This window comes from Hibiscus syriacus, unplaced genomic scaffold (assembly GCF_006381635.1).
Source record: "Hibiscus syriacus cultivar Baekdansim isolate YM2019G1 unplaced genomic scaffold, ASM638163v2 tig00110840_pilon, whole genome shotgun sequence".
NCBI classification, from domain to species: domain Eukaryota; kingdom Viridiplantae; phylum Streptophyta; class Magnoliopsida; order Malvales; family Malvaceae; genus Hibiscus; species Hibiscus syriacus.
The window spans coordinates 1,500,988-1,573,076 of NW_024062887.1; the positions used below are offsets into that span (position 1 = coordinate 1,500,988).

Below are 72,089 nucleotides of genomic sequence, written 5' to 3' on the forward strand. Positions count from 1 at the left end.
TTTAAAAGATTGGGTCGTTCGAAGTCGGCTGTAGTATATATATTTTCGGATCGGGTCAGGTCAGGTCAGATAGATAATATATAATTTTTGAATCTAGTCAAGTCGGATTCGAATAGAGGATACATATTTTTAAATCAGATCGGATTGACAAAAATCTGACCCTAACCAAATCCGTTACCATCCCTACCTATGTCAGAAGTAAACATAAATAGTTCTAGTCTTGTTTAGAATTAGCCGTTCATGTCGACAATCATTTGAGTAGTCTATATAAGTTAATGCTTTTGTTTTATTATAATTGGTTTTTTGATAAACATTTTCTTTATTTTATAGTGTTTAGCTAATGAAAAAAAATACCGTCAATATAATTTAATTCTTGATCAACATAATTTATTTTTTATTTTTTAAAAAATTATTTACGGTTTAATTTTTCATAAATTGTTTTTTGAATTTTTCACTTTAAAGTATAAATACTCAAAATAATATTTTATATATTTAATTTTAGCATATTATTTTAAAACCAGGTTGATAAAAATACTAATTAAAATATATTTATTAATAATTTTAATAATATAATATTAGATTTTTAGTTTTATAATAATATATTCAATTATATTCTAATAAAATATGATATTATATTATTATTATTTTAATACTATAAAATAAATTATTATTAAAAAATTAATTTAATTTTTTAAATTTATAAAAGATATTTTTAAATTATTAAATATTTAAAATATATTTACTAATAATTTTCAAAATAATAAAATTTTTATTTTATTATTATAATAATATTTTATTTTAATAAGTAATTAATAATATAATATTCTTATATGATTTATAATATTTTATTTTAATAAAATATAATAGTCTTAATATTTTTATTTATAAAATATGGAAATAATATTTAATAATAATATTGATATAAATAATATTAGATAAATTATTTTTATATTTCAAAATAATAATATAATTTTTCTAACAAATAATATTATTTATTGTATTCGATATTCATAATAAATAATTTCTAAAAGATTTATCAACTAGTAGAAAATGATTACACAACATCACCTAAACACTGTAAAATGTTTTCAGAAATTGTTTTTTTAGAAAATATAATTCATTTTACGGAAATTATTTTTCAAAATATGTTTTTATAAAATAAACAACCCTAAAATATTGAATAAAAATAAAAAGCTTCATATATAATTGTTGTTGTAAATTTTATAAATCAAATTACATATTTAATTAAATTTTATTTATAATTTCAAGACTTGTAACATACAATATATGAATCCATAATTAAAAAAAACTAAAGATAAAATGGATTGAGCACTCGTGTATTACCCCAAATCTTAGCTAGTGACTAAAATATAATTTTTGAAAATTTCATGGCCAAAGTAGAAAGTTAAAACTAAATTGATTCATCTTTGACTAAGGAATATTTTAATGGAAGATAATGCAATGGCATTTGGTAATTATCGTAATTTATTAATAGAAAAAATTGTACTATAATTAAATGAATTTTAAATTCATTTATATTATTAAGTCATGTGTATTATGATAATTAAGTGTAGAAAAAATCAAGAATTTCTCATCTTCAAGCTCTCTTGGTCGTGGGTTCCATAGCTACAAGGTATTAATTTTTGTTTTGATTTTTAAGCTTACATGACTCGTTTTTGGGGATAAGTTATGAAATAGAGAATTAATCTACATGAAATTATCTATCATTTGGTATAAAAAAATACATTATAAACATGTCTATTTTATGAGATTGGAGATTATGCTTTATGTAGAGTTTATGGATTTTAAAGAGTTGATGAAGGATTTTCATGTTATTGATGTTGGAGATTAATTATAAGGTATGAGTGATGATTAAAGTGATGTGTAGAAGCTTATATACCATTCAATCAACTTAAGGTTATGAAGAATTGATGGATTTTGATACAATTCGATCGGTGCTGTAATGATTAGAAAAGCATGAATTTAATGTAAGGAAGTTGAATTCATGCTTGAAATTGAATTGAAATCAAGCCCTGGAGGAATTATAGTGTTCGATCATAAGGGAATAAATTGGGGGGAAATATTGTAAAATTTCTTATGGTCTAGAATTGATATTAGAAGTGTTCTATATGATTTGGAGATCAATTTGGATCAATTTGGAAGCTTCAAATAGTAAAAGGGTCATTTGGCAAATTTTGGGAATTGTGGGATCTTAACGTGTAAATGTGCTAATTGGGGACTTAATGTTGATTTATAATAATAGCATGCTGGAAATTTAAGTTAGGAAGTTGGTTGGAACCAAATTTTAAATTTGGTAAATTTTAGTGGTGGAATTCGAAAGGTCTTGATCTTATAAGGACTTGTTGGTGAATTTGAAAATGCGTTGATATTATTTTGAACAAGAAATTGCAATGCTGGAAATTTTCATTAGTATGCTGATTTTTGTATTTTAAATATTGAGTTGAGATCAAATTTCAAGTTTATTAAGAAGGATGGTTGAATTCGAAAAGTCTAAGAAAGTTTAGGATGAAATTGAAAGTTTTTAAATATTAAAGTATTAATTTGAATATTTTATCAAAGTGAAGGAAATTTAGTAATTAATGTTCAATGATCATAATGGTGAAGGATCATTATCAATTTAATGGAAAAGTTAAGGTGAATTCTAGATAAAATTAATTAGTGGTTTAATTGTGTAATTGGAAAAAGTGAAAGGGTTGATGATGGAAATAAATATTTATGGAATTGAATGAGTATTTTAAGAAGTTTGAAATTTTGATGGAAAATATATTTTAATTTTATATCGATATTATTTGTATCAATTTTACATTTAAGCTTAGATTATGTTAGTTTGATACTAACATATAGTTTAAATATTTTATGTTATTATATGAAATCGTCAGACCACGATAAATCTAGTGATTCAAGTAACTTGAAAGAGAAGGGAAAAGTGTGGGATTGAGAAGATTATCATAGAGAAGATTCGAAAGTGTGACAAAGGTTAGTGCATATTTAATTGTACTTATGTTATCGAACGAACATTAGCTTGCGATGAGCCAGTGACGAAGTTACTATGGTAAGTGACTCTTAATATTATGTGATATGTGATTCATGCATATATGTTCATTTGGTAAGTTAATAGAATTATGGAATAAGCTAAGGATGCTAAGAAATTATGATTTGAACAATAAGTTTAGAAAATAAAAAATATATACATAAGTGATTAGAGTATGATCTATATACCGTTGGATTCGTATATCAGTCTAGTTTTGTTTAAAACAAACGACTACTGATTTTGAGGAGCATACAAAAAGATACGAATTTTTAATCGAGAATGGGTCAGAAAACAAGGCAACAGATTATGCTCAAAATAGCTTCTATAAGTTGACTTTGAAAATTCACTATAAATTGTTCAAATTGAACTAGAAAAAGTGTATTATATGGATAGATTCGTATTTGAGTCTAGTTTCCATTTGTATAAACAAAATAATTTTTAATGTGTAGATTAATATAGAATAATATTTCTTTGAAGGTAGTGTAAACTGCTAGAATATGAAATTTCAATTAATTATGTAAATGAAGTATTTGAAAGTAAAGAATTAAATCTAAAGCTTAATGAGGCTTATATTTTTACTTATAAATAAAGTGTTAAAGTGAATGCAATTTATTTATTTATTCTGATTGAGCACGACTTGTGATAAGTATGTCTCGTATTATTTAAAGTATGTTTTCTACTTTAAATATGGATTATTTTCATAATGTTGTATAAAGTTTTATGGATGATTTAGGGAATGAATTGCCCATGTTCTATTTTGACAATGATGAAGTAAAAATGCTTATGAATTTAAAAGATTAATTGTTAAACGAATATGATATGATCAGAAAGACCATTGTATGTTGCATTGAGAGCCATAGGTAAAATTGGCATGCCATGAGGTGGAGTGATTCTAATTATGATATGGTACATTTGTGTACATTATGAGTTGCACCGTTGGTGCAAATGATATGAATGCACTTGGAGTGCATAGTCTGATTTTTATGAACGTACTGAAGTGGTTATTGCATACACTCATCTGGCTCACGTACCTTGTATTCTCCTACATACGCACTATGCAATAATAGTAAATGTGAAAGTTAAGACAAGTATATGAAAGAAAAGAATACGGAAATGAAATGAAAGTTTTGAAATATGTATAAACAAAAAGAATATGAATTGTTTGTTATATTGATGTTGATTTACATGATTTTGATAAAATCATAAGATGATGATAGTCAAGTTTTCAAGAGGAAAATGGTTTGAATAGCTCGGTTTGAAAGTTTTAATGTTTTTTTTGTTTAAATTACAATTTTATGTTTATAATACTTTATGAAATTTATTTTCTATCTTACTTTAGCTATTTTACTGCCTTACTAAGTTTTACTTAGCATGTGATGATTTTCATGCATAGGTTCAGATAGAGAAAGGATCATTAAGTGAAGAGCCTCTTGAGCATCTTTTCAGAAAATCCTACCTAATATCAATATCAGTAAGACATCTTATCTTTGACTTATTAGTGACATGTATATTAAATCTATACGTTGCATTATCAGATTTTTTTAAATGGTTTCCTAAATAACCAGTGTTTAGGCAATTTTATATAATTTATGAAACTACACTAAACTGTCTAATTGATGCCTAAAATTGGATTTTTTTTTTTGAATTTTTCATACATTATTTTTATGATTTTACATGATTAATGAAGTAGTTTTAAAGTTGATAAAGAAATGTTTTAAAATGAAACAAAGTTTTAAGCATCTATGATCGATTCTGTAATGTTGATGTAACATCTTTAACTCGTATTGTAATACCTTAAATATCGGGTCAGTGACTAAAGTGTAAGGATTTAAACTTTAGTGGTTTAATTTTGATAAATTAAAAAGTTCAAGGACTGATTTAGAAATTTTTGTATATGACTTATTATCAAAGATTGAAGAATATAATGGTCTTTTAGCAGGAAATGAATTTACAATTCATTTTAAAGGTATTTAAGCATGTGAGGAAATTAAAAAAACAGAAAATAAAAGCCTAAAAGTATTTTGGTATTCTTCTCTTCTTCTTTCTTCCACCGTGACTCCATTGCTAAGGTATGAGATTTTAAGTTGATTGTTTCTTGCATTTTTGAGTTGGGTTCTAGTTCTTGGGTGGTATAGAAGCTTAAGGAAGCTTAAAGATGATTAGAAGCTAAGAGATTAAAGAATTATTGGTGAAATAGTAAAATGAGTTTTTAAAGGAATTGATGAAATTTGAGTAGTTATTGGATTTTAAATGTATATTTGACTTGTCAAATGTCTAATTAAGGTGTTTGAAGTATTAGAAATGATTAAGAACATGTTTGAAGAATGGGTATGATTTTTAGTTTTAAGTGTTCTAGTGAAATGTTGGATGTTAAGAGGGGATTAATGGATATAAGTTGTTTGGGATAAGTATTATTAAGGGCTTGAATAGAGTTAGAGGTATGAGATTTAAGTGAGTTTTGAGTAAAATTCGAAATGAAATAAGTGAAATCTGGGTAAGGGTATCGGTACTGGAAGAACAGTATCGATACTCTAAGGTTAAATTGAAGGAAATTGTATGAATCAGATGAACAGTATCGATACTGATTGAAGTAGTATTGATATTAATATGGAGGTATCGATACCAAGAGTAAGGTACCGATATTGTAATTGAAAATTAAATTCCATAATGTCATAATGGTATCGATACTAAAGTAGGTATTGGTACCATAAAAGAGAAGTATCGATATTTTTGGGTAGAGTACCGATACTATTCAGTCTAAAATGTTAAATAAGGTGTTTCATTTCGTTTATGTAAATGCTAATTGGTTAGCTATTAATTAAGATTTGATATTTTATCTTTGACATGTTGATGTGTATATTTGGATCGAAAGCAATCTGAATGAATCGATGTAGTAAAGAAATTAAACAAAAGTTAAAAAGGATTTCGTTTAGGACTTAAGTGTGACAAAGGTGAGTGTAACTTATTTATTTTATATTAGATATGAGGCTGGTTTGCGATATGCCAATCTCAAAGGTTTTCGATTGAAAACGATTTTATTTAATTTATGCAATATCTTTATAATGTTTTATATAAATTGTTTTTATGAAGTATTGTTTTGATTTTATTAGTATGTGAATATGTTATATGTGAATGTGTTTTATGTGAAAATGTTATATGTGAATATGTTCTATATGAATGTGTTCTATGTGGATAAATGATACTTTGAAAAAGGTAATGTGAAATAATTATATGGTTAAAGCCCAAAGTATATGTTATGAGAATTAGAGGTATAGTTGGCATGCCAAGAGTCGAGGGTTCTACGCGGTCCTTTGGGACAATTTTATGTGGTCATTCAGGACAATTCTACACGGTCTTTTGCGACAATTCTATGTTGTCATTCGGGATAATTCTATGCGGTCCTTCAGGACAAATCTATGTGGTACTTTGGTGCATATTTTATGTGGCACTTTGGTGCAAATTATACGCTGCAGCTTCGACTGCAATTACAGTGCACGACCTCAATGTACTCACATACCTTGAGTTCTCAATCATATGTGTTGGACTAATAAAACAAATTGATATAAATTGAACAATGTATAACATCATATGTTATTTTCATTAAGTGTATATCGGTTTATGTACTCAATGTTTCACTGCAATGTTTAAGCAAGTGTTTTTAAATATTTTATTATACACATTTATGCCTCACAAAGTCAATGAATTAGCCTGTGAGTGTTTTCACACGTAGGTTTGAAGAGGTCTGAAGATTAAAGCTAGGACAGGACATCATACACTTTGGAGAAGATCAAATCATCTCGATTTTAACTGTAGGTTGTTTTGTTATTTTGTAATTTTGTTGGCATGTACTATAAAGGTTTAAATCACAAATGCTCTGATTTATTTTGTAACTATACTATTTAGATTTTATGTAAATATATTAAGTATTTAATTTAATTGTGAAATATTAATTTTTATATTATTTTTTTGTATGAGGGTTTCGCCACTTAATATAAAGTAAAAGTTTAAATTTTAAACGGATTTTCCAAGAGTCGAAGTTTTAAAAAGTCAATGTGGCACCTCAGATTTGTATCCGGGTCGGGTACGGGTTAGGGGTGTTATATTTATTGGTATCAGAGCAATGGTTTAATTGATTTAAAGTTTGAAACGAAGTAAATTTTGTTTTGAAAAGTGTACATGTCAACGAAATATTAAAAATCTTTGATCTGATAGGGTATTGAGTATGTTGTCCTTGCTAATATGGTTCAACGATTATATCTTAATAGATGTCAGACTACGAGGGCTCCTGAAGTGAAGCGGGAGAAGGAATATATGAGGGTAGTAGTAATTCACTTGCCCCAGCTAGGCAAGGTGAAGAGCAGACACCTCATGTAGTGACTGTGCAAGATCATGAAGTATTTTTCAAGATGTTGGATGCTATTCTGACGCATTTCTAACCGTCTGCTCCCCTTGCTCCTAGGATGAATATGACTAAGGAGCAAAAGTTTAGGAGCACCTGAGTTCAAGGGAGAAATAGAGAAAGGTCTCGTTTCTCATATCTTTGGCTAAATGACGTAAATATTATGCTTGAGGCTCTCCATTGTTCTAAAATGGAGAAGCTGGATGGAGTAGTCTCATTGCTATGAGGTCAAGCATGTATATGGTGGACTAATGTGACGATGAGAGCTCCTATGGGCCAAGTGACATGATCATTCTTTTTGGATGAGTTCACGAAAAAAATATATCGGTGATCAGTTCATTAGACAAATGAAGAAAGAGTTCATGAACTTGAAGCATGGGAATCGCACTAGATATGAGTATGAGTGCGAGTTTAATAAATTGAGCAGATTTATAGCTGAATTGGCCCCGATTGAGAAAGATTCATGTGATTGGTTCGTGGAGGGTTTGCGCCCCAGGTTGAATGAGCTGTTGATAGCCCTGAACCTTTCTACATTTCAAGATATAGTGAATCGAGATAAAGTCTTGAAGCGAGCTTAGAATGAAAGATTTGGGGAGTAAAAGACCCAGTTGACCAAGAGAGCATTTACCTCGTAGAATGCATCGCAATTGAAGAAAAGTCAAGATTTGAGTTTTCGACCTCAATCTATATTAAAGTCAGTTGCATCCTTAGGTAGAGGATCAAACCCGGTGAGAGCTAAGCAGACTTAATCAATTGAATCAGGAGCTGGAAAGCCAAGTCAATGTCAACATTATGGCAAAAATCATAGTGGAGTATATCGAGTTGTTTCCGGAGCATGTTTCAAATGTGGGGACACTGGAAATTTTATCTGGGATTGTCCATTAATGACCAGAGAGCCCGCACAGTCAGAGAGATCTGGTATTGTACCTCAGAGGGGTAGAGGATGAGGCAAAAGAATGAATCAGTCGAAATCGACCAATCAACCTGAAATGCGCTCGACTGCTCGGGTCTACAATCTTAAGACTAGTGAAAATCGTGATGATCTTGAGATCATTGCAGGTATTTTCCAATTAGTTAATAAACTTGTTTTGATTTTGATTGACCCGGGATCAACTTATTCCTATATCAGTAGTAGACTGATGAGAAATTTAAGAATTCAATTAAAAGCCATAAGTAGTTATGTGATTATGACTAACCCGCTAGGGCATAATGGTTGGGTGAATCAAATTTTTTGAGGGTGTCCTATAAGGATTCAGGGAATTGAATTCCTTGCTAATCTAATGGAATTACCCTTTGTCGAGTTCGATTATTTTTGGGAATGAATTGGTTGTATCGTTATCATGCTAATGTTGACTGTCGATGAAGAGGGGTAGTTTTAAGAAGTTAGATGGATCAGAGTAATTGTGGTTAGCGAGAGAATTAATCATTAGCTATGTGATATCAGTATTGTCGACTAAGAAGTTAATATTGTAAGGATGTCAAGCTTTCATCGCTAGCGTAATTGATACGAGCCAAGGAGATGATTTTGATTTTGATTGACCCGGGATCAACTTATTCCTATATCAGTAGTAGACTGATGAGAAATTTGAGAATTCAATTAAAAGCCATAAGTAGTTATGTGATTATGACTAACCCGCTAGGGCATGGTTGGGTGAATCAAATTTTTTGAGGGTGTCCTATAAGGATTCAGGGAATTGAATTCCTTGCTAATCTAATGGAATTACCCTTTGTCGAGTTCGATATTATTTTGGGAATGAATTGGTTGTATCGTTATCATGCTAATGTTGACTGTCGATTGAAGAGGGTAGTTTTAAGAAGTTATGATGGATCAGAGGTAATTGTGGTTAGCGAGAGAATTAATCCATTAGCTATTGTGATATCAGTATTGTCGACTAAGAAGTTAATTGTAAGGATGTCAAGCTTTCATCGCTAGCATAATTGATACTCGAGCCAAGGAGATGAGATTGGAAGACATTCCGATAGTACGAGAATTTCCAGACGTGTTTCCAGATGAGTTACCAGGATTACATCCAAATAGAGAGGTTGAATTTCAAATTGAGGTAATGCCTGGAACGACACCAATTTTGAAGGCTCCTTATAGAATGGCCCCAAAGGAACTAAGTGAGTTAAAGGCTCAATTGTAAGAGCTATTGGATAAAGGATTCATCCAACCCAGTGTATCACCTTAGGGTGCATCGATGTTATTTGTAAAGAAGAAAGATGGTTTGATGCATCTATGTATTGATTATTGACAACTCAATAAGGTGACAATAAAGAATAAGTATCCTCTCCCAAGAATCAACGATTTATTTGATCAACTAAAGGGAGCTTAGGTGTTCTTTAAAATTGATTTGCGCTTTGGCTATCATCAGCTGAAGATACAAGAAGAGGATATTCCAAAAATAGCTTTTAGGACACAGTATGGACATTATGAGTTCGTAGTAATATCGTTTGGATTAACTAATGTACCAACATCATTTATGGATCTTATAAATAGGGTATTTCAACCGTACCTCGATCAATTCATTTTCGTCTTCATTGATGATATCTTGGTTTATTCAAAGACAACTGAGGAGCATGACACACATCTTCGAGTGATTCTTCGGACACTTCGTGATAAGAAGCTTTATGCTAAATTGTCTAATTGTGAATTTTGGTTACCTGGAGTGGCATTTCTTGGGCATATGGTATCTTTAGAGGGGATTAGGGTGGATCATCAGAAGATTAAGGCTATATTAGATTGGGAAGTTCTAAGAAATGTTTCTAAAGTACGGAGTTTCTTGGGATTGGCTATATATTATCTAATGTTTGTAAAGGACTTTTCGATGATTTCCTCCCTACTGAAAAACTGTTGAGAAAAGATGCATCATTATATTGGATGGATAAATGCCAAAAAAGTTATGAATATTTAAAGAAGGTTCTAATAGAGGTTGTAGTGCTAGTACAACTAGAATCAGGCAAGGATTATACAATCTATATTGACGCTTCCCATAATAGTATGGGAAGTGTTTTGATGTAAGATGGAAGAATAGTAGCCTATGCTTCACGAAAACTTAAGCCACATGAAAGGAACTATCTGACACATGATCTTGAGTTAGCAGCGGTGGTGTTTGCACTGAAGATTTGGCGTCATTATTTATATGGTGAGCGATGTTATATTTTTACGGATCACAAAAGTTTAAAGTATTTGCTGACTCAAAATGAACTAAACTTGAGACAGAGAAGATGGATCGAGTTACTTAAAGACTATGATACAATCATAGATTATTACCCTGGGAAGGCTAATGTGGTAGCTGATACACTTAGCCGAAAGACTTTTGCAGCTTTACGTATGTTAGATACTCGATTTTCTTTAAAGGATAGTGGTGCTCTAGTTACTGAATTGAAGCTAAAGCCTTTATTGTTGGAACGAATAAAGGAATTACAAAGGAAATATGATAAGTGTTTAGCAATAATAAAACAAGTGGAAAAAGGTGGAATCAAGGACTTTGAAGTAAAGTCATATGGATGTTTATACTACAAGGACCGAGTTTATGTTCCAAGTGATGAAGAGTTGAAGAAAGATATACTTTCTGAAGTGCATTTTAGCCTGTTGACTATGCATCCAGGAGGGAACAAGATATATCAAGATTTAAAGAACCGATATTGGTTCTTACCCTGTCAACAAGTAAAAGCTGAGCATCAAGTACCTTCAGAACTGTTACAACCGATCTTCATTCCTCAATGTAAATGGGAAATAGTTATGATGTATTTCATAACGGGGTTACCATTGTCACCAAATAAAAAGGACTCAATTTGGGTAATTTTCGATAAGTGGACGAGAACAACACACTTCATTCATGTTCTAACTGATTATTCAATGGATAAGTATGTTGAATTATACATCAAGGAGATGGTTCGACCACATGGAGTGACAGTTTCAACAATATCTGACAGGGATCCAAGGTTTACTTTAAGGATTTGGAAATCTTTACATGGAGCCTTGGGTACCCTATTGAACTTTAGCACAACTTTTCACCCTCAGACAGATGGTCAATCTAAGCATACTATTCAAGTTCTGGAAGATATGTTAAGGGTATGTGTGATTGATTTAATGGATCATGGGAGAAGTATTTGCTGCTCGCAGAGTTTGCTTATAATAATAGTTATCAATCGAGTATCAAGATGGCACTCTACGAAGCTTTATATGGAAGAAAGTTTTGAACACCATTAAATTGGTTTGAATTAAAAGATAGGGTTGTTATGGGCTTTGGTTTGATTAAGGAAGTGGAAGAAAAAGTTTAAATGATCCAGCATAATATTAAAATGGCAGCAGGCAGACAAAAGTCCTACGCGGATTTGAAAAGAAAAGAGATTGAGTATCAAGTATGAGATATAGTGTTTTTGAAAGTCTCTCTTGGAAGAAAGTTCTTCGTTTTGGTCGAAAAGGAAAGCTCAGTCCTAGACTCATTGGACCATATAAGATTATAAAGAGAGTGGGACCAGTAGCATATCAGTTAGCATTGCCACCAAAAATGGAGATTATAAGAGGGGACCAGTAGCATATCAGTTAGCATTGCCACCAAAAATGGAGAAGATCTACAATGTTTTTCATGTTTCGATGCTCAGAAGATATCGATCAGATCCTTCTCACATCAAAGCACCAGAAAATGTAAAAGTCCAATCTGACCTGACCTATAAAGAAGAATCAGTACATATTTTAGCATATGAAGTCAAACAACTAAAAAACAAGACGATTCTGTTAGTTAAAGTTCTTTGGAGAAATCATAAAGTGGAAGAGGCAACATGGGAACATGAAGAGGATATGAGAAGACAATTTTCTCATCTCTTTATGCAATAAAAATTCGAGGATGAATTTTTTTAAGGGGAGAATTGTAATATTCCAAATATGTCAGTGACTAAAGTGTAAGGATTTAAAATTTAGTGGTTTAATTTTGATAAATTGAAAAGTTAAAGGATTGATTTGGAAATTTTTGTATAGGACTTATTATCAAAGATTTAAGAATGGAAGGTCATAATGGTCTTTTAGTAGGAAATGAATTTAAAATTCATTTTTAAGGTATTTAAGCATGTGAGGAAATTGAAAAAAAAGAAAAAAAACCTAGAAGTATTTTGGTCATCTTCTCTTCTTCTTTCTTCCACCTTGACTCCATTGCTAAGGTAAGAGATATTAAAGTTGATTGTTTCTTGCATTATTGAGTTGGGTTCTAGTTCTTGGGTGGTATAGAAGCTTAAGGAAGCTTAAAGATATTTTGAAGCTATGAGATTAAGGAATTATTGGTGAAATAGTAAACTGGGTATTTTAAAGGAATTGATGAAATTTGAGTAGTTATTGATTTTAAAGGTATATTTGACTTGTCAAATGTCTCATTAAGGTGTTTGAAGCATTAGAAATGATTAAGAACATGTTTGAAGAATGGGTATGATTTTTAGTTTTAAGTATTCTAGTGAAAATGTTGGATGTTAAGAGGGGATTAATGGATATAAGTTGTTTGGGATAAGTGTTATTAAGGGCTTGAATGGAGTTAGAGGTATGAGATTTAAGTGAGTTTTGAGTAAAATTTGAAATGAAATAAGTGAAATTTGGGTAAGGGTATCGATACTGGAAGAACAATACCGATACTGGAAGAACAATACGATACTATAAGGTTAAATTGAAGGAGATTGTATGAATCGGATGAACAATATCGATACTAATTGAAGTAGTATCGGTACTGATGTGGAGGTATCGATACTAAGAGTAAGGTATCGATACTGTAATTGAAGATGAAATTCCATAATGTCATAATGGTATCGATATTGAAGTAAGTATCGGTACCATAGAAGAGAAGTATCGGTACTGTGGATAGAGTATTGATACTATTCAGTCTAAAATATTAAATTAGGTGTTTCATTTCGTTTATGTAAATGCTAATTGGTTAGTCGTTAATTAATATTCAATATTTATCTTGGACAAGTTGATGTGTAGATTTGGATCGAAACAGTCCAAACAAATCGACATATTACAGAAATTGAACAAAAGTTAAAAAGGATTTCGTTTGGGACTTAAATGAGGCAAATGCGAGTGAAACTTATTTATTTTATGTTAGATATGAGGACGGCTTGCGATAAGCCAACCTCAAAGGTTTTCGATCGAAAATGATTTTATTTATTTTATGCAATATCTTTATAATGTTTTAGATAAATTGTATTTCTGGAGTACTATTTTGATTTTATTAGTATGTGAATATGTTATATATTGAATGTGTTCTATGTTAAAATGTTCTATGTGAATGTGTTCTATGTGGATAAAGGATACTTTGAAAAAGGTAATGTGAAATAATTATATGGTTAAAGCCCAAAGTATATGTTATGAGAATTAGAGGTATAGTTGACATGCCAAGAGTCGAGGGTTCTACACGGTTCTTCAGGACAATTCTATGTTGTCCTTCGGGACAATTCTACGCGGTCCTTCGGGACAAATCTATGTGGCACTTTGGTGTATATTCTACGTGGCACTTCGGTGCAAATTCTACGAGACAGTTTCGACTGCAATTACTGTGCACAACCTTAATGTACTCATATACCTTGAGTTCTTTAGGATAATAAAACAAATTGATATAAATTAAACAATGTATAACATCATACGTTATTTTCATGAAGTGTATATTGGTTTGTGTACTCAATGTTTCTCTGCAATGTTTAAGCAAATGTTTTTATATATTTTATTATTCTCATTTATGTCTCATTAAGTCAATTACTTAGCGTGAGTTTTCACACGTAGGTTCGAAGAGGTCCGAAGATTAAAACTAGGACAGGACGACATACACTTTGGAGAAGATCATATCATGATTTTAACTGTAGGTTCTTTTGTTATTTTGTAATTTTGTTGGCATGTACTATAAAGGTTTAAATTGTAAATGCTCTGATCTATTTTGTAACTATACTATTTAGATTTTATGTAAATATATTAAGTATTTAATTTCATTTTGAAATATGAATTTTCTATTTTAATTTTTTGTATGGGGGTTTCACCACTTAATCCAAAGAAAAATTTTAAATTTTAAACGGATTTTCCAAGAGTCAAAGTTTTGAAAAATCAATGTGACACATCAGATTCGTATCCGGGTAGGGTACGGGTTGGGGGTGTTACATGTATTTCAAGACGTATACGGGTTACGTGTGTTACAATTCGGTTCTCTATTTAATCAGCTTAAACTAGCATAAACCAAGCGACCTAAGTAATAAATGAATTGTTGTTATTCTTTGAGGTGCAGGGTTTGAGAACCAAAACTATCAAGGATATGAGCGTTTAATGTCAAATGATTGAAAGTTATCTTTGAACAGATATTGTCTTTTATTTACCTCAAATTAATAAAAAAAAATCCAACTTCAACTCTATGATTAAACAATATTAAAAACAACAACTATATATATATATATATTCAATTACATCCCTAAAGATATGATGATAACATAGAATCTTGTTAAAAGATCTTATTTATATTATGGTTTAAGAAATTATCAAGTTGAATTAATAGTTTTGATGATTAAAGAAGTGTTTTTTCTTTAAAGGTTTTAAGTTTAATTAGTTAGGTATGTAAGTGTGGATATGTTATTAATAACCAATAAAGATTTTGAACAAATATTACATTATAATCACCATAAACTATTTAAAAAAATTATCAATGAAATATTATCATGCCCAACCTAAAAAGTTGCACTTTTGATAATATTTCTAGTTACAATAGATTTAATTAATTTTTTAATATTATATTAACAAGTTATCTCTCTTTTTATATCAAATTACTGAGGTATTTACTCAAGTTTGAATCTTATGAAACTTTTACTATAAGATTAACTTTATTTCAAAAAACTTAAGTAATAAACAAAAGGCTTACTTTACAAATAAGTATCTTAAGTATTTTTTTTGTCAAAATAAATACTTAAAGCTATTTTTTAATCAAAATAGGTATCTGAAGTATTGTACGTCAGAAAAGATACTTAAACCATTCAAACTTTTCATATAAATTCTGAAAAAATTGACATGTGACATTAGTTAAAGATTACTTTAGATACTTGGATAAAAAAATGAATACTTTAGATACTGTTTTGATCAAAAAATACATTATGTACCTATTTTAACCAAAAAGAAAACTTTAAGTATTTATTTTGAAAAAAATATTTTAGATACTTAAATAGAAAAGATATTATACTTTAAGTAATTATATGTTATATAAGCCTAAACAAAAAAATTTATTATGTTACAGAACAATATTTAATTCTTTTTGGAATAATTAGTTAAGTTTGTTGAGGTAGGCAACTAGCTAAACTTAGTTGGCTTACTGTGAAGAATCAATTCAAGTATATATATATTCTTTAATACTCAAATTAGTTCAATAAATTCAATGAATTATTTCAAATGAAAAATTGATTTCATCTTGCGGGTAACGCCGTAATAGTATATACATGTATATTTATTATCTCTTGATATCATCTAATATCAAATATATATATATATGATTTTGAAATATTTGTATAGATTTCATCATTAAGACCGTAATAATATACATATATGTATTTATCATTTTGTTACTAAGATCGCAGGTATGATATCATGTGTTCATATTATTTTTTAGATTATCCTTCTGAATTCATAGACATGATATATGAGTGTCGCTACGATTATGTTAAGGCCACACAAGTAATTATGCTTAGGCTAAATCCAACAACAATACCTTTACGCCACTAAAATCACTCATTAGGGTCCTAAGCTCTTCTATTCGTTTCTTGCATTTAGGTCGATCCTAAATTGTCACTTAGTTTAATAAGAACATTATCAAAGCCTTACTCTCTTAAGAGTATTTTTAACATTTCAGAAGCTAATATATCGTATTAAACTCGATTGGATATCTATACTTGTATCCCAACTTAACAAGGTTTATATCTAAAAATGTCAATTGATATACACTTTAGGTATCAATATTCAATCTTTGAGTACTGATATTATCTCTTGGTGTCAATACTAAAATAAGCCTCGAATTGGATTTTATGAAAATGAGTGTTGATGCTCTTTCACTAGTATCGATACCACCCTATGCTATTGATACAATGAGTATCAGTATCAAATTAAGATTCAAAATTCAATAAAACAACATCTTTTTGTTGTGTCAGTCACGCATGTAACTGTTAACTCTTGTTACTGACTTAACGGTAGAATGATATAATTGAATATAAAACTAAATTCATTACTATAATTAAAAAAATAGAAATCAAATAATATAAACAAGTCGGTAAAACTCAATGGTATATAGTGTAATTTATCCAAATATTTATTTTATGTTTTAATAAATATTAAACGAAAAAGCTTTTTCCAGATTTGACGAGAAACATCACAAAAGAAGTCCAAATAATGTAAGACGACTGTCCATGTTCCGTCAAAAGGGAGAAAAAGAAAAAACACTACTAAAGTAATAGCACTATAGAAATAGAAAGAATCCCATAGCAAATAATATTAATTATTATTAGGTGAACTATACTAGAGACCACTCAATTATATAGCCCTTTTCATTTTGATCATTAGTTTTGAAATTTTGTTAATCATACCACTAGTCATTAACATTTAAAGGAAGTGATGACATGTTAGTTAATAAAATTGGTATAATTAGACATTTGGTCCTTAATATTTATACATTCTTTTAGTTTGATCATAATTTTAATTCAATTTGATAAATTTAACCTCTAATTAGGTACTGACATGTGTCACTACTAGATTGGAGGATATTTTATTAATTTTAATTATTTAATTGATTTATTTTGTATCCAATAAGGTGGTGACATGTCACCACATGATTGGATACAAAATGTTAAAATTTGGGGTAGATCGAACCAACACCTCACAATCCCTTTAGGGGCAATGCCAAAACCGTTGGGCTGAGTAATGTATTGTACGCCCCTTTAGGTAAATAATACTGATCGGAGATTCTCTCAATTGGTATTGTATTTCAACATTTTATATATAATATATTCTAACATTTTTTAGAAAATACTAATTAATTAAGCAAAAGGGTAACTTGCTAAAAACATTATGCTTTGGACACCATTAAAACCCCAACATTTCTTCTTGTGCTTGCTTCTTCCACTTTTAGTTTCTTTGTTGTTCTTGGTGTAATTAAAGGTAAGAAGAAAAAAGCTCAAAAACTTCTCTATTATATCTGAAATCTTTTTCTTTTTGCTTTTTTTAATTATTGCACTGATTTGTTTTTTTCATAATTATTGGAAGAAATTCATGTTTTGGTTTGGAATTTGAAACATGTTGCTTTCAGAATCGCATATCCTTCTACTCTATTGTTTGATTTTGCTAAGAAAAAATAATCTTTGAGAAATTGTTTAGTGTTGGAATATAGTCTTCTTTGGGAAGACTTTGAATTCTGGGATATTTAGTTTGAAATTATTTTCTTTTATATGGAAATTTTGTTCAGGAAATTATTTATTTAGATATGCTAAATCATTCCTAAAAAATAAAGTTGATCTTCGATGGCATATTTGTTTTCCATTTTACCTTACTGTAATTGTTTTTGATGATGTTAATTTGTTACTTTTGCTTGTGATAGAACCCTAAAGAAATAGTTAAAAGAGGAAAAAGGATTTATGCTGAGGAAAGGCATGGAGGATAATGGAGGAAGCAATGGCAGCAATCTACTAGTGCCATCAGTGTTCTCAAGTGGTTACTTCGATCATGGTAGTCGAGATTAAATGCTCCAAGAAGTTTTTTATTTTTCTCTACCATTGGTTAGAACATATTATATATAAAATGTTGGAATACAATATCAATTAAGGGACTCAACCTAGCAGTTTTGGCATGCCCCTAAAGGGACTATGGGGTGTTGGTTTGATCCACCCCATAGCATGTTGAAAATTTTCAACATTTTGTATCCAATAAGGTGGTGACACATGTCACCACATGATTGGATACAAAATAAAATAAATTAAATAATTAAAGTTAATAAAAATATCTTCAAATCTAGTAGTGACACATGTCAACACCTAATTTGAGGTTAAATTTATCAAATTGAATTAAAATTATGACCAAACTGAAAGAATGTATAAATATCAAGGACAAAATTTGTAATTATACAAATATGATTAACTGACATGTCATCACTTCTATTAAATGTTAATAGCTAGTGATCTGATTGAATGCATTTAAATAGTTGAGTGGTCTGATTGATAAAAATTCAAAAATGATAGTCAAAATAAAAACGAGTTATAGTTGGGTGGTTTCTGATATAGTTTACCCTTATTATTATTAATAATAGCGAGGAACCCACTTCATGCGTAATATGTATTTGCCAGCTTAGCTTCGATCACTAATTCCTCCCATATCCGACTTCCCCTCGTTTCTTTCGCTCTCCGCCTTTTCGCCTCCAGTCTTAACCCCGGAAATCCGCCATGTCGGAAGACGAAGGAGACGGAGAAGAGTACCTTTTCAAGGTAGTGATAATCGGAGACTCGGCAGTTGGCAAATCCAGCCTCCTTTCACGCTACGCTCGTAATGAATTCAACCCGCATTCCAAAGCCACCATTGGAGTTGAGTTCCAGACCCAAAGCTTAGAAATCGATGGAAAAAAAAGTTAAAGCTCAGATTTGGGATACAGCTGGTCAAGAAAGGTTCCGTGCCGTCACTTCTGCTTATTACAGAGGTGCTGTTGGTGCTCTTATTGTTTATGATATCAGTAGAAGAACCACCTTCGATAGTGTCGGTCGCTGGCTTGATGAACTCAAGAGTAAGTTCCAGTCTCTCAGCTTTTTGTCTTGAATTTTGGTTTTCCTATCGATCTGGGTTCTTTATGTTGCCCAAGATTAAGTATGGCTTTGCTGCTTCATTTGGAACTTTCGATGGCTCATTTGGATGTCTATTGGATGTGAATTGAATATCTTTATGGTGATATTGACAGTTGAACTTCAGGATTTGGAATCAATAAGGAGTTTGTAAGGAGATCCATGAATATCTTTGCTTTTTCCCTTTTACAAGATCAAATCTCGATTTGTTCAGTTGGTTGGTTATTGTGGGGTATAGTGTTAGATCTGATGCTGTAATGATTGTAGTTTAAGGTTAAAGCTTGAAGAAAGCTTTAAGCAGCTATAACAAGATACAGCTATAAGAAAATAGGGGGAAAAAAAGTAGAATCGAGGTGGTTGCAGCATCACTAGTTAAGAATACAAGTTCGATCCTTGAGAAACCGAGTTGTTGAGAGACTTTACCTCAAAAATTTTAAATTTTTTGCCTTTGGAGGATCATATCTCTCAATACGCATGTCAAGATATGCATTACACATATATATCAGACATAGATGCTATAAGAGAAATGAGTACTCGAAGTAACATAAGTCACCATTTCTTGTGGAGTTATCACACTGGAATTTCCAATTTACATTAATGTATAATGGTTTTATGTAGCTATCCTACAACTTATGTTATTCGATTTAGTTGTTCAACTTATTTAATTGCTTATTGTTCTTGAAAGTGCAGTCAATATGATAAATTGTTAGGTTCTTGGACTACATTTTGGTTAAGATAAATAGAAACTGCTAAATATGATGAGAATGCGGTCTCATTTTAATTGATTAATTAATTGGACTGTTTCTTTGTAAAAGGAGGTCCACTTTGCACCATTAAGGTACACTCTGAAAAGAGCTTCGGACAATAAGTTATGCTAGATGTAGCATAGATATATCTGGACATTGTTAGATTATTGCCTACATCTTTGTTGATATCAACAAAATCTACCTACATACATAAACACAAAAACAATTAGTTCTTTGTTTGTTGCTTGTACTTGTGTTTTCAATTCTTAACATTCATGTGATGTGATTGCCTCAGTGAATGGAATGTAGATGGAAATTGTGTCCTAGACAGGTTGTTTGGTTTTTTTCTTAAAATCATTTTCCGTGCATTTGGTAGATACTTTGTCATAAAAAAGAATCAGAATCAGAATAGTATAGATAGAGTATATAAATTTGAAATGCAAATACATACATTCAGAAGTTGATAGAAAACTCAGAGAAAAACTTTCCCATTCAAAGGATTGAGACAAGCTAGAAGAGTATCTGGATATGATTCAAGACATAAATTAGGTGCCTTTGATTTTCATGCTCGTTTTTGTATTTTCAAACGAAAAAGTACTTCCGGGATGGATCAAACATGACTTTTATTTACTGGGCCATCACATTTCATTATTTTTTATATTTTCTCGTTGGACTTCTCAAGGCTTACTGTGTATGTGATTTCATATTTGCTCTAAAGTTATGCTAAGGTTTTTGCTTGTTTAAAATCTCTCTTCAGCGCATTCTGATACAACCGTGGCAAGGATGTTGGCTGGCAACAAATGTGACTTGGAAACTATCAGGGAAGTGAGTGTTGAAGAAGGCAAAAGCCTAGCTGAAGAACAAGAGTTCTTCATGGAAACATCAGCTTTAGATTCAATAAATGTTGATAAGGCTTTTGAGATCGTTATACGAGAAGATATACAACAATGTCAGCAGGAAGGTCCTGAATTCGGAGACTTGCAAAGCCGAGTTATCTGTCAATCGGGTATCCCTTACGAAGAGCGAAACTGATGGATCGAAGCAAACAGGTAGTTCTTCTTGCTGTTCCAGGTGATCTTATACAAATTAGAGGAAAAAAACGTACAAGGTGAGGCTTCCCCATGGCGTGGTTAATTCATTTTGGTCGGTTGATCTGCTGTTTTTTTTCCTTGGGTCGATGGATGTGTTTTGTTGAGGGTTTCTGTTGTTACTGAAAATCATACGATATTACATAGTTTGAAATACTGTTTTCTGGTTAATGAAAATTGTATGAAGCCGTAAATGAAACAGACAGCCATCTCATTTCATTTTCACATTATCTGGATGTAAGTGTACAATATATGTATGTCAAAACTTTTTAAAGTTGATTTATTTATTTATTCATTCATGTATCTGAAGGATTATAATTTTATACTTTCATCTGATATGGACAAAATATTTCAAGAGATGTTCAATTATTTCTGGGTTATTAAGGTATTAATAGGTTGGATTGAGTGCATTATCATTTGGTTTAATATTATTACAATGTGATCAAAGACAACTGCGGGGATAGCTCAGTTGGGAGAGCGTCAGACTGAAGATCTGAAGGTCGCGTGTTCGATCCACGCTCACCGCATTGCTCTTTAGGCTTTCGATTTACTTGATTCAGATTCCAGTGGGCCTGACCTAAGAAGCTGACCCAAATATCAATGGTCCATAAATTTGTTACGAGTCCGCCTATTACTCGGAAAATATATTAACAAGAAATATAAGTTTTTATATAATTATTTCTTTTAAAAAATAATAAGAAAAACATGTTCACTCATTTTCATTTTTTCCTCAAACTAAAAACTCTATTTTTATTTTTTCTATTATAAATTTTTTAATTATTATCTACTATTTTGTTAGTTCAATCAATAGAACAATTTGTTAGTTCATTTACTTAAATTTTGCCTCAATTCATTTTATAATTTGTTACAATTGAATTAGAATAATAAAATCATATATAAAATAAAATTAATCGTGCTCATGTTATTTTTGACGATATGATTTAGATTTGTTATTTTTTATATTTTGTTATATATTTTCAATTAATTTTTTTATTAATTTTTTTTAATTACCGATTAAATTAATTTATTTAAAAATTAAATTTTTATTCATACTATAGATTAATATAAATAGAATACTTAAAATTTTTAATCTAGTTTACTGAAACAAATCAATGTCACTGTTAGTAATATAAAAATCATTGCATGCAATGAGAAACTTTAATTGGAAATTCAAAGAGGTTGCTTGTTGGAAAACCAAATATGAATTTAAATATGATAATAATTTGACAAATAATTGAGTTTTTCTAATTTAATCCAACATTAATTACATTATTTAGGTGCCAAATAATTAACACAAAAAGAGGTAACTTTTAAATTATTGTATATATTTTGAAAAAGCTTAAAATAAAAATAAATATCTAAACATAATATTTTATTTTAATATTTAAAATTTATTCTTTTTTAGAATAGGACCTTAATATTATATTCCTTATCATTTTAAGATTAAATCATCAATATTTATGAAAAAATATATCAAATAAACGCATGTCATATAATTTGAATTTTATTTTTTATTTTTTAAAAAAAAAAAATCCTTAATTTTTTAATACATATAAAAATTTTATTTTTCATATATAAAATATGATTTGTTAATTCAATTTAGACGATGATACAGGTTCGTTGAACCATAGCTAAGTGAATGATAAAACAGAGTTTAAAGAAACCTAAACGTTGATGATAAGGAAGACGATAGATTAGTGAAGATCCAACCATATAATAAATGAACAATTGTGATTGGTTCGGCAATGGAGATTTACGACGACGACAATTATCTTGAAATTTAAAGATTTAAATAATTATAAAAAAAGATTTGATCATTTTAAATTAAAAAATTTTAAAATCAACTATTTATCATGCATTCACTAAATGATGAATTATTTTATAGATATATTAATTAAATTTTAAAATAAAAAACATAACATTTAATAAAAGAATTGAACACTTAAAAATTATAATTTAAATATGGATAAAGTATATAAATGGTTTATGTTGCTTTGTTGAGTCCTTTGATTATTAAAAGTTATAAAGTGATCCCTAACTATATGATATTGTTTTGTTGAGTCCATTGACTATTAAATGTTATAAAATGATCACCTGACTATTCATATATTCCAAATTCGTTTAAGAGCCAAGGCCGTAAATGCGTTAATTTTTTCCGTTAAGTGACATGTGTTACAATGGGGTAATTTTTAAAATTTTATTTAAAAAATTAAAAATATATTTTTAAAAAAACCCAAAATTTTCAAAAATCTAAAAAATATTTCCCAAACTTTAAAACCCTAAACCTAGTCCATATAACCATGTATGTCGTCGTTATCGTCGGTTGGACTTTCACCTGACCCCACCTCCACCGAAGACATGTTCCCCGATAAATAATCGTTGTAACAACGACGAAATCAACCTCAATAAATGTGAAAAAATGATGACCTTTGCGAAGACCACGATGATTCCACGACAAGGATGGCGTCATCCGACTATGGAGATGGAAAGGGAGGGAACGGTGGCTGTGGTCGAAAACGGAGGTGGAGTTAGGGTTAGCATTTGTGGATTTTAGGGATTTTGTGTGTGTGTGTGTTTTTGGTAATATAAGAGAAATTAGTTTTTTTAAATATAGTAATATTTTTTATAATTTTCATAAGAAATAAATTTCAAAATTGTTAGATTGTGAAATTAACACCGTTGACGTTCGGGCACCTAAAATGATAACGTTTGTAATGTTAGGCATCAGGATTATTCAAAAATAGCTTAGGCGTCTATTCGTGAAATACGCTATAGTTTAGACGGTTGCGTCACAAGGCCTGTGAGTGACGACCGATGACGTTGATAACCTTGGACCAGTGGGAACGACGTGGAGAAATGGGAGATAGCAGCAGTGGCGTGAAGGAACAAAGAAGAAGGGGAAAAAGGGAGATGAGGGCGCCGCAAGGATGATATAGAGAAGGGAGGTAGGGTTTATAATAAAATGGGGTAACTACGTCTTAGTCCCTGAAGTCCCTAGGGTTTAAAATCAAACTGTAAGTAATTTTTCAGAAAATACAAAGGAAATTTCGTTGATCGGAAAAATGTTTTACATGAAATAAAAATACCCTTAACTTAGACTTCTTACTTTTAGTTTATTTGATTTTATTCTTCATTTCCAAGGTTAATTATATATATTTTTAATTAATATGAGGTAAGTACAAGACAACATCTGTTCAAAAATAACTATCAACCTTTTGATATTGATAACTCACATCCATGGCATCTATGTGCTTGAACTCAGGTCATCAAAAAATATCAATAATTTCTTTACAAGAAGGCCACTTAATTCGTGTCAAGGTTAATTATATTTATCTCCTTGAATTGATATCCTAACTCCGTCCTCGCCCTCTACGATAAATATCACTCGTTGGATTTAAATCTTTAGAACGATCGTAATCACTATAAAAGCAAAATGTTTTTGGAGTATTAATTTTACATGATAATATCTAAGATTAATAATACAAACAAGAGTCTTAAATTAGAAATATAAAAATGTTTTTATACAAAGAAAGTGGAATATTGGAATTTAAGTCGCATCATCTTTTAATATATCAAGATGAATAGATGATATTTCAGTGCATCAAGGCTTTTGTGTTGAAGCAAGGAGTAAAACATGTGACACTCACAAGACCAAGACCCGACTTCACCCGGAAACCCCTAATTCCAAGCCTTCTCCTCCACAACAATTCTCGAAGGCGGTCGGAGATGCCCAGTGCTGCTTCATTCAACTTTTTGATCCATTTTTTCACCTTATCTTTGTACCCATTTTGCTCCGTAAAATGGTAACTGTTCAGAAACGCACGTCTAGCATGCCAATAATCGCGGCCGTTGCGGTTGCCGCTCCCGTAGTCGTCTTCCCATTTATCGGTAAGTTTGAGACGATGCATGTCGGACCAAGAGCAGATTATGGCAGCCGGAACGACTTTGGCGGTTGGCATGAGGAAGATCAGGTCCGAGAGGGTTTCGATTTGAAGATATAAAGCGGACGATGTTTGTTTGGTTGGAATTTAATTGCCACGTAAAATGACATTGTTTGGTGGTTGAACCAAAGGTGTTGAAAAAGGCAAAAGCTGGTGGCTTTGGTTACATCAAAACATGAATGTTTTCCGTATCCAAACAAAACCTAAAGAATGTAACTAACATTTGATTCAAGTAAACGGTTGACATTGTTGGATGTGGAAATATATAGACTTGTTTTGACTTCAACAGATTTTAGTAACTTCTATTACATGCTATAGACAACAATAATCCAATCGGTTTCTAAAATAAAATTTTGCATCACTTTATGACAAGTATAACAACGGTTATATATACTAACATTAATGAGGATCATAAACAAGGGCAGCGGGTTTTTGTTCTGCCTCACTCGTTAGTGGGAATAATACTAGTTCAAATCAAATCGATTTGGGGGAAAAATAGTTAACATAGGTGGCGTTTGGTTCGCTGGAATGTTTCTGAGGAAATTGGAATATGTGAAGGAATTAGAATCTGTCAGGAATTGGAATCTAATTCCATATTCTGTTTGGTTGGCAGGAAATTGAATTGGAATCCAATTTCATATTCTGTTTCGTTCGCAGACATGTCAGATGAATTTGATTTCAGTAATGTAAAATGACAGGATTACCCTTCTTGTTTTTTTTTCTCTTAATTTTAGTTTGTTTTATAAATTACATGTAGTAATATATTATAAAATTTTAAAAAATATTAAATTTTAATTTTATTAATTGATTATTCATTTCAATAAATTATAAAAATCATGCTAATAAACATCATAACTTAAAATTGTCCCAATTAGGGATGGCCATGGGTCGGGTTTTTGGTCCACCCGAGTCACCCGACCCGAATATATGAATTAGAAACCAGACCCGAATATATGAATTAGAAACCCGACCCGAAATAATAAAAAATTATTTTTTATTCAATACAAAATGACTTAATTGAAAAAATATATAGAGAGGTATTATTGTAATTATTCCTAAATATATAAGATAAAATTATATATTTTTTTGGGTCGGGTCGGGTCTGGTATTTTTCACCCTAAACCCGACCCGAACCGAATATATGAACTAGAAACCCGACCCGACCCGAAATAATAAAAAAAAATTTATTCAATAAAAACAGTGACTTAATTAAAAAAAATTTTATATAGAGGGGTATTATTGTAATTATTCCAAAATATATAAGGTAAAATTATATATTTTTCAGGTCAGGTCGGGTATTTTTCACCCTAAACTCGAACCCGACTCGACCCGAATATCACACTTAAAAAAACCCGACTCGAACCCGAATTTTTTTAAAAAAAATTTAACCCGATCGGGTCGGAACTCGTCGGGTCCGAGTTGAGTGACAATCCCTAATCCCAATCAAAATATGCTAATAAGTTACCAAAAGATTGATGAGGGTAGTATGGTCAAATTTCACATTCCCTCCAACAAGATAATTGAATTCCATCATAGAATGGATGGAATTCACTTTTCCTATTTTGATGAAAGTTGAAGGCATGAGAGATTCCAATTCCCTTAGAAAATTGAACCAAACCTGAGAAAGTAGTGGAATTGGATTCCAATTCCCCCAAATTCCAATGATTCCTACGAACCAAACGCCACCATAGTATTTTTTAGGGTAAATTATGCATTTAGTAGCTAAACTATCATTTTTTTGATCTATTTTATGACTTAAAATTTCATTTTTTAAAAAAAAACCGAAAGTTTAGTTTTTGTTTCATTTTAGTACCAGATGCAAAAAACTTAATGCGTTTAGTACTTAAACTATCAGTTTTGGTATGTTTTCAAAACTTAACATTAAATTTTGAATGAGGGTACTAAAATGAAATAAAAACTAAACTATAGTATGATTTTAAAAATTTTTTAAAATTTATGTACTAAAAATGACCAAAATTGATAGTTTAAGTACTAAACACGTAATTTACCCATTTTTTAATATATGGAATATAATATTAAAGATTACTAAATCTTTGATTTGAATTTTATCAGTTTAACTTATTTATGTTTTAGATTTTTGAAAATAAATTTTGTATAATACTTTATAAAATCTAGAATTAAATATAGTTCAATTAATAAATTCAAAATAGAATGGAACCAAATAAATTTAAAGTACAAATTGAATAAAAACTAATTCAAATATAATAAAAAAATCGTTAGGAGGAATGCATTAGACTATAAATGAATTAACTATTTTTAAAAAAATAACTAATTTAAAAACGTTAACAATTTTGTTCAGAAAATATATTCATACAAAAAATAAATCATAATATCATTACCAAATAATTTTACGTTTTATCCTTCATCTGAACTCCATGATATTAAATTCATGAAAACACTTATTTCATAGTTGAACTAATTGAGCGGTCTTTGTAGCTAAAGGAGGTGTTGTTCTCCGTTGAAATTTCGGAGACGAATAATTGCGTCTACAAGAAGTGTGTATGTTATCAATGATTAAAAAATATTATAAAAATAATATCTTATAATCACCCTAAACTATTAAAAAAAAATCACAGCTTTAGTGCATTTATAGTAAAATATCTTAGTTGAAATCAAAATTAATTAGAGAAAAGAAAATGCAACTCCGAGACCACCACCACCAAAAAATGCTCAAATACAAAAGCATTCGGAGCTTTGATAGGAAAATATTTTTGTAAAGTTTGAAGCAAGTCTTAGCCTAACCACGCTAATCCGATCAGCATCGGAAACTAAAATGCTTTGAGAGCTTACCTTGGAGGAAATGACGGAAGGCTTCTCCTCACCAATTCTTTTAATGCCATGAAACCATAGTACAGAACCCATCCTAATCCATCAATCACCGGTTCATGTTGTTCGTACACAATGAATGCGGTGAAGGCAACAATCAGAGCTGCAATGCCATACATTATTTCCAAAATCAATGCACCGAACAAAATTTCTCATTATTGGAAAAGGTAAATTGTTACTCACCAATTCTAGCATCCACTTCGCGATATAAAGGAAAATTGCAACCTGAATAAGTTCAACTCATCTGTCAGTAAGTTCAGTGAATACGCTTCACCTCGGAACTTAATTTACACTCATAGTTGTGCACTTGTGTATGGCTTGCATGGTTGCAACCAATTTTAAAAGTTCCGGGTGTGCGAGGTTTGTGAGTTCGAAACAAATCCAGCGTTCCGAGCAAGGTGTATGCATGCAAGCTTGGTAAAAGAATCTAGGCCTTCTGTTAAAGGTCCACCCAAAACTAAAATGTTCATAGGCAGCAAACTAAAGGCAAGGTATTGCTAAAGCAGGTTTTCAATTGGTTTTGTTAAGCCTGGAATTATTTCCGACACATATCCAGACATGGCGTGGAAATAACTTTGAAAAATTGAACACATACCCAGACACCTATCTCTACCTATCACTCATAATGTTTTCTTATGTTTTTCTATGTATTTGGTAGGTCCTTAAAGGGTCATATCCCAGTACTCGTGTATTTAGACTGAAGCTTGGACATGGATGGAAACTAGAAAGAAAAAGAAGTAATAAAAAGCCGATTCATCTATAGAATATAAACCTTGAAAAAATTTGCTCCAGTCTTCCCCCTTTGCCAACAATTTGATGTGACGAGCTCCTCTATTCCACATACATGATACGGATCTGAGTGAATTTTTCAGAGTTGATTCTGGGATTTCAAAACAAGATGAAGATATCCTTTTAACAGCAAAAAAAACCCTCTGTTGCAAAGACAATAATCATAATTGAGACAAGATACATGCGCATGTGCTTGAAAAAGATCTTTCAAAACTGATAAGCTAGTTTTGCTGTATGGAAAGAAAGCCTGATTCAGTCATGTTGACAGAAACGGGTATAGTGAACCAAGGGAAACATGATAAATACATCACAGAATCTATTTAACTATAAAAACTCAACAGGAAAAACAACAAACTTTTCTTTTCAAATCCCATCCCTGCATCATTATTGACTCTCACCTGAAGCAAAACCAAATCCGCCTTATGGATTCTACACCATTCTGCTTTAAATGGGAGGGTTTTTCCCCCTAAAAAGGTGGGGCGGATGGTGAAGCGGAGTGGGTTCGGTTAATTACTACAGCTCTCCACTTTCACCTTTTGGAATTACTATATTACAGCTAAAAACTGTGTAATGGAAATATAATCATTAATAAAAAAGTGGGTGTATTTCGTGGAGTGATTATAAATGTAATTGACATCCATAAAAGAACAGGGTTGAGATGGAAAGGGCAAACCCCACGCCCTTTCCCCACCATTTTCATCCCTGACTGAAATGGAGCAAAAGCAACAAAAAAAAAATAACTGAAAAAGGACAAAGGAAGATGGGTGAAAAATAGAAACAGGAAAATAAAAGGGAATGAGAATTGAGAATCAATCAAAGTGTGATACTGTTGGAAGACCCAATGAAAGTACCATAAAACAGCTAGGGTATAACTGATAATACTCGCATATTAGCTGATAAATTTCCGTATCCATAAAGAATGACAGTAACTAGCAGCAGAAGCTTGGCTACAGAGGAGGTAAAAGTTCTTCCGTAGCGAAAGAACCAGTAAAATTAAAAAGCCAGAATAAGGAAGCATAAAAGTGTTCTCTTTGCATTTCTCCACAGCAAGACATCTGCAACTGAATCAAAGTAAGTTGAGGTCATTACATTGAAAAAATTGCAACATCATGACTCATTTATTTATTTACAGGAACCAATTTCGATGCATGAAGATACAAACTCTACAGCAATATCTTGAGCCTTCAATTAATAATAAACTGGTGGATCTTGTTTTATCCGTCTAACTTTACAGTTTGACATAAGAAGTTGACCTAGCTTCAGGTTGAATTCAAATTTGAAGAAAGAAATTATAAAATTTCAGATATTATTTCCATATCACAAGTTTTGACATATAGCTGGCATCAGAATGGAATTTAAAATCCGGTTTAAGAGTGGTAGTCAAAATAGTAACAATAGATGCAAACTGTTCCAAGTTAAAAATCTACAAATAAATTGATCACCTGTTCAATCATTGAAGGGTGCTACTTTCAATTCGTTGGCTAAACATAAACTTCTGAAAAAATGACTATGCGATACCATTATGAAATTCTGAATAAAAAGAATCATAAAATGGAATACCTATCCCACTTCCTAGCAGCTTCACAGCTTTTGATTGTTGTTTAAAACCATTGTCTCTCATAAAAGATGAGTCTTTGGCTAAATGAGAGAATGATGCAATGGTTGACCTGACACCATCCTGTATTATAAAACAATGTCAAACTTGCAGGCAAAAACTTGAATTCTCCCTACTTGATCTTGAAAAAACATTTTCATGTGATTGAAGTAACTGAAAATGAGAAGGGGGATGTCTTCAAATCAAACATTTCTATGTGCAGAACTCAGCTAGTGCTTATATCCAACATTAATTATCTCTTGGGATCTGTTTAGGCAGGGGTTCCGAGATTGATGGGTGGAACCGAGGGATCCCTGGTTGCTGAATGTTTAGGGTTTATAAAGGGATCTAGAGGAGCTGGCCATAGTAAACTGATGGCAGGAGTAATGTATGGTGTGCAAATGGGAGCAGGATCGGATGTGCAAGAGGGCAGGATAAGCTGGGTAGCTAAGGGGTGAAGGTTCTGTGTGTTTGTGATTTCTTTTTTTGGGGGGTGGGGGTGGGGGGGGGAGGCAGGTCCTGGTGGGGCACTCACAAGGACAGTGTGTAGGGGCCGTTGGACGGGCAAGCTGCTGAGTCTGCTTCTAGGGCAGGCAAGTGGGCCAAACGAATGGAAAAGAAAAAAATATAGTAAAGAATGAAATTGTGTTCAGCTAAATATTTGGGGAACGGAAAAGGATAACGGCATTAAGGACAAAACAATTATTAGATTCCACAATAAAATCTTGACCCCAACGGCCATTTTCTCTTCATACTACAGCTTTTAGGTTTGGAAAAGCAACAAGGATACTAAATTCTACCAAATCCCAGTTATGCAAACATTTCCACTTAAAGTTATGAGCAGGCAGGATAAAGTTCACTGTATTTAACTTCCCTTAAAAGATGTCCAACTGTCCTCACAATGGATATAAGTAGAAATTTGAACAAGAAAACATTATAATTGTTACCTATCTACATTACAGTTTGCCAGGAAACAAGCAAAGTGAAAATGTTTATTTGACCGTACACAAACTGATGAGTTATAATCCAGTTGATGCTTTAGAAGTGGAAACAAGGAGCAGTGCTTCTACCCTATAAAGATCAGTGATATGGAAATAAAATACCAACAGATGAGAAAGGTATTCAATAGCAGAAAAAGAATCTGAATGCTACTAAGAAAAATCTTTGGATTGTCAAAGGGTAAGAAGTACTCTATTTTCTAAAAAAATCGCAATATTTATCATGAAAAACAATCAAACTTTACTTCTAGGAAGACAACAGGTAAAGAACAGATGGCATGAATTTCATATAGAAGAAACAAAAGCATTTACATGCAAAAGAAAGACAGTGAAAACTTACTTCTAGGTTGAACAGATCAACGAAAATTACATAGTAGAAAGAAATGCATGTACAGCCAAAGTGGTAAACAACAGGTAAAGAAGAATAGATAATGGCAATATTATATAGTAGAAAGAAATGTGTTTACATGCAAAAAAGATGTCCAGAACTTACTTCTAGGTATATTACAGGGAAGTATCCAAGATGCTTTCGAGCTGCTGAGCAGTCAAAAGTTCTGGTACGTGAAGCTAATTGAACAATGTAGTGAGGAGAATATTTATCAATTCTGAAGTGTGATTCCTCATGTGTATGTTGAAGAAGTGAGAGAATGTAGGCAAACATCCAAGCGGGAACTTTTATAAATGGTCTGGAATGCAGTCAACAACTAAAGTTAGGAGAAAATATTAAAAACCAAGATTTTTTTTAATAAGAAGGAAAAGGGAATTTTTGGTGATTGCTTCAGCAGCCAATCTAGCACAAAGACAGATTATGACTTAGGTTAGGTAGGTCGATACTAAAAATTTCTTTTTAAAAACAATTTTAAGAAAAATCATTTAAGACTAAAAATTGGTCTGCGTTTACAAAGATTCGATTAAAATGGGTTCGGGAGTCGGTTACAGTCAAGGAAGGATTAGCACCATTGAACTGCTCTTTCGGTACCATTTAATTTGTCGGTTGTCTTAATTGTGAAATTAAAATTTAAATTGAAATTTAAAAATTCAATTCTAATTACTTACCTTTTATCGATTGAAATTACTACTGAAAAATCAAACGAAATATTAGATGGTAAAATAAACTATTGAATGCTAAACAAAAAGAAAATATTTTAGAAGATTAAATTAAAAGTAAAAAATATATAAAAATTAAGAAATAATAATAATAATAATAATATTTTTTATTCTAAAAATGAAGAAAATGTTAAAGGGTCTCCTAGTAATTAAACAAAATACCAAAACTCACAAAATTAGTGATTAAAATGAAATCATTATAAAATTAAAAGACCAAAATAAAAGAAAATAATTTACATTAGTGACCAAAATAAAACATGCATAAATTCCTAGGTCATATTCAAATAAAACATAAATTAGTGACTAAAATGTAAACATAATAAAATTCAAAATCTAAATTAAAATACTGAAAATTAAATTCAATGATTAAAATATAAAAATTACAAAAGCAGAAGTTTTCGAAGGGGTTTATTCACTCTCGAAATTACACAGAGATCCCTCCCCAAAACGATGTAGTTTTGGGGAATGTATTTATAGCCTTTAACATGACCATTTATACCTAAACCCATTCATTTTTCATTTTCTTTCTCTCTCTAAGGGAGAGAGTTTAAATTTCTCTATGCCTTCTCTCTAGTTTTCCCTCACTGGAGGGAAACCAGCCAACGGCCGACAATCGTGCGCCACCACCACCGATCTATTCACCACCGTCGTCTCTATTCACGGTGGTCGAAAAAATTAAAATAGCCTAAATCGAAGCCCAAATCCCACTAAACCCGAATCTAGCCTCTGTTTTTCCTAGAAAATCCCCAAACTCTCTAGATCTAAAAAAAATACCTTCAATATTTTGGTTTTCCGACGACGCGCGGAAGCTTCGACAAAGGTAAGTTCTCTTCTCTCTTTTTGTTTTCCCGCTTACTTCCCCTTTCAAGTCTGAATCCCTCCTCCTCTTATAGTGGTTGTTGCATGTGATGATTTCTTTGGAGTAGGTAAAATCGGATTTTATGGGATCTAAAATGGTTTTTTTCTTCTCCTCTTGACTTCGGTGATTTTGGGCTGCTGATGACGTAAATGATGACGATGGCGGCTTCCAGAAGACTTGACGGCATTGGAATGTTCGGCGGACAAAATTGGTGTCTACAATTGTCCCTCTTTGCACATTCTTGTGTCAACAAGAATAGGGCAAAGACGAAAAAGACAACCAGTTTTTGTCCGATCCTTTTTTTAGAACAACTGTAATTGGGCTTCAGGTTGACCCTGGAATTGGGCCTCGGTCTTCTTCTCGATTTAAAGACATTGGTTTAAAAATTCGACTGGAAAGTATCGATATGTCATCGAGCTGAATGGAATCAGACTCAAAAGTTTTCATAAAAGACAGATAACCCTTCTCACCTTAAGTATGTTGTACTAAGCTAAGAGATTGCCCCAGATCTTCTTATTGACTTGAAAACCTCGATTGTAACGAAAAAGTAATGTGATTAATGATGTGTCATCGAGTTGAATAGAATCGAAGTCGATAATTTTATTGATTGATATCCCTTTTGCCTTGAGCTATGCTGTAAATTTGATTTGCCTCTGAGTTGAATGCAATCAAACTCGAAGATCTTTGATGAACAAATAACCCTTCTCGCCTTGAGTTATGCTGTAAATGATGTGCCTTTGAGCTGAGTGTAATCGAACTCGAACGTGTGCTGACAGATAGCCTTTATCGCCTTGAGCTATGCTGTAAATTTGAAATGCCCTTGAGCTGAATGGAATCGAACTCGAATGACTTTGATGATAAATAACCCTTCTCGCCTTGAATTATACTGTAAATGATGTGTCTTTGAGCTGAGTGTAATCGAACTCGAAGGTCTTTGGTAGATAACTCTTCTTGCCTTGAGCTATGCTGCAAATGATGTGCCTTTGAGCTGAGTGTAATCGAACTCAAAGGTCTTTATCGACAGATAACCTTCTAGCCTTGAGTTATACTATAAATGATGTGCCTTTGAGCTGATTGTAATCAAATTCGAAGGTCTTTGATGACAGATAACCTTTCTCACCTTGAGTTATATTATAAATGATGTGACTTTGAGCTGAGTGTAATCGAACTCGAAGGTCTTTGGCAGATAACCCTTCTTGCCTTGAGCCATGCTGCAAATGATGTGCCTTTGAGCTGAGTGTAATGCTGCAAATGATGCCTTTGAGCTGAGTATAATCGAACTCGAAGGTCTTTGTTGACAGATAACCCTTCTACCCTTGAGTTATGCTGTAAATGATGTGTCTTTGAGCTGAGTGTAATTGAACTCCAAGGTCTTTGGCAGATAACCCTTCTTGCCTTGAGTTTCCTTGAGTTATGCTGCAAATGATGTGCCCTTGAGATGAATGTATTCGAAATCGAAGGTCTTTGTTGACAGATAACCCTTCTAGTCTTGAGTTATACTGTAAATGATGTGCCTTTGAGCTGAGTGTAATCGAACTCGAATGTCTTTGGCAGATTGCCCTTCTTGCCTTGAGCTATGCTGCAAATGATATACCTTTGAGCTGAGTGTAATCGAACTCGAAGGTCTTTGTTGACAGATAACCCTTCTAGACTTGAGTTATGTTTTAAATGATGTGCCTTTGAGCTGAGTGTAATCGAACTCGAAGGTCTTTGGTAGATAGCCCTTCTTGGCTTGAACTTTACTGCAAATGATGTGTCTTTGAGCTGAGTGTAATCGAACTCGAAGGTCTTGTTGACAGATAAACCTTCTAGCATTGAGTTATACTGTAAATGATGTGCTTTTGAGTTGAGTGTAATCGAACTCGAAGGTCTTTGGCAGATAACCCTTCTTACCTTGAGCTATGCGGCAAAAGACGTGTCTTTGAGCTGAGTGTAATCAAACTCGAAGGTCTTTGGCAGATAACCCTTTTTGCCTTGAGCTATGCTGCAAATGATGTGCCTTTGAGCTGAGTGTAATCGAACTCGAAGGTCTTTGTTGACAGATAACCCTTATAGCCTTGAGTTATGTTGTAAATGATGTGCCTTTGAGCTGAGTGTAATCGAACTCGAAGGTCTTTGTTTACAGATAACCCTTCTAGCCTTGAGTTATACTGTAAATGATGTGCCTTTGAGCTGAGTGTAATAAAACTCGAAGGTCTTTGATGACAGGTAACCTTTCTCACCTTGAGTTATACTATTAATGATGTGCCTTTGAGCTGAGTGTAATCGAACTCAAAGGTCTTTGGCAGATAACCCTTCTTGCCTTGAGCTATGCTGCAAATGATGTGCCTTTGAGCTGAGTGTAATCAAACACGAAGGTCTTTGGCAGATAGCCCTTCTTGCCTTGAGTTATACTTCAAATGATGTGCCTTTGAGCTGAGTGTAATCAAACTCGAAGGTCTTTGGCAGATAGCCCTTCTTGCCTTGAGCTATGCTGTAATGATGTACATTTGAGTTGAGTGTAATCGAACTCGAAGTTGAGTGTAATCGAACTCGAAGGTCTTTGTTGACAGATAACCCTTCTAGCCTTGAGTTATGCTGTAAATGATGTGCCTTTGAGTTGAGTGAATCGAACTCGAATGTCTTTGGCGAATAACCCTTCTTGCCTTAAGCTATACTGCAAATGATACCTTTGAGCTGAATGTAATCAAACTCGAAGTCTTTATTGACAGATAACCTTTTAATCTTGAGTTATACTGTAAATAATGTGCCTTTGAGCTGAATGTCATCGAACTCGAATGTCTTTGGCAGATAGCCCTTCTTGCCTTGAGCTATGCTGCAAATGATGTACCTTTGAGTTGTGTGTAATCAAACTCAAAGGTCTTTGTTGACAGATAACCCTTCTAGCCTTGAGTTATGTTGTAAATGATGTGCCTTTGAGATGAGTGTAATCTAACTCGAAGGTCTTTGGCAGATAACCCTTATTGCCTTGAACTTTGCTGCAAATGATGTGCCTTTGAGGTGAGTGTAATCGAACTCGAATGTGTTTTTTTACAGATAAACCTTCTAGCATTGAGTTATGCTGTAAATGATGTGCCTTTGAGCTGAGTGTAATCGAACTCGAAGGTCTTTGGCATATAGTTCTTCTTGCCTTGAGCTATGCTGCAAATGATGTACCTTTGAGCTGAATGGAATCGAACTCGAAGGTCTTTGGCAGAGAACCCTTCTTACCTTGAGCTATGATGCAAATGATGTACCTTTGAGCTGAGCGTAATCGAACTCGAAAGTCTTTGTTGACAGATAACCCTTCTAGCCTTGAGTTATGCTATAAATAGTTTCTTTTAAAAAAATGGCTTCCCTTCACGGGTCTAAGTTGGTCATAATTCATCAGGTGGTTCCTATGAGCAGGTCTGAACCAAGTGATATGATTTTTGGATTACTTTCCTTCACGGGAAAGCCCACTGATAAATTCTGTCTACCGAATATCTTCCGTCATGGAGTTGTAATCTGGCTTGAAAATACTAACTGGAAACCTGCTACTCATTATTGAGTTAAGCTGAACTGGATTCATTTCGAATTGGCTCTCGAACCCATCTGAGATTGATTCTGAGATCTGTAGACATGTCAAGTCGGTTGAGGTGTAGCTTCTCACTGTTGCGTTAAGTAACCACCATCGATCTTTGCAGATGATTTTGAACCGTGTATCTTTTGTCATGAAGTTGAATCTTGACTCTGAAAGCTGCAAAAAATTATGCATGTGAAAAATGATAAATGTAATGCTCTTAAGTATGTCTAAGATGCATGCGATATGAATTAGCCTTGAACGAAGTCTCGTGTTTTGTCTGCCGATCTGATCTTTGGAATAGATCATGCCCAATTTCTTCTCGGGCTGTAACTTCGAGGACCTTTCACATTTGAGACTGCCCTGTTTGAAAATGTTTTTCTCCTTTCTCTTATTTTAAGAGGGAAAAAATATAAAAATGTAAGAATCCTGTAAAACATTGCCCCTTAATCCAGACTCACAATTGAATCAAATCATAAACATGAGTTTAAAGTATATAAAAGGGATCAATAGCTCTTTTAATGGTTTTAGAGTTATAACTCTTTGAAAATATTTGAATGGATGAATTGGCTTTAGGTTAGCCTCCTATTTTCTAAGGTTTCAGTCATAAAAATGTCATTTCTCGATCATTGCAACATGCCCTTTTTTGGCTTAGCATTTTAATTGGAGGCGAATAAAATGATACAACTAGCATAATTAATGGCTAGACCTATCAGAACACTTCTGTCTCAGTTCTCTGAATCTTTCATTTGTTCAAGCTTTGTAGACTCACCTAATCAATGTAGTGCAGAAATATCAGTCTAAAAATGAGATTTCTGAGTGCTCGTGTAAGTTTGACTATAACAGGTGTTCCTCAACTCCCTTAGTCCATATTCACCGAAACTCCTCTTTTAGTAACTTTGATTTAATTTGCCATTATTTGGCTAGTTGAATTTTATCCATAAAGTCAGGGTTTTTAACCAATTGCTCTAGAGGGACAACTCAAGCTTTATTGTATATATATTATAATTCACCTTTATCAGGCTAGTTGAAGGATTCATGTCATCACAAATCTTTGACTTGACAATCACAGTGGAGAAACACCAAATTGCCAGGTACCCGATCAATGTCATTGTTTGAATATAATCTATTCATAAAGACAGGGCTTTCGAGTTTCCTCTATAATCAATTGCTTTAGCAGAATAACTCAGATTTATTGTATATATATATTATATTTTTTTGCTGGGTAACCGGATTCTATTTCTTAAGCTCGCTGAGGAGAAACTGTTATAGTCTAGGTGTTTGTCGAAGGTCAGAAAATCTCATCGTTAGAGTTCAATTCCCAAGCAACTGACCTAAACTAAATTCAACCACTTGGCCATTCCATCTAAAAAAATCATGATCATCATTGAACGTTATAAACAGATAGAAACCAATTAGATTTGTAATCTCATGTGTTAGTTGTCCCATTCTGTTCTCTCCTAACACATACCTGAATACCAAGTTTCTTGTTCATTCCTTTATGAAATGAGAAGGCTATGTCGGTTCTTGCAAGAGAATGATACGGTGTTTGAGTGTAACTTTTGGGTAAGATCAAAGTCATTTGTTGTATTAGCTTGTCAAAGATCTGTAACTTTGAATCATTTAGAGTTTTTTAATTCAATTGATATTCAAAGAATTGCAAGTTTGCAAATTTGATTCATTGCTCGTTATCTTTAAAGTAACATAAATTTATTCAAATGTCCTTACAAAAACTTGAGAAAAAATAAGAAAAACAAATTCAAACAAAATGCCTCAAATGATGAAATGATCTTCCTCACTTGGATGCCCCCAAGTTGTTGAAGTCGATCCAATTCTGGTTACACATCTTCTACACGATTCTCTTGAATGCGTAACAGTTCTCAATAGTGTGTCATGGGATACCGTCGTGATATTCACAATGACCATTCTCATCACACCACTTGGGGTATGGGGGTTTTATGGGTTCCACCAGATATGGTGACACTACATGGGTGTAAAATATTTACTGGTAAAGCTCTTTGTAGGTTATGGGAATAGGGTTGAAATGTTCCCTTTCCCTCCTAGGTTCTCTGGGATCTTGTTTAAAAGTACCTGACGGTACAGCTGCAGTGGTATTTGAACTTGAGATCGTAACACCTTTATTGGTGTTGTAGTGTTGACATTGTTGATCTCTCTCTCTCTCTTTGTTCTTCATGTGAAGCTTTTTACTGGAATCTCCTCCCTCAATTTTTCCTTGTTTTATGGCCGACTCGATCATCTCACTAGCCACAACTAGATCTGAGAAACTTTCCGATGTGATTGCCACCAGGTGACTGAAGTAAGGTGCCTTCAGGGTCTGTACAAACAACTTTCTAGTTTCCTTTTCATCTAAGGGTGGATGAACTTGCAAAGCCAAATCCCTCAATCACTGTGCGTATTGTCGGAAACTCTCGTTATGTTTTTTATCCAGGCTTTGTAGCATAACCCAGTCTGACCTCATATCATTAATATGTTTGTACTGCTCTAAGAAAGACTTTACCAGGTCCTTTCAGGTCTTGATATATGATCGGATTAGCTGGTTGTACCACCGGATAGCTGAGCCCGACAGACTCTCCTGAAAACAGTGGATCAAGAGTTAGTCGTTTCCTCCATATCCTGTCATTTTTCAGCATAACATGGTGATGTGAGCGGATGAGCAACTGTTCGTCAAACTTCTCGAATTTCGGGGACTTGAATTTCGGAGAAAGAACTAAGTCTAGGACTAGACTGAGTGTCCTAGACTTAGTTCTGCGGCATCGATTCCATGGTAGTCATGGTCTCCTTTGATTACCTTCATTTGGTCCTCCAATTGCTTGATTTTCTCCTCCATTTTCTATGCTTTGTTCTCTTTGTCCAAATCTAGTAAACGGTTATAACCCGCATTGTTCTCAGGGTTAAATACAACAGTCTGTATCTTTACAGTAAACGGGGTTTTTGCCTTTGTAGCGGATAGGTCCCCTTGAAGTTCGGGTAAGATCCAGGCGTGATAACCACTTGCGGGTAGGTACCTTAGCTACCCCTTTCGATGAACCTGCCCCAGGTGCACTCGCTTGATGTAGTCCAGATAACTTGGCCATAATTTTATCAACCAAGGACTCTTGGCTTTTCATGATTATATCCAGAGTAATCAGACTACTCTGGTTTATCTTATCTTCTAGCTCTCTCTGTAACTTCATCATATTCTCCTCGATTAGTGAGATTTTTACTTCCATCTTCTTCTTTTTCAAGCGGGTGTTATGCGGAGACATGTTTGATGTGATGTATCTAATGTTTATTCCTTTCGAGGAGACATGCTTATGTTAGTTAATGTGAATGTAAAGAAATGAAAATAACAAAATGCAAAATATGTTTAAATCTTTATTGGGGACAAAAGTGTTACGTCTTAGAAGACAAGAACATTATAGAGGTATAGACCCCAAACAGCTTTTGACAAGTTAATTCATCTTTCGTCTTTTTTCTGTCACCGGTTGAATACCCTGTCGAACCGTTCCAGATCCTTTGGCTAAACTGTGCAAGTGACGAGTTGCTTGCCTAAAAAAAGTCTCGAATGACTGCATCTCCTGCTTTCACTCTCTATTAAGCATGTTCCTAACGAAAGTGCCGCTGGAGCCCTCCATCGATGGGAACTATCCGAAGCTTGCTTCTTGAATTTGTTAATAATGGCCTCCAGTTTCAGCTACTGTTTTGCCTTCTTGTTCTTGTTGTCTTTGAAATGACTCTCCAGGTCAGCAACCTTTTCTTGTCTTGCCCCTGCAACCTTTGCCGGCTCAAAAAGTTGACTTTTGGTGTACTCGGTGTAAATCCGGTCCATTCCGAGTCTTTTCTGACCATAGCTGGAATTTTGAGTTTTATCTCTTGTATTATAACCCCTTTGTCCATTAATACAGATTATTCACATTTAATAAACACATTTTTGGTGGATCAACACCTCTTTTGAATGGTGCAAATGATGAAAATAAAATAAAAGAGAACAAAAATGAAAAAAGTTAGTGAGGTAAAAATAATCAAAATAGTCATGAAAATAAAAGTCCTACACTACATGATATTTACCTCATATGCTTATTATTCTTAACCGGACATGATTTCTATCCCGCAAGTTGATTTTGAACAAGTCTTAACCACATAAATTTCTAGTTCACATGCTCTGAACAGAAAATAAAGCAGGAAATAATCTCGAAACAGCCTAGGGTTTGGAATAAGGTTTTGGGTTGGGCTCTAACTCCACTTAGTTTCCCGGTTTAGGTTCTAAAAAAGGTACCCGAGTTCTCCTTAATGGTGCCCCCTTGGGCTTGCCAGACCCTTAGCCCTAAGCCTATTACAAGCTTGTGTGGACTAAGTTAAACTCGATAGGATACATTCCTTGATGCCCATACGGAGAATAAATTCCCACGAAGGTGTCGCTTTCAGTCCCACTTAAAAGTGTTCGGAGCTTGAGTATAGAGCTTGAGATGAAAATTTTGAAAAATCTGAAATCATCAAGAAAAACGTCAGTACAACTATTTATTTGAAAAATAATCAATGATAAATAATTAGAATCGAATAAATAAATTAAAATTTAAACTTGTAATTTTCTCTCAAAAAGAAAACCAGAAATTAATTTCGGCCTGACTAACTTACTTGTCCCCAGCGGAGTCGCCAAACTGTCATAAGCATTTTTAGGTGGAACAATTAAATATTATTTTTAAAAACGGTTACGACTTTAATTTTGAAAAATTAGGGATTTTGAAATTAAATTGGATTGAATTGAAAAAAAGTCATCATTGACCTTTGGGTTAGGTAGGTCGAATACCTAAAAATGTCTTTTTAAAAACAATTTTAAGAAAAATCATTTTTAAGACAAAAAATTAGTAAATCATTTTTAAGACAAAAAATTGGTTTGTGTTTACAGAGATTCGATTAAAATGGGTTTGAGAGTCAATTACAGTCAAAAAAGATTAGCACCCTTGAACTGCCCTTTCGGTACCATTTAATTTGTCGGTTGTCTTAATTGTGAAAATTAAAATTTAAACTTAAATTTAAAAATTCAATTCGAATTACGTACATTTTATCGATTGAAATTACTACTGAAAAATCAAACGAAATATTAGATGGTAAAATAAAATATTGAATGCTAAACAAAAAGAAAATATTTTAGAAGATTAAATTAAAAGTAAAAAATATATAAAAATTAAGAAATAATAATAATAATTTTTATTCTAAAAATGAAGAAAATGTTAAAAGATCTCCTAGTAATTAAACAAAATACCAAAACACACAAAATTAGTGATTAAAATGAAATCATTATAAAATTAAAATACCAAAATAAAAGAAAATAATTTACATTAGTGAACAAAATAAAACATGCATAAATTCCTATGTCATATTCGAATAAAACATATATTAGTGACTAAAATGTAAACATAATAAAATTCGAAATCCAAATTAAAATACTGAAATTAAATTCAATGACTAAAATATGAAAATTATAAAAGCAGAGGTTTTCGGAAGGGGTTTATCCACTCTCGAAATTACACAGAGATCCCTCCCCAAAACGACATAGTTTTGGAGAGGGTATTTATAACCTTTAACATGACCATTTATGCCTAAACCTGGCAAAACTTTCGAGATAATGTTCTGGAAAAAATTAATTCACGAGATAAAGCACTCCCAAGATTAATTGCTTAAATAAGGTGAAATCCACAGTATTGGCCGTAGGTCGCCATGCCTTCCGGGTGACCTACTAGGTCGCCATGTCTTCCCGGCGAGCTACAAGAGATTGCATGTGCCATGCACGTCCCAACACGCTGGGCATCTGAGGCCATCCGACCGAGGCCATCCTACCGAGGCCATCCGAGAGCATCCGAGGCCATCCGAACGAGCTATGCGAGGGCATCCGAGGGCAACCAAGCGAGCTATGCGAGGGAATCCGAGGGAAGCCGAGCGAGGGTAGGTCGCCTGGAGTGCATGGCGACCTACAAGGTCGCCCGGAGGGCATGGCAACCTACAAGGTCGCCCGGAGGGCATGGCGACCTATGTGTTGGGACGTGCATGTGCCATGCAACACTTCATTCTCTCTGTTTGAACGTTCATTCTCTCTGTTTGAGCAAGGGTAGGTTGTCCGGAGTGCATGGCGACCTACAAGGTCGCCCAGAGTGCATGGCGACCTACGGCCAACACTGTGGATTTCACCCTATTTGAGCAATTAATCTTGGGAGTGCATTAGCTCATGAATTAATTTCTTTCAGAACATTATCTCGAAAGTTTTGCCGCCTAAACCTATTCATTTTTCATTTTCTTTCTCTCTAAGGGAGAGAGTTTAAATTTCTCTTTGTCTTCTCTCTAGTTTTCCCTCACCGGAGGGAAACCGACCAACGGCCGGTCATCGTGCGCCGCCACTGCCGGCTACCGCCGATCACTATTTACGGTGGCCGAAAAAATTAAAATAGCCTAAATCGAAGCCCAAATCCCACTAAACCCGAATCTAGCCTCCGTTTTCCTAAAACAATCCCAAAACTCTCTAGATCTAAAAAAGATACCTTCGATATTTCGGTTTTCCGACAAGGGTAAGTTTTCTTCTCTCTTTTTTTGTTTTCCCACTTGCTTCCCTTTTTCAAGTCCGAATCCCTCCTCCTTTTATAATGGTTGTTGCATGTGATGATTTCTTTGGAGTAGGTAAAATCTTGGATTTTATGGGATCTAAAATGTTTTTTTTCTTATCCTCTTGACTTCGATGATTTTGGGTTGCTGATGACGATGGCGGCTTCCAGAAGACTTGACGGTGTTGGAACGTTCGGCGGACAAAACTGGTGTCTACAATAGGCTCAAGGTTCGTGATGAAGAAAGCCTACATATTGAGAACACCTCCCTTATAACATAATTCAATATAAATTAAAGTATAAGAGAAATTTACACACAATACTCTTAAGGATTACATTCCCAGGCACAGAGACTGTCCGAGAATCTAAAGTTTCTACTGCGCAGATATGAGCACGAGCAACATTCTCCGCATAGGTGAAGTGAGACATATTTTCACCGCGTCCTGTAATGAACTGAAATGAGAACCCCTGACCCCTGTTACTTTAAAAAGGATTAAACCTAAGTATATCATGCACCATGATAAGATTAAATATGAAATAATTGTAGAAAATGGGTATTCTGTTGGCTGAATTTTCTTATTAAAAAGATGTAAGGGAAAGAGCCTACTAATAGGACTGATTACATAGAGTTCTATTAGAACTAAAACTAATATTGTTAGTCTTCTATCTAGACTTTACTTAGATAAGACTTAGAATACAAGTTAACCACTAACTAACACTTACACACAGTAATTAAATTACTTAATTACTGCACATTGCCAAAAAGCATCAATAATATAGTATATAGTATGCATAACAACTAATGATTTCACATGACATAAATCCAAACATGGGGAATTATGGCTAAAAACGAAGAGGTACCTAAAGCTGCATTGCTGTTTTTCACCTTCAGCATGTTTTCTGATTATCAATGTAGCACTATACATCTGTTATATTATGACTTTTAACTGAATAACTTGGTTACCAATAAAGCTACAGCTCTACACAAATAAAACTGATCTTGAGACAGTTTACAAACCTTTGCCAAACCAGATTTGGCTAGATTCACTAGCAAAGGCACAAACCATGTGTCACCAGGTCCAAAGGTATTGCTAGGGCGAAGTACACATGTTGCAAGACCATCAATATTGTTAGCTAACCTGATTAGTTCTTCCACTTCAAGGTTAAAGTCAATCAACACATCTGGAAACTGTATAGCTGCATCAACAAAAGAAAGGATAGTTAGAAAACAAACAAGTGGTAATTCAAATCCAAAAAGTTTCATCACAATGCAGCAATAAGAAATATGCATTCCCCAGGCAAGAGAAGGATTCATCACCGACAAGTATATCCTTCGACCCATCAAAAACATCTGCAGAACTGTTGTATATGAGTAGTCTAACTTGGCATTCTTGGCATGCGTTAATGACATTTTTTACACCTGATCATATTATCAACCCAAGGGTACCATTTTAGAAAAATATGGTATATGATTATATACATCTACAACATCAAGAGAGTAAAACACCCATTAAAAGAGGGAGGAAACCCATTACCTTGAACAAAAATCTTGTAGCAATTATAGATATCATGTCTGTCTAAATCAGTCCTTTCCATGTAAAACACAACACCTGCACCTTCAGTTACTGCAAGAAGGTGAATAGTCAATGCATTGTCAATTTCTCAAAACATTTTTAATGTTGCAAGGAAATTTCAAAACTGACAATAAGATTTAAAATGTAACATATATTTCAATTTATTTCCTCCCCAATTCAGTATACATTCAGATATCACTTTCTGTCATCTGATTTTCTTCAACCAAACTGAAACAGATGCATTCCATAATTCTTCGGTTGCTTGGTTACATTGAGAAGGGAAACATAATTAGAAAGATTGCATAAATGTAGCATTTTCACTTTCCGATTCTCAAATTTTATCATGAAACAAAATATCAGTATCCTAGACGCTAATTTTACTTTCTTTCCATCTAAAAATAACACTATCTGGAATATTAACCTTTGAGGAAAACGAATCGTTTCTAAAATTTTCTATTTTATTTTTAATTTCTATGTAGAGAAAGTGACTAAATAGAAAAGGTCTCCATTTCAATTAACAAAGAAAATTTTGAAATTATTTTCTTTTCTCAATAGAAAGTAAAAGAAAAAAATAAACTTCAAACAAGGGATAAACAACAATCAGAAAAAACACCAACTAAACAGAGCATTAGTTATTGAAACTTTCTTTTCATTTCCAGAGAAAAACAAAACAAAAGGCATTAAAATTACAAATCAAAAAACATTTTTGAAAATTTTAATAAATATTTTTTTTTGTTTAGATAACAAAATATATTACTATTGTATGTTATAATAATTAGTGTCGCCAGTTTTTAGTCATTAGTTTTTTACTTTAATGCGACCCAACCACTTTAGAAAACAAAGGCAACAATCAACAGAACCTTATAAAATTCTTGGAGTAAATTCAAATGAAAATGCACGGCGCACACTCGATTCTCACCTAAACTAACTTAAATCATCCTTAAATTGAAAATATAAATAACAAAGATACTTGATCAAGCCTTTACTCTCTGGCACTTCTCAGGTAACCAAAATGCATAAATCTGAAATGCAGATATATTAGGAGGTGTATAAATGTACATTGATCGTAGATTTTATAGTTATATCTATCCTAACAGTAATATAAGAAGAAATTGTTTATACCTTTGATGATTTGAGATGTATCGCGAACGTCAACATGGCAAAAAGAGGCTTGACCAGACGAAAGAGCACTGGATAGGATAGAGTCGGAAGCGGCGGAACGGTGGAGTTGCAGAAAATGAGAAGATGAATCGGTGACACGTACGAACCAGCCATCGAGTCGAAGCAGCCTGGTGATGAGTGATCTCCCTAAGAAACCTCGACCTCCGAGCACCACGCACGTTCTCGTTTCGTTTCCGTCCTCACAGGCCACGTCTATGTTGCACTGATACGGATACGGGACGGTAAACAGCAACTTTTAAAATGATAGCGTACGAGAACAACAATGATACAATATATAAAATAATTTTAAAATTATAAATATATATAAAAATCATAAATAAAGTCAATATCAAATTCAAATCACAATATTAAATTTAGAACAATAAATCTATAAACAAACTACAATATTTTTATTTCTAACTTTGCTTTTAAAATTAAATTTATATTTTTAGAGCTCCACTTATTTACCCTGGAATTTTTTTTTCAATTTTTTTTTATTTATCATATATTTATATTTTTTTCAATTATTTAAAACTAACATCCTTAAAAATTAAGTATGGGTGGTGTCCAGCCAATTCATTAAAAAAACCCACCAAAACAAAGTCTGGGTGGTGTCCAGCAAAGGTGCACTAAACAATACCAGACAAAAACCTGCCAAAAAACAAAAATCAAAATAGCAAACTAAACAAAACAAAATTGGCCTCTCGTCTTCTTCGTGTAATAAGTTTGGAGAGATTAAACGCTCAACACAAAGAAGCTGCAACAAACACGGTAGAGCCTAAAACCAAACCCGACCATTCATCCTTCACCGAGAAAACTTAAGGAGGCTCGATCCCCCGTTTATCCTCGGCGACCTGCCGTTCCACCTTCCATGGACCTTCCTCCACCCAAAATCTATCCTCCTCCCCGATTCCACATCAGAAGCCAAGACATGAGCGGCTTCATTCGCCGATCGAGGCACATAACTGGCTTTGCATGTTCGGAAAAAGAAGTTTTCCACTTCAGTTCTCAGGTAATCGCACTTATCTCAGACGTCCCCAAAACGTCCCCGAAAAAGCTTTGACGTCCCTCAATTCGTTCAGCCGTACCCTGCCACCGTGACACATTCCGGGTACGTACCCAGCCGTCCCCGAACCATCCCCGTACCAAAAACATATCGGGTACTTGAAACGGGTCTCTTTTGTCATCCCCGTGTTTCTTAGGGCCACGTCATCCGCCGTTATCGTCCCAACCATTTTTAGATTTGTTTACCTTATTCCCCCTTTTCCCCTGTGATGCTATGATCGTCGATGTTTTTGATTATTCTGTGGAGGGTGGAGTTTTGTTATGGACGTTGTTGGATAAGGAGGCGTTTGGCGGGGAAATGTTGCATTATTCCTTTTCCTTGGTCCTTTTTTCTTTGAGGAATACAATCAGTTTGTTGATTGAGCAGAAAATGAAAAATTGAGGTTCCCATTACGATCAATAGGGGTGTTCGATGTCGGTTTGGATCGGTTTTTGGCTAAAATTTCATCCGATCCGAAAGTATAAAAATTTGCGGTTTGAATCGGTTTGGATGTTTCTAAAAAAAATTCGAACTGATCCGATCCAATTAAGTACGGTTTGATTCGATTTGGATTTGTGCGGTTTTTGGATTCTAATTTTCAAAATTATATCATCCCAACACAAATGGTTTTGCTTTCCAAATTCTCCACATGTTTCAATGCCGTGACCTGCAATTAGGCATTCCAGATTTCCAGTACTATAAATAGATCATTTCTATGGAACATAATTAAATATGCATAAAAGGTTCCCTTCTATGCAATTATACATTCCATTTCCAGTACTGTAAATATTCACCAACACCTAAAAAAACATATCATAACATTCAATGTAATGAAACAAAGAAGCAGATTACCACTATACTGCTATCAAGTTCCAACTTTACAGATAACAGGATGCAGTAGCACAAAAAAGGATCTTGCTCTGTCATAAATAGGCTCATAACAAAGCAATTTTGCAAAAAGAGCGAAAGAGAAACATAAATAAATAAACAAAGCACATGGTACAACTATGAAGGCGAAACCATTTGCTCTGAAATCTGAATCGATTGAATTTCATTATCACAGATAATCATACTTCTAATTTACTTCAACAACTCGTTAATCCCAAACCCAGAAGGATTTGAAAACAAGAAGAAAATTCCTATTAAGAAACAAATATAACCGATGTTGCTCCATTTTCAGATAAAACCCACCGTTATTTCGCACAAATAAAAAAAGGTAATCGAAAAGTACCGAAATTAAATCCAAATTCTAACGAATTGCCAAAAAAATTGATTAAAATATGAACAAGTAAAGAAAGAAATAGCATTTAATTGAACAAAGAGAAGATGCTATACCTGAAAGCCAAGACCCCACAAAGAAGAAAAAGATTCGAGCACCGTTGCTGAAAATAAGAGAGACAGAGAGAGAAGAGGAAGCGAAACAGTAACGTAGCGTGTAAGAGAGAAGAAGATATGCGATGGAGCGAAGAGGCGGAGTAAATTGGGAAAAGTGGGCTAGGTTTTAGTTTTTGGTCAGAACATCAAACGGTGTCGTTCTGCTAGATAACTAAATATCGGTTCGGTTCGGTTTGGATCGGTTCTGGATGTCCAAATCGAAATCGAACTGAACCGATCGGTTTTGTAAAAAAAAATCAAACATACCAAATCGGTTTCGGTTTTTTTTGGTTATCGGTTTTTTGGATCGGTTTTCGATTATTTTTTTGTTCAGATTGGATCTGAACACCCTTAACGATCAAAGCTAAAATAAATTTAAAAATATTTGCGGGAGAAAAAACTTAGGGTAAACTATACCAATGACCACCCAACTATAGCCCTCTTTTCATTTTGACCACCATTTTCGAATTCTTGTCAACCAAGCCACCCAACTATTTAAATGTATTCAATCAAACCACTAGTCGTTAACAGTTAACAGAAGTGATGACATGGTAGTTAGTAAAATTTGTAAAATTACACATTTAGTCATTGTTACTGATATATTCTATCATTTAGTCCTAAGTTTAACAAATTAAATAAATTTAATCTTCGGATCAAATCATACAACGTGTCACCATTCGATTGATGGATTTACTTTATTTTAATTTAATAATTTTTTTTGCAGTGGAAAGAAAATTAAGGAAGTTGAAATATGAGAACTTAATTTAAAATTTATAAAATAAGAAAAATTTAAGGTCAAACTAGTATTCAATGTATATAACATTTGTAGTGTGTTTTAATATAAAGGGTTTGCTTGGTTCAATGGTTAAACTATTGCTTTCCCACCCAAAATACCCAAGTTCGATTCCCTTGCTCCCTTATTTCAACTTCTTTAATTTTCTTTCCACGATGACACCTCTAATTCAAATATTAAATTTATTTAATTTGTTACCATTAGGATCAAATTGATAGAATATATATAAGTAATAGTGACTAAATATATAATTTTACCAATTTTACTAACTTCCACATCATCACTTATGTTAATTGTTAACGACTAGTGGTTTGATTGAATGCATTTAAATAGTTGGATGACCTAATTGATAAGAATTCAAAGATAGTGGTCAAAATGAAAATGTTCTATAGTTGAGTGGTCTGGCATAGTTTGCCCAAAAAATTAATAGGTAAAGTATAGAAATGATTATTAAGTTATATTAAAAGTTTTTAATTATTAAAGTTTTTAAAATTAATAAATTTATCATATTATTATAAAATAATTATTATAAATTGTAAAGTGATAAAAATTTTGATAAAATTGAATATCAGTTTGTAATGATTTAATAAAATTTAATTGTCGTTTTTTAATCATTTAAAAATTTTAATAATTTTTAATAATTTTTTAAAACTTCAATGATAAGAAAATAATATAAAATAACTATCTTTTATGTGTTTTATACAAATTAGTGTTATATATTTTTTGAATTATTTTACCTAAATTTTAAATATATTAAAAAGTGTATTTTATCCTTCGATTTCTTAGTAAAACTTTAACAAAATATACTTTTAAAAATCGTATTCTAATTGAATCTTTGAATTCTAAAAAAACTCATTAATAATATTACTCTTTGATAGATAAAAATATCATTGATTAGTAAAATTATCAAATTTTACTTATGACAATTAATTGTTTCAACATCAATTGTTTTTATACGGTTTGCTTACTATATAGAGTGAAAGATACAATAGACGTTTGGTACATATAGAATTTTTTAATTCAATTGACATTAAATACAAATACCGTTACCCAATAAATTCAGCAATAAGGTTTTTTTAAATGAATATTGGTGGGTATTATTAAAAGCAAAAAAAAAACAAATCCACAAACAACAAAAAGAAAAAGGAAAGCCAAATTAAAAACAAACAAGAAATCAAAAGCCAAAAAACGAAATCGACATCTGCTCCTTGAGAAAACTTCAGCACAACTAACGCCCATTCAATGAACCAAAAAATCGAGCATAGAGCCTGAATCTTGAGCCTCAAAGGACCAAAGGGGACCTGAACTACAACGAGTGACTTGTACACTGGCCTTCAGCAGCTTTGCGAGAGATCGGAACCAGAGCATCTTCGACCCAATACTCATCTTCCTCCGATGAAGGTGAGAGCGTCGCCAGGATGTGGGCAGCACCATTCGGGTTGGTCTTTTTCCGTCTTCAATGAAAGTCCCAATTTCTAAATAATCTGGTCCCTGAGAATCTAACATCAGGATTACTGCCCTATAATCACCTTCAAAGAAGACATGCGAGAAGCCAAGATCAAGAACCAGTTGGATGGCATGCACGATAGCGGTGACTTCGGCCGTAAAAATATAAGTAATCCTAAAAAGTTTTCTTCTACAAGCACCAAGAATATACATTTCTGCTTCTTGTACTAAAACACCTGACCAACCACTCTTCGTTTCATGATTAAAACTAGCATTAAAGTTAGCCTTAACCCAAGGTGTCCGAGGGGGTTGCCACTGGATCTGGTTCAAAGGGCTTGGAGCGTTGGTTCGGCTATGAACAATCTCATACTCTTGGCAATAATTATGGATAAATGAGGTAAGCTCTGCACTACTTGTCTTTCCCCTCGTATGGTGATGTGATCCAATTCAACATCATATTTACCATGGCTATTCCAACCTCTCCAGGGAAGAAACTTTCTATCTTTATACCTATAGATGCCTATTTCATATGTTATAAGATAGTTATTTTCATATATATATTATACCTATAGTTATTATGATAATAAGTTATCCATTTATATATGAGATACAAGTTATTATCATATACTATAGTCACAATCTTATAATATACACATTATATAAGCTTATATACTTAGTTTATTTCTTTATGTTATGCATGTAGGCACATTCGGCCAACACTTGGGAGCTGCATTAGAGCTAAATGGAGCATGTAACAGCAAGGAAACTTACATGGGAACGATTAAGAGAGCACAAGGAACAATTGGTGAAAAGTTGTCCGGAGGCCGTGAGCTCATACCTAGATTAAGCTAAAGATTTGAGCTACAAGATGACTTTATTTCAGCTGGGGAGTTGCACCATCATCATCATCACCACTTAGGACACTTCAAATATGTCCTAAGTCAAAATTTGTGAAATCGTACCTTTTCGCGAAAAGTTGCCACCTCAAGAGGTACCTTTTCACAAGGAGCTGCCCAAACGTTCACCATGTTACAAGTCATCTAAGGCCAGCTCATTCACACCCAAAGTAGCTCAAACATGAAGGGTTGCCTTTCCAAACATTGTGACCTTTCATGAATGATGTTGCCCATGAAGATGCCTTTTCAACAAGGAACACGTGGATGAAGAGATCACACCTATTGGAAGCTTAAATCACCAAGAGATATGAGCTAAAGGATCCATGCCTATTCGGCCACATCACATGCCATGCACATGAGAGCCTTTGGCGCCAAACATGAAGAGACACACCACCATTCGGCCAAGGGAAGAAAATGGTTCCAAGATGAACAAGCATGCCCATTCGGCCAAGGGAGATGTCTTCCCATCCTTAGCCGAATCATTAAGGCTTTTCATGAAGGATTAGCCGAACCATCACAAGCCCAAAGGACTTATTCATTCATCTCAAGCATTATGTATTTTCCTAGAGACATATATCTAGCCGAACAACTTGTAACCATTCGGCCAAGCCCTCTCATTTCCTATAAATAGAGTGGCTTGCCTTCAGTTGTACTCATCTCATCTCTTATATAAAACATACTCTACTCTTGTGAGTTATTTCTCTTCAAAGTTCTTTGTGAACTTTATCGATTAAGCAAGTATAATTCATATACTTGTGGCGTCATTCTTTCCATCTTGATTCCAAAATTCCTAGATTGATAACTAGTGGGTTGAAGATACTATCACCACCCCTCAAGTAAGTTTATGAAGAACGGGATTGTGCTTCTTAGCATTGTTTCCTCTTTGGCGTGCTTGAGATACAACATCACCATCTCCATTACACCATCAACATCAACCAACAAGACCATCAATTCCGCAGCCATCTCTATAACATTCTTTTTAAATTCATTTCTTATCTTATTATTCCATTTATCCTTCCATTACTAAACATATTTATTTCTTATCTTATTTGCAGCCCAAGCTTATAATTCAATGACATCAGTACTTGTCAATCCTAGATCGGGACACAATAAGGATATCTACTCTCTTCCATCAAAGCGTGTAGATTCGCCTTACATCAAGTGGTATCAGAGCATAGTTGGATTGACAACAAAAGTGTCATTGGCGTGCAAAGCAAAAAAGCAAAAAGAAAAAGAAGTTCGAAAAGAAAAAAGAAAGAAAGACTCCTACAACCAACAAAAGGAGTTCAAAATACAAAAAGAAGAACATTCAGAAAAGAAGAAGAAAAAAAAAGAGAAAGCAAGCCAAGGAAAGTGCTCTACCATTGCAAAGTACATCAAAGAGGCCATCTACACTAAGAGAAGATAACCTTATTGTTTCTTGAGAAAGGTTGCAGCAAGTGTTGTTTCTTAAATTGTAAGTCACATCTTTCTTTTCCATAATTTCATTTTCCTTGTCTTCAACCATTTCTTTCTTTTAAAAACCTTAAAACCTTTCTTCTATCTTTCCATTTCTTCTATTCTTTTCAACCTTAACTATTTGCAGCCGACACACACAAGGAAGGAATTAACTTGTTATAGTCTTGAGTAAGTTCCTCAAAGGACTTAACAAGAGAAATTGAGTGGAAAAAGGCTATTGAGAGAGTGAGATCAGAAGGGGAATTGTTAAAAGCCAAAAATATATTCCCGAGAGTAAACACAAGTGTTGAGTGGAGTAATCTTATCTTTTCTTTGGAGTGAAATTGTGAGACTTTGTGAGTGTGCTGGTAAGGTTTATTTTTGTTTTATTTACTAACCATGTCTCAAAGTCCTAAAGAAAATGCAGGTCAACCCAATTCACAAATGCAAGCACTAATTGGAGAAATGATGAGAATGTTTCGAACATAATTTAATGCCCTCCATGAGAAACTAGACCAAAGACAAGATCAACCACAAACCAGAAACAATGATACTCCTCGGAGAAAACAACCTCTTCCAGAAGATGATGTTCCAAATCCTTATGATGAAGAAGAACCAGCATTGATAAAAGGACCTAGGCGTGCCAATGTTGATGATAATATGAGCAACATCAAAATCAAAATTCCTTAATTTCAAGGGAAGACTGATCCAGAAGCCTATCTTGAATGGGAAAGCAAGGTGGAACATGTGTTTAGTTGCCATAACTATTCCGAACTCAAGAAAGTAAGATTGGCAGCTATGGAGTTTGTTGATTATGCTTTGATATGGTGGGATCAACTTACTATTACCCGGAGGAGGAATGGAGAGAGACCAATCTTAACATGGCTCGAAATGAAAGGTATCATGTGTAAACGTTTTATTCCTACTCATTATCACCGGGATATGTTTCAGAAATTGCAGAACCTGAAGCAAGGCCAACGGAGTGTAGAGGATTATTATAAGGAAATGGAAGTGGCAATGATCCGAGTTAATATTGAGGAGGATCGTGAAGCAACCATGGCTCGATTTCTTGCTGGACTCAATCCCGAGATTGCCAACACACTAGAGTTGTACCATTACATAAAACTTGATGAAATGGTGCAAATGGCAATGAAAATAGAAATGCAACTACGGAGAAGACCTATCTCTCGTACTTTAGTGCCTACATCTTCAAGATGGAGTCCAAATAACAATTTGAGGAAGTCTACCCCTATTCCTACCAAAGAGAAGGCTGAATCATCAAATGCTTCCCAAATTAGTAAGGAAAATCGAGGAAAAGAGATCCCTGAACGATCAAGAGACATTCGTTGCTTTAAATGTCTTGGGAGGGGACATATATCCACACAATGTCCCAACAGAAACACCATGTTACTACTTGGAAATGGTGAGATTGAATCTAACCATGAAGAAGAAGAAGCGCCACCACCACCAACCAAAGTTGAGGAAGAAACAGAAATTAGTGCTCCGGTGGAAGGTGAAGCCTTAGTGGTTAAAAGAAGTCTGAATGCCCAAGTAGTAGAAGATGACGCACAATGGGAAAACATCTTTCATACTCGATGCCATCTGAATGAAAATGTGTGTTTCATGATTACAGACGATGTGAGTTGTACTAATGTTGCCAGTACCATCATGGTGGAGAAATTGAGATTGCAAACGTTGAAACATCCAAATCCCTACAAACTAAAATGGCTCAATGAACGAGGTAAACTTAATGTCAACAAACAGGTGATGATTCCTTTTTCAATTGGTAAGTACAAGGATGAGGTTATGTGCGATGTTGTTCCTATGCATGCTAGCCATTTACTCCTTGGAAGACCATGGCAATATGATAGGAGGACCATTCATGATTGTTTTACCAATCAGTATTCATTCAACCATGGAGGAAAGAAGATCATCCTAACACCCTTGACGCCTAAACAAGTCCAAGTTGAGCAAATCAAGATGAAACAAAGTGTTGAGGCCATGAGGAAAGGAAAATCGAAGTTAATCCAGGAAGAAAACATTCCAAAAACAAGTGCTTATACATCTAAGTGCTTGTTACAAAGATGTTTACTGACGAGGCGCAAGGTCAATGAAGATTTTTCTAACTTTGACAATGCAGGAATTTCCTTTGATTTGCAGGATGATCCAAGTGACACAATCCATCGATTTGGGAAATTAAAGGACGTGACCTTTCAAGAGCCAAAAGGTGCGATTTTTGAAAAACCAAGAGTGGTAATTCTTCATCCAAAGGACGTGATCCTTCAAAAATCAAGAGTTATGCCTAATGAAAATCAAAGGGAGCGATTTTTCAACCAAGGGGCGTGACTTATGAGAACATCACCATTCCGAGAGTCATCATCTTTCACAAATCAATGCAAACATCTATTGAAGAACAAAGGGACATGATTTTTGGAATGCAAAAGGGCGCAAACGTTCAAAGCAAAATGACTTCAATAGACATGAACTTTGAACATACAATTTACAGGAAGTATTTCTTAACTTTAGTTATGTTTGATCACATTTTTACTAATGAAAGTTTTCTTTCTTTTCAGGTTAAGAACTTCCAAAGCAGTCTTTCAACGGATATGAACCTTTTTATAAAGATTGAATGGAAGGACACTAGGAAAAGACGATCATTCGAGTTGAGGACAAATCGATTAAAAGAAGGGGAGGATGATGTGATCCAATTCAGCATCATATTTACCATGGCTATTCCAACTTCTTCAAGGAATAAACTTTCTATCTTTATACCTATAGATGCTTATTTCATATGTTATAAGATAGTTATTTTCATATATATATATTATACCTATAGTTATTATGATAATAAGTTATCCATTTATATATGAGATACAAGTTATTATCATATACTATAGTCACAATCTTATAATATACACATTATATAAGCTTATATACTTAGTTTATTTCTTTATGTTATGCATGTAGGCACATTCGACCAACACTTGGGAGCTGTATTAGAGCTAAATGGAGCATGTAACAGCAAGGAAACTTACATGGGATCGATTAAGAGAGCACAAGGAACAATTGGTGCAAAGTTGTCCGGAGGCCGTGAGCTCATAGTAGATTGAGCTGAAGATTTGAGCTACAAGATGACTTTATTTCAGCTGGGGAGTTGCACCATCATCACCACCACTTAGGACACTTCAAATATGTCCTAAGTCAAAATTTGTGAAATCGTACCTTTTCGCGAAAAGTTGCCACCTCAAGAGGTACCTTTTCACAAGGAGCTGCCCAAACGTTCACCATGTTACAAGTCATCTAAGGCTAGCTCACCACCGGCTCATTCACACCCAAAGTAACTCAAACATGAAGGGTTACCTTTCCAAACATTGTGACCTTTCATGAATGATGCTGCCCATGAAGATGCCTTTTCAACAAGGAATACGTGGATGAAGAGATCACACCTATTGGAAGCTTAAATCACCAAGAGATATGAGCTAAAGGATCCATGCCTATTCAGCCACATCATATGCCATGCACATGAGAGCCTTTGGCGCCAAACATGAAGAGACACACCACCATTCGGCCAAGGGAAGAAAATGGTTCCAAGATGAACAAGCATGCCTATTCGGCCAAGGGAGATGTCTTCCCATCCTTAGTCGAATCATTAAGGCTTTTCATAAAGGATTAGCCGAACCATCACAAGCCCAAAGGACTTATTCATTCATCTCAAGCATTATGTATTTTCATAGAGACATATATCTAGCCGAACAACTTGTAACCATTCGGCCAAGCCCTCTCATTTCCTATAAATAGAATGGCTTGCCTTCATTTGTACTCATCTAATCTCTTATATAAAACATACTCTTGTGAGTTATTTCTCTTCAAAGTTCTTTGTAAACTTTATCGATTAAGCAAGTATAATTCATATACTTGTGGCGTCATTATTTCCATCTTGATTCCAAAATTCCTAGATTGATATCTAGTGGGTTGAAGACACTATCACCACCCCTCAAGTAAGTTTGTGAAGAACGGGATTGTGCTTCTTAGCATTGTTTCCTCTTTGGCGTGCTTGAGATACAACATCACCATCTCCATTGCACCATCAACACCATCAACATCAACCAACAAGACCATCAATTCTGCAGCCATCTCTATACCATTCTTTTAAATTCATTTCTTATCTTATTATTCCATTTATCCTCCCATTTCTAAACATATTTATTTATTATCTTATTTGAAGCCCAAGCTTATAATTCAAGGACATCAGTACTGTCAATCCTAGATCGGGACACAATAAGGCTATCTACTCTCTTCCATCAAAGCGTGTAGATTCGCCTTACATCATATGGTAATGTTGATTTCGTGAGTACCAAATTGCCCACATAATAGTAACCCATAACCCATGCTTGTTTTTAGGATAATTAGCAACCACCCAACTCAACCATTCCTTGACAGTACTGGTAGAACCCATATTAGGAACGCTAAAATTAAAAAACCTACATACCTCTCGAATATGGTCGTAATGCCACAGAACATGCTCCAACAAATCCTCATGGTTCGTCCATTTAAAACAAAACGAGCTATCTGTAATTTGTCTTTAATACATATTTTGTCTGGTGGAAACCAAATTGTGGATAAATATCCAACCTTGCAACTTGATTTTTCTCTGACGGGAACTCTCCCAAAGTTTTCGAAACAAACCTTGGTCTTGATCAGGTTCTGAATTGCTATCCAACAAAATACAGTATCCACTTCTCACCAAATACACTCTCATTTTCTCACCTCCCCATAGCTTATAGTCTGTTATAACCGAAGAAGGAAGAGGAATAGATCAAATCTGTGTTCCAAGAATTTGTATTCTGATCAATTAAGTCAGCAACCCATCTTAAATTATCAACTCATAGGCTTTCAACCAATGATAAAAAAACATTGGTAACCAAAAACCGTTCCAAATGGATATATTTATGCCCAAACCGACTCGCCAATGAATACTAATCTTAATAACTTTCATAGCACTCCAGAAACTACGCCAGATGTTTGACGGGAGCAAACCCAATTGAGCGTGCTAGAAATCAGTATTTAGGTAATATTTAGCCTAAACTAACCAACTCATCATAGATCCAGTATCATTCGAAAGTTTCCACCCCTACTTCGCTAGTAAGGCGATATTAAATTTTCTAAGGTCCTGGAAGCCTAAACTACCATCCATGTCACACCCCAATATTAATTTTAAATATAATTAATTTAGTTAAGGGACCAAAACAAATAGTTTAGAAAAAATGTTGGGTTAATTTCAAAAATCTGGGGCATTCAGGGATTTAACCCTGAATTATCCCATTTTTCCAGTTAGCTGAAAAATAAAATAATGGGTAGTTGGGGAAGTTTGAACCCATGACCCCAAGAATGGCCAACCATGCCCCTACTAACCGGGCTAGGCCACTATTTCTAATGGAAAATAATAAAATTTGACTTTATATTTTATAACTGGGTGTAAACCCCCATGTTTGTGAAACCTGAAAACCCCCAAGTCTTCAAGTTTCCCCAACGATTCACCTCATTCTAGCCGTCGTCTATGTATTCCATCACTGTCAGCAGCACCGGCAACGTCCTCTAACCCGATTCCAACCCTCGATTTACCCAGAGCGACCGCCGTTCATCACAATGAAGTGAGGAAGCAGTTCAACTTGCACCGCCACTTATTTTGTTTATCGATCATTGATTTTTATCATTGGCAACCTCATTCGAAGTGTCGTTGCTGTCCGACCAAAACCCATATGACCAAACCCCCCACCCCGCCACTTTGTTATTCCTCGATTCTCGTCGCCTCGCTCATCGGTTCGTCTCACCTCCATCTTCGTTGGTTTCTCCGGCATCTTGCGTTGAAAACCCAACTGTTGGGTTGCTCCATTGTCATCGTTTCTTCTATCGTCGATGTTAGTAAGCTCCAATTTGTTTTTTTCGTTTGATCATTTCATGTTTCGCTGCATTTTGGTGTTGATTTGGGTTGATTGTAGCGTGTAGAAGCTTTTGGAGTGATCAATCACCCGGAACTTCCCTCGTCCATTTCGTATGCGATGTCACGCGTCGATAATGTGCGTGGGCTTTCTCTCCAGCCGTGGCTCTTTCTAGAACGGTCTAGGTATACCGAACCATCCTGAACAGGTCTGAGTCAACCCGAACCAACCCTAGTCAAATCAAATCGATCTGACCTGTTGACCTTTACCTGAACCATTGAATTTGTCCAGATAATTGACCAGACTCATTGACTTTGACTTTGACCAGTTTGACCGTTGGCTTTGACAAAAAAGTGAAAATTTCTAAAAAGTCATATTTTATGTTTTTCGATGTCATGAGTCTAAATTCAAACTTCATTTTGCCAAATTTGAACTCGATAAGCTATTTTTCAGTGTTTTATCTTGCGATTTGATTTGTTTTCCCTGATTAAGATTCAGTTTTTTATGTGATTTATTTTGTCCTGCATCCGAGACATTATGGGACATAGAATTAAATTTCAAGGGTGATTATATGGAGTTTAATTGGTTAACCGATATGGCTTGTAAATCAAGGTAATACTTTAATACCCCATGCATGCTTTATGGTACATGTGGGTGATTTGTTAATGCATGATTGGAGTTATTGGTAAATTACATAGAGTTAATTATTGATGGACTCGAATGGAATACGATATAATGAAAGTAAACCTAATAAGACTAAATTGACTCATGTAAGGAACTAAAAGATCAATAAGAGATAAATATAGGTTCAGTGATTTAATCAGTACATCAATTAATCTCAGGACTCATAAATTCTGATTAATCTCATTAAATGTTAAATGATGGAAATACTTGGATAAAAAACTACGAAAATACCCGTGTGATGTAAAAGTCAAGGATTGTCCCTGAAAGTGAAATTAACCCTGTTAATTGATAATAACCTTTGAGATGATAAAAGTATTAGAATTTCTAATTTATGACCGAACACCCGAAGACTAAATTAATGAAAGTACTTTACAAGTTTGAATTACTCGAAATGACTATATTGTATGGTAAAGTTGAATGGAATGTATTATACATATCTGAATTGTTAAAATGATTGAATTACTCTAGAAACTCCGAAATGACCGGATGAACTTGAATACTCAATGACCTAGAACTAAGTGGATGACTTGGATAAGTCTGGAAACGCTAATGAACTTATATGTTATATCATCTATAAGGGTTAAGAACCACAAATCAAACACGCCAATATTTCTTGATACCGTTGCAATAAAGAAATGAAATAAATAACATTAGAATATATGTTCATCTTCCTAAGATCCATTCAATGATGATTCTGAAGGTGATCATTCAACTAGAGGACTCAGTATCAAAAAGTGAATAATGGTGAAGTCCCTTGGTCTGAATGATTGGCAAGTATCGTAGTATTGAGATTAGTTAGTTTAATTTGACTCGAAATCTTGATAATTCGATATAAATCCTAAATACTATAAATTGTTGTTTTACTCTGATTGGGTTAAATCACTAAGAATTCTTTAAGAAATCAAAATGTCTAAAATGCCTCTGATTGCCTGAATAATGGAATCACTCTTGTCATATCTGAAATCTCAAGTAACTCTGATGTAAAGGATTTTGAATACCTTCCTGATTACTTAGTGCCTCCGAAAAATATTTGAATACTATATGATCTTGATAAATCACGTTGTGAATGACTGATGAATCTGTTAGCTATCAAACCCTTTTTTTATAGGGATATCGTTTCTGAAATTCCATCAGTTTGCATAAGTTTTGTGTTTCCCCCGCTTGATAAATACTAAGCACCTCCGAAAAATAATTAGGTTCTCTAGTGTGTGCCTTATGTGCCATATAATTGTTTTACCTATTTTAAAATGTGATTTTCTGAAATTTTGGATTTACTGATGTAATTAATTTATTGTTTATGAACTATGGCTACATGATATGCGTTTTTTGGAAAATATAATCGTTCCTGATTTATGGATCATGAAGTCTATTGTTTCTTGTATGAACCGATTATTGAGATACTGTCTGGGTAGGATTCTAGAGTATGTAGGTTCAGCTCCGATCAAGATGATTATTCCTCATACAATTTCAGCATCGATCAAGCTGGTGCTTCCTTATAGACCTAAGGCGACCCATGGGCGGGCTTCTGGGCCAAATGGTAAGACCTTATGGACCCTAAGGTATTCTCTTAGGGTGGCTCCTCTACTGTGTGCATTGGGTAAGTCCTTATGGGCCTGAGGGCAGACCCCTCAGGTATGCACATACACTTCGGCTAAGGTAATACCTTATGGACCCAAGGTGTTCCCTTAGGTTGGCACCTACGCCCAATATGCCTAGGGTAAGTCCTTATGGATGTAGTTATAGGGAACTGCATATCGATGTTCGGTTGGAGGATATTACTGTGGTTTTAATATATATTTTAAATTACTATGTTTTTAAATATTTGTACACATTTCTCTATTTTGTTGGAACAAACTAGACTCCCCAATTCAATATTCTAAATTTATCTCTCTCTAAATACTTAGTTCAGACTATAAATTATTGTTTGTAATTAAAGACTCAGCTAATGGAATCTAAATTCACCACTAGAATATGATGATGACTATCCCGCTAAGGAATTTATGCTTTACCTTATACCCGGTGGCCTATTGTATTCATCTAGTAGTTCTGAATTACTGAGTTTCCCAAAGCTCACTCTTTTCTCACCATTTTAGGTTAAAGAATCAATCTAGTGCAACCATCAACTTCATTTTTGGGAGTTCCTTCCGCTTTGCTTGCTGAGTACGGTACAATGTGTAATTAGGGGGCATGTAGATCACATTTGATTTTTTATATACTGAGTCTGAAACTTGTATGATTTTAATTTTTTGTAATATATGAATGGTTTTATATACTTATATTTTAATTATAAATTGTTTATGATTTTATACGTTTAAAAAAAATTTAAATTTTTCCTGGATTAGTACAGTGGGTCGCTCCGATGGCCCTAATGTGACACCTCAGATCAGATCGGGTCACCCGTATCGATCTGAGGGTGTTATTATCCTCTTTTAAATTGCAAAGAGACTTCCATGAACACCAGTTAATTCCTTTCTTCTTTGGAGATTTCTACCACCAGAATCGTGCAATAACCCATTCTAGTTCTGAACACATGTTTTTTTAAAAGTAGAAAACAATACATAGCAAATAAAGGAATCGCCTGCAAAACCGACTTAATGAAAACTTTCCTACCTCCTTGAGACAGAATCTAAACACTCCACGAATTGATTCTGGAAGTAAGTTTATCTTCTAAGATAAATAAAAGCCTCTTTCTTGTTACGATCGATGATCATAGGCAAACTCACATATTTCTCCAGATTCACAGAGCTAGAGACACATAAAATATGCTCCACATTATCTTTATTTTCCTTAATCACATTAAAGCTAAAGAATAGACAATATTTATCTAAATTTATTGCTTGTCCTGAACATAAACTGTATTGGCGAAGAATATCAGAAATAGAACATCGTTAACCCCCTCTGCCTCACCAAATAAAATGCAAACATCGGCAAACATAAGATGAGCAATCAAAGGTGCATACCGATTAATCCTTACCCCTTTCCACTTCCCCCAATCTATCGCTTCTCTAATAAGTAAAGACATCCACTCATTACAAATTAGAAAAAGGTATGGGCTTAGCAAGTCACCTTGTCTAAGGCCTCTATTAGGATAAAACTCCTCCCTTGCGGTACCATTTACAATAACCGAGTAAGTAATCGTGCTTACACAATGATTTACCACTGAAATGATTGGAAAGAAAAACACATGCACTTCAGGACTGCCCACACAAACGACGATTCTACAGGGTCATAAGCCTTACTCATATCCACCTTAAGGGCAAAAAATCCTCTCTTTCCAACACGCCTACTAATAAAAGAGTGCAAGAGTTCGTAAGTCGATATTATATTGTATATGATTTGTCTTCCCGGTACAAACGCGTTTTACACCTTGCCAATACATAGATGAAGAAACACTTACATGCGATGTACAAGCATTTTTACACTATCTTATACGATACATTACATTAGCTGGTCGACGAATGAGATAACTTCATTGGAGATAGAACATTAGAGATAAGAACAATATGAGTTGTATTCACTAACCTCGATCTGTATAACCCTTGATCAAGCCCAAACAATACTCTGCAACATCTCTATCAATTATATGACAGAACCTCTGATAAAAGATAACACCTAACCCATCAGCACCCGAAGCTTTAAGAGGACCCATCTCCTTAATTGCTCTAACAATATCCTCATAAGTAAACTACACAGTAAGGCACTCATTCATTTCATCTAAGATACACTCTGATATGCCCTCGAGAACCTGATAACTCCGTAAAAAAACTTAATTTCTAGTCTTTTCACTTAAGTTATTGCTCGTCTAAACAAAGTATGCATAGCATTTTAGTTGCATATAGGTTACATTAGCTTGTGGTGGATAAATTTTTCTTAGACAAGATTTATTTGGTTTGACTGATGTTGCTGAGGAGAAAGGGTTGTTTGGATTGTGTTTGTGCAGGAAACTTACAAGGGAAGAACATTTCAATCGTGACAACATAAATTTGCAAAGGCCAACAGAACAGATGAGAACGTGAAGAGAAGATTTATCTCGCCGAGGCAAGGTTTATCTGAGGAAGTCTGAAGCAGGTGTGACGAAACCGCCTATGTCACAAGCCAGCTAGATGACCTACTTCACGTGCAAGCAAGCCTTAATTATTATGACAGTCGCCTTTTCTTTTAAAGTCTGGATATTTATTTGAAAACGGTTATTTAAGGGAACTCCAAAAAGCCTCGACTAATCCTTGTGGAGACGATACTCACTTACCATATATTACTTGAATCGATTGTGTATACTTGCACAGATTTGCTTACCTTAACATATACATTTACAAGCGATCATGTTTTTGGCGCCATTGTCGGGGATTAGCAACTGACAAATTTTTTAGCCATAACAAGTTCTCTTTGTCACATTATATTTATTTAGTCTAACGTAGTTGAATATTTTCTTTTGTAGGTTTTAATTATTGCATGACCTTGAGATTTTCTGGTAAGCCTTTGGAACCATTTGGCCCTAAAGTTGAGCAATCACTCAGACAAAGGTTGTGAGCTCAAAGAACCAGAGATCAATCAAATCAACTCCAAATGCAACACAACATGGGAGATTTAGGACCTGATGCAGCTGTCAATCTTCAAGTTGCAAGGCCAAGAGTAATACGAGATCATTTGAACCCGATTTTTGATAATCTCAATCCAGGCATAGTGGTTCTTGAAATTCAAGCCACTTATTTCAGACTCAAACGGTGATGTTTAACATGTTAGACTCTATCGGACAATTTGGTGTATCACCCAATGAGGATGCTAGGCAACATGTTCGTGCTTTCCTTGAAGTATGTGACTCGTTTCGGCAACAAGGAGTACATGAAGATGTGCTAAAACTGAAACTTTTCCCTTATTACCTACGCGATAGAGCAAGAGCATGGCTCAGCGGAGTTCCTTCCGTCTCAATGGAGTCATGGGAAGATTTATGCAAGAGTTTCCTACTGCGATACAATCCGCCCAATATGAATACACAACTTCGCAATGACATTGCTAGTTTTCGCCAAGGAGATAATGAATCAATGTACGAATGTTGGGATAGGTACAAAAGCCTACTTCGCAAGTGTGTTAACCATGTCTTTCACGATTGGACGCAAGTGGTAATGTTTTACAACAGAGTCAATGCACTAACTTGAATGATGTTAGATGCCTCAGCAAATGGCACCTTACTAGAAAAATCACCCGAGGAAGCTTTTGACATCCTCGACAGGATAGAAAATAATGATTATCAATTTCCAAATACAAGATTGGGAACCGATAGAAAAACATCTGGAGCATATGAATTAGAGGGTAAGGATTCGGTAGCCGCTCAACTTTCTGCCATAACCAACATGTTGAAAAATTTGCAACGTCCTAATGAGGTAAGAGAAGTCAAGGTGACCAATAACACATGCTTATTTTGTCACGACAACCATCATAAGAGTGAATGCCCGGAAAACCATGAGTCATCCAATTTTTTGGGCAATTACAATCAGAGCAACAGCAACCGATATTCGAACACATACAATCCTGGTTGGAGATAACACCCAAATTTCTCATAGAGTCATCAAGGAAACAACAACAATCAAGCAGCAAATTACAGGCCATAGCAAAATAATTCTGATCATCAATATTTTCAGTATCAATATCATCAGCAGCCCTAGCAAAACAGTAAAGGTATAGCTTCTTCCTCTAATACTAATTCCTTGGAGTTATCATTGTAGAATTTATGGCTTCGATGAAAGACTTCATGGCCTCCACAAAGACCTTGATGCACGAACATTCTGCAACAATTAAAAATCAAGGAAATTTGTTACAAATCCAAGCAACACTTTTGCAAAGCCACAATTCATCCCTAAGGGCATTGGAGAAGCAAGTGGGACAAATTACTACGACATTATACTCTCGCCCACAAAGAAACCTCCCTAGTGATAGAGATCACTAAACATCATGGGAAGGAACAATGCAATGTGCTTACACTAAGGAGCGGAAAATAGATCAACCAATATGATAAGTTTGGGGGAGAAAACTCATACAGTTTTCGCTATGGCATAACACAACCTGATGATCGAGCTGAAAATGTTGAATGATATGAAACACCTAAAGAGAATGAAAGAATTGAAGGTGCAGAAAAGCATCGCTTAAACAATGAGAAATTCATGGCCGAGGCCAGAAATTTTTCAACAACAACAGCAGACAATGTGAGACCTCCACTACCATTTCCTCAATGGTTGAAGAAACATGATGATGACATCCAGTTCAAGAAATTCGTTGATGTTCTGGATCAGTTGTGTATTAATGTGCCTTTACTTGAAGCCATCGAGCAAATGATTTCCTATGCCAAGTTTCTTAAATACATTATTAAGAATAAACGGAAGGTAGAGTGTGTTGCCACGACAACAGAAATCTGTTCAGCAGTGAACAAACTCCTACCAAAGCAAAAAGACCCTGTCAGCTTTATAATACCATGCTCAATTGGTAGTAACTTCATAGGACGAGCTCTTGTTGATTTTGGATCAAGTGTGAACTTGATACCAAAGTCCATATTTATAAAACTAGATGTGTATCACGCCTGCCCAACTTCAGTCATCTTACAACTAGTTGATCGGTCATATGTGCGGGCAGAGGGCAGAATAGAGGACATCATCGTAAAAGTGAATAAATTCATCTTTCAAGTTGATTTCCATATCCTGGATTGCGAAGTCGATAAAAATGCCCCGATCATCCTGGGACGACCATTCATAGCCACTGGGAGAATCCTAATAAATTGCGAAAAGGGAGAGTTCACAATGCAGTAGGAGAACAAAGTGTCACCATTAATGTATTCAACTCCATGAAATATGTGGACGATTAAGAAGATTGCCAATGCATTAGAGAAGTCGAGGAGAAGATAATACTAGGACAATGTGAATCTTTACGACTCGATGAATACAACGCTCTGTATCACAACCCTACAAACGAGATGTACGAACAATATACATTTGGCCTAAGAGAATTAAACTCAGAAGAGGATTTAGAAATTTATGGCTCTGACAACAAAAATCTGAACAATGAACACCCTGCAATTGACACCAATGCACGATACGGAAGAGAGACAAAGGATCAATCGAGACTTCTTCATAATAGATCAAGTATGAAATTCGAACCCTTAGAATATAATGAAGTAAAGTCTCAAGAGACATCCTTGCAACATGCACCAAAACTAGAACTTAAACCTTTGCCATCACATTTGAAATATGCATATCTAGGAATTGATGAAACTCTACCAGTGATAATTTCTGCCAACCTAACCTCCGAACAGGAGAATAGTTTGTTGAATGTTTTGTCACAACACAGAAAAGCTCTCGGATGGATAATAGCAGACGTAAAGGGAATCAGTCCGACCATATGCAAGCAAAAATCAACCTTGAAGATAGCCATAGCACTTCGGTAGAACCTCAAAGAAGGCTCAATCCAACCATGAAGAATGTAATCATGAAGGAAATCATAAAATGGTTAAACGTATGAGTAATATATCCTATATCTGATAGTTCATGGGTTAGCCCGGTGCAATGTGTGCCAAAGAAGGGTGGTGTGACCGTGATTAAAAATGAACATGACGAACTCCTCACCACAAGAACAGTCACATGTTGGCGCATAAGCATGGATTACAAGAAGCACAACAAAGCCACAAAGAAAAACCATTTCCCCTTCCTTTCATCGACCAAATGCTTGATAGGTTGGTGGGAAAGGCATTTTACTGCTTCCTCGATGGATATTCAGGGTATAACCAAATAGCCATAGCACCGAATGATCAAGAGAAAACAACTTTCACATGCTCGTATGGCACCTATGCATTTAGAATAATACCGTTTGGATTGTGTAACGCTCCAGTTACATTCCAAAGATGCATGATCATAATATTTTCAAATATGGTGGAAGAATGCATGGAAATATTTATGGATGATTTCTCCGTCTAGGGCAATGATTTTGAATGATGCCTCGACAATTTATCTAAGGTACTGAAACGATGTGAAGAAGCCAACCTAGTACTGAATTGGGAGAAATGCCATTTTATGGTGACTGAAGGAATAGTGTTAGGTCACAAAATTTCATGTCAAGGCATTAAAGTCGATAAAGCCAAGGTGGACATAATTGCAAAGCTACCCCCACCGACCAATGTGTGAGATGTACAAAGCTTCCTTGGACATGCAGACTTCTACAGGCGGTTCATAAAAGATTTTTCTCAAATCTCTAAACCCTTATGTCTTTTGCTTCAACAAAATCATACATTTCAATTTACTAATGATTGTTTGAATGCCTTTACAGATTTGAAGAAAAAACTTTTGATGGCACTAATCGTCGTCCCGCCTGATTGGAACGAACCATGTGAACTCATTTGCGATGCCAGTGACTATGCAGTCGGAGCAGTGCTAGGGCAAAGAAAAGTAAAATTTTTCATGTCATATACTATGTAAGTCGTACTCTTAATAATGCACAAGTTAACTATACCACCACTGAAAAAGAACTCTTAGCAGTAGTATTTTTATTCAATAAGTTTAGGCAATACCTAATAGGCACTAAGGTAACTGTTCATACATATCACTCATAAATTAAATATCTGATTAATGAAAAAGATGTGAAGCATAGACTAAATTGATGGATATTATTACTACAAGAGTTCGATTTAGAAATTAAGGATAGAAAAGGTATAGAGAATCAAGTGGCATACCATTTGTCTAGGCTAGATAAAAAAAAGATTGTCTTGACGCAATAGAAATTAGAGAGGATTTCTCTGATGAGAAAATATTATTTGTCACGGCTGCGTCGTGGTATGCTGACATTGTTAACTTTCTTGTTAGTGGTATTGTTCCTTCTGATTTATCTAGCCAGGGCAGAAAGAGGTTTCGACATGATGCGACATTACTACTGGGATGAACCATTTCTCTTCAAGTAATGCGGAGACCAAATAATTCAAAGATGCATTCCATAAGAAGAACAAAAAAATATTCTACACCAGTGCCACTTGTCACCATATGGAGGCCATTTTGGTGGAATAAGAACAATAGCGAAGGTACTCCAATCTGGATTTTATTGGCCAACCCTGTTCAAGGATGCTCATAAATTCTATAAGACATGTGATAGATTCCAACGAATAGGAACCATATCAAAAAGGCACGAGATGCATTGGCAAAATATCCTGGAAATTAAACTTTTTGACGTATAGGAATAGGCTTCATGGGACCCTTTCCCATCTTTCGAAGATTTGTACATCCTCTTGGTAGTAGATTATGTATCAAAATGGGTTAAAGCCATTGCTACACCTAAAAATGATTCCAAAATGGTGTTAAAATTTTTGCACAAAAATATATTCGCCCGATTTGGAACACCACGAGCTATCATCAGTGATGAAGGCACTAATTTTGATAATAAATTGATTGCCAAGGCACTGAAGCGATATGGATTACGACATAGGATTGCTATGGCGTATCACCCTCAAAGGAATGGACAAGTCGAAGTGTCTAACTGGGAAATCAAACATATCCTTGAGAAAGTAGTCAACCCAAGTCGAAAAGACTGGTCGCCGATGCTAGATGAAGCACTATGGGTTATCGCACAGCATTCAAGACACCGTTGGGAATGTCACCATTCAAACTGGTCTATGGAAAGGAATGTCATCTGCCTATTGAATTAGAACATAAAGCCTATTGGGCCATCAAAAAGCTAAACATGAATTCTCAGCTTGCTGGAGAAAGAAGACTCTTAGAACTGAACGCGATTGATGAATTCAGAGCACACGCATACGAGAATGCTCGTCTATACAAGGAGAAAACAAAACGATGGCATGACAGAAAAATACTACCGATGTAATTTTATTCTGGACAACAAGTACTGCTCTTTAATTCACGTCTTAAGTTATTCCTAAGTAAGTTAAAATCACGATGGTTCGGACCATTCATTGTACACCAAGTCCATGACAATGGAGCAACTGAAATTCAAACCCAAAACGATGTTTCCATCTTTAAAGTGAACGTAGAGAGACTCAAAGAGTACAAAGGAGCCCCAGTCATACGCGACAAACCGGCATCGTTGCCACATGATGCCCAAGAATTTGCTCTAATTTTTTAAACAAAATTCGTTACCTAGGCAACAAAAATTTGAATTCTGTACATAAATAAATTAAGTTGTTTTCTTCTTTCATTATCCGTTTTATTTTATTTACTTTATTTATTATAGGAAAGCAAAGAACACGTGGCTGCATGGGAATAGAACATACATGAGAAGAGAAGAAACCCTAGGACGCATGGTTTTGGCGGCAGAATAAAGAGGGAAAGATATCTTTTCCCCCACTTTATGTCCAATCATATATTTCTCATTAATGCACAAATCTTTTCCCTCCAAGAAAGGACAAAACTACCCTGAAACCACCCATTACTTTCCAAAGAAACAAACTGCTCAACTTCTTCTTCTTCATCGTGCCTCAACCTCTAATCACTAAGCAAGAAAATTTTTTTCTCTCCCCATCGTCACCATTGATATCAACCAAGAAAAATGGTAAGATAAGGAAAGCCCCAACCCCAATACAGAGTTTCAAATGTTTCCAAACAGCCGAAGGAAAAGTACGTTTCAAAATTTTTCAGAAACGTCAAGTCTATTTAGAAGATGGATTCGTCTTTTCCGCCGAGGAAGATGAGCCGTTTGGACCGGAGGTGATGGATGTGATAAAGAAACACAACTGGGAGAAGTTTGCTCGCAATCCCAAAATCGTAGCACCGGCGATGGTACGAGAATTCTACGCCCATCTCGAGGACCCGTCTATCCACACAGTTTATGTTCGAGGAAAACTCACTTGATTTTCCCCCTCTGCACTCAACCGATACTTTAAGTTGGGAAAAATGGAGGAGAGCACAAGCGATTTGTGGCTGAGGTCGATCAAGAAATGTATGACGGCATACTACCAGATTTATGCTTTGGGTGGGTCGAGTTTGAAGGGAATTCCCCAACGAGGAAAATAGTAGATCGTCGAGCACTAAAACCACACGTGAAGTTGTGAAACCACTTTCTCAAAGGCAAGCTGATGCCAACGTCCCACAACACCACTGTCCTCGTGAAGAGACTGATGCTCATGCACTTGATCATATACAAGAGGGAGATCAACATTGGAGAACTCATTTTCGAGTAGATCTATAAATATGCCAAGAGAAACCGAGGTAACCTGTTTCCCAACTTGATAACCGCGTTATGAAAGAAGAAGAAGATTCCTGAGGAGCCTTTCGAGGATTTATTAAACCCAATGAGGGTATTACCAAGAAAAAGGTCCTCGAGTTGATGAGTTTCAATGACGACGACTCATAGGAAGGTTTGGAGCGAGAAGCAAAATCGGTTTTGCGGCTAGAATGGCTGCTGTGGTCACGCACACTCGAGAAACGCGTGAAAATATCGGTTTCCCGGAGGACCACATGGAAATCTACTTCGAGTATGTCAAGGCAAGGGACATATAACTCAATGCTTTTCAAGGAGTTACTCTCGAACACTAACATCAGACTACCGACCTTCCCCAGTGTCATCCTCAAATACACTGCGGGCGGCAGCACATTCCATGCCTCGACATCGCATGCCCCTTTAGAAGTTCCCCCAGAAGTACCTATTGATGTGCCACCACTAGCAACTCAAGTACCACCCATACCAGAGAAAGCCAAGGCAACACAGAAGAATTCATCAGCTCCTCCTCCTTTTCAACCTCCGGAATCAGTGATGATACTCTACCCCACTTCTTCACCGATGAAGATTTTACTCTAACACCGCCGTAACCTACGCAAGATCCATTCCGTCCCCTGTCAATCAAGCTACACCAGTCTCAGCAGCAGTTCCTAGTCCAGTACCAGTTCTAGCACAACCAACTCCTACTGTCGAGCAGTCAACTCCAATACGAGCCTCGTCCAGCAAGAAGCGCTACAAGAGTACCACAGGTCGTATATTTCAGCCATCTCCCTCGCCAGCAGCAATAGACTCGGGATCCGAGAGTCCCTCTCCTCCTAAACGATCGAACGAGGGTGTCCAGTCAAGCCACCCCACCACAGTGAGTTTCTATTTTCTTTTTTCTTTTTCACATCTGCATATAGATTCATGTAGTTTTAATTTCATGCATTTAAGACAATGCATCCTTCAAGTTTGGGGGAGGTATTGTACCATATTCATATTCTGCCATACTTTGTTAGAAACAGTTGATGATAATTGGTTGAAAATTTTGATTGTCATGACATAAGCAAGTTAAGGTTATTGTTGTGAATGAATTAGGGATGCCCAATGATGAATGTATAATTTGATTGCCTAGGCCAGAATTATTATTGTTAAGACTGTCTAAAGAAGAGAACCAACCTTAAGCCTGAT

General features: G+C 34.4%; 1 non-coding gene and 2 pseudogenes across 1 annotated transcript; 2 read left to right on the plus strand and 1 right to left on the minus strand.

Annotated features, from left to right (window-relative positions):
* Nucleotides 1–18,812: 18,812 nt before the first annotated feature.
* On the plus strand, nt 18,813–21,154 carry LOC120143283 (annotated as a pseudogene).
* A 405-nt stretch (nt 21,155–21,559) lies between these two features.
* On the plus strand, nt 21,560–21,632 carry TRNAF-GAA. The gene has a single exon. It is a non-coding gene; the product is annotated as a tRNA-Phe (tRNA).
* Nucleotides 21,633–27,471: 5,839 nt separating this feature from the next.
* Nucleotides 27,472–47,344, minus strand: LOC120143261 (annotated as a pseudogene).
* Between the last annotated feature and the right edge of the window lie 24,745 nt (nt 47,345–72,089).